The 60,948-nt window shown below is 41.9% G+C and overlaps 2 protein-coding genes across 5 annotated transcripts; both read right to left on the bottom strand.

Annotated features, from left to right (window-relative positions):
* Positions 1–2,069: 2,069 nt before the first annotated feature.
* patl2 (PAT1 homolog 2) lies at positions 2,070–24,941 on the bottom strand. The gene is made up of 19 exons (XM_071390996.1): positions 24,835–24,941; positions 24,409–24,565; positions 23,575–23,834; positions 23,339–23,404; positions 23,201–23,254; positions 22,893–23,048; positions 22,639–22,710; positions 22,324–22,472; positions 22,037–22,111; positions 20,027–20,150; positions 19,667–19,784; positions 19,434–19,531; positions 19,282–19,335; positions 7,913–8,052; positions 4,241–4,397; positions 3,845–3,991; positions 3,616–3,713; positions 3,319–3,459; positions 2,070–3,193 (listed from the first exon to the last, which is right to left on the bottom strand). The coding sequence occupies exons 1-19, from the start codon at positions 24,853–24,855 to the stop codon at positions 3,160–3,162; spliced, it is 2,121 nt and encodes a 706-aa protein (XP_071247097.1). The 5' UTR covers positions 24,856–24,941; the 3' UTR covers positions 2,070–3,159.
* Positions 24,942–25,204: 263 nt separating this feature from the next.
* LOC139569621 (transforming growth factor beta-1-induced transcript 1 protein-like) lies at positions 25,205–46,289 on the bottom strand. 4 transcript variants are annotated; one of them, XM_071390992.1, is made up of 13 exons: positions 46,006–46,159; positions 43,415–43,465; positions 42,880–43,037; positions 42,381–42,445; positions 34,144–34,283; positions 33,762–33,861; positions 30,840–30,924; positions 30,033–30,125; positions 29,263–29,445; positions 28,751–28,924; positions 28,371–28,452; positions 26,562–26,710; positions 25,205–26,379 (listed from the first exon to the last, which is right to left on the bottom strand). In XM_071390992.1, the coding sequence occupies exons 1-13, from the start codon at positions 46,016–46,018 to the stop codon at positions 26,113–26,115; spliced, it is 1,560 nt and encodes a 519-aa protein (XP_071247093.1). In that variant the 5' UTR covers positions 46,019–46,159; the 3' UTR covers positions 25,205–26,112. The 4 variants fall into 4 exon arrangements, with proteins under 4 accessions (XP_071247093.1, XP_071247094.1, XP_071247095.1 ...); XM_071390993.1 differs by lacking the exon at positions 43,415–43,465 and having other exon boundaries at positions 46,006–46,289; XM_071390994.1 differs by lacking the exon at positions 30,033–30,125.
* Between the last annotated feature and the right edge of the window lie 14,659 nt (positions 46,290–60,948).

Genomic DNA, 60,948 nt, shown 5'->3' with positions numbered 1-60,948 from the left:
GAGCACTTTTTGCCAGTCCTGTCTGGTTCAGCAACGGTGGATTTGTGCCCATAGGCGACGTTGTTGCCGGTAATGTCTGGTGAGTTCCTACTTTATAACAGGCCTACAAGCCCTCAGTCCAGCCTCTCTCAACCTATTGCGGACAGTCTGAGCACTGATGGAGGGATTGTGCGTTCCTGTTGTAACTCGGGCAGTTGTTGCCATCCTGTACCTGTCCGGCAGGTGAGATGTTCGGATGTACCGATCCTGTGCAGGTGTTGTTACACGTGGTCTGCCACTGCTTGGACGATCAGCTGTCCGTCCTGTCTCCCTGTCTTATGCGTCTCACAGTACGGACATTGCAATTTATTGCCCTGGCCACATCTGCAGTCCTCATGCCTCCTTGCAGCATACCTAAGGCATGTTCACGCAGATGAGCAGGGACCCTGAGCATCTTTTGGTGTTTTTCAGAGTCAGTAGGAAGGCCTCTTTAGTGTCCTAAGTTTTCAGAACTGTGACCTTAATTGCCTACCGTCTGTAAGCTGTTAGTGTCTTAACCATTCCATAGGTGCATGTTCATTAATTGTTTATGGTTCATTAAACAAGCATGGGAAACGGTGTATAAACCCTTTACAATGAAGAACTGTTAATTTGTAAAAATCCAAATAACTTATCTTTGAAAGACAGGGTCCTGAAAAAGGAACATTGCTTTTTTTGCTGAGTTTATATATAAAAAAAATCTACACAGAATGGTAGTATGCAATGGGTTATTTCTCAAATGAATAGTTTGAATGGCTTAACAGATTGAAAATGTCCTCATGTAAAGTCTTCGCTTTCACTGTATATCTAGTCTTGAATATTGTCATAACTTGCCAATGTGTCCTTCAACATCTATCAACAGACATTCTGAAAGTAGCTTTGTGATACTTGTCAACTCCTCATTGCACTGGTTCAACACCAATACGGCATCAGTGAAAGTACCTAAGAGTATGTGTCCATGATGTTCACCTGAGGGCGTGAGAAAACAGTAAAAGGTTGTGCTCGTCAAAAGCAACCAGAGGACCTGGCAGTTTGATTTGGTGTTCAATGGAGTTAAAGTCAGGGCTCTGTGCAGGCCAGTCAAGTTCTTCCACACCGATCTCAACAAATCCTTTCTGTATGGACCTCGCTTTGTGCATGGGGGCATTGTCACACTGAAACAAGGGCGGGCCTTCCCCAAACTGTTGCCGCAGTTGGAACAGTCTAGAATGTCATTTTAGACTTTAGCATTAATATTTCCCTTCACTGGAGCTAAGGGGACTAGCCAGAACCATGATAACAGCTCCAGACAATTATTCCTTCACCAAACTGTGCAGGTAGCGTTCTCCTGGCATCTGCCAAACGGTGAAGTGTGATTCATCACGCTAGAAAATGCATTTCCACTGCTCCAAAGTCTAATGGGGGCGAGCTTTACACCACTCCAGCTGACGCTTGGCATTGCACATGGTGATCTTAGGCTGCTTGACCACGGAAACTCATTTCATGAAGCTCCCGACGAACAGTTTGAGCCGATGTTGCTTCCAGATATGGTTTGGAACTGTCGTGAGTGTTGCAACTGAGGACAGACAATTTTTTTTACACGCAACAGCATTCTGTGGTCCCGCTCTATGAGCTTGTATGGCCTACCCCTTCACGGCTGAGCAGTTGTTGCTTCTAGAGGTTTCCCTTCACACTAACAGCACTTAGTTGACAGAGGCAGCTCTAGCAGGGCAGAAATTTGACACTGACTTGTTGGAAAGATGGCATCTTATGACAGTGCCACGTGGAAAGAGCTCTTCAGTACAGCCATTCTACTGCCAGTGTCTGTCTATGGAGATTGCATGGCTGTGTGCTCAATTTTACACACCTGTCAGCAATAGGTGTGGCTGAAATAGCCAAAGCCACTAATTTGAAGGGGTATACACACAATGTTGAAAATATATTTACAGATAATTGTCCAGTAGCCTACACAAAGAGATCCATATCTAACAGACAACACAAGGGTCATCAACCCATGTCTACTCTTGCAGAGCAGGTTTTGGGGTGTGTACACTGTTCAAACTAAAGACAAATTATTTTTTAAAGAATTTTATTTCTTATGTTGCAAGTGCTATACAAGAGTGATTATTCTGTTTCCAACTAAACTGATTAAATTTGATCAAGTTACAACTTAAATATTCAAATAAATATTGAAGAAAGCATATGGCACATATGCATAGAGGGTACATTTTGGAAAACCATATACATTTATCTTTTAGAAAGAAACCAAACTTCCAAATAATTTTTTTGAAGTCAATTAGATTTTACGAAAACAGATTTTTCCATGACAAAATGTAACCTACACACGTACTAACAAAGTGCAACTGCACAATCCTCCATGATTCAGACACCAATTTCTTTGGAGAAGACCGTTTAAATCATGAAAATGATAAATGACAGCTTACTCTTCCCGAAATGATATTACACATCGATTGATATTTTCATTTTGACTTGAATATTAGGCAGGTTAGCTGGAGAGTGAGAGCTGACATAATCGCTCAGCCCCATCTACTGGTTGTGTTACATCATAGGACTAACTTATGTCCATTACACCACATTGTGGTACTATGGTACTGTAGCAGTTAAAACTATGGGACTGGATTATAGAGGTTAAAAATTAAGATAATTTTGGTGACTAGAGAGGAAATCTGAGTCGCTGGACTGGAGACTAAGAGGAGGAAAGTAGGAAATAAAAAGGAGCAGATAAAGGAAACAGATCGAGACAACGGAATGGTGCAAAAAAAAGTGAGGGAATGAGGGAAGAAAAAAAGGAAGGAATAAGAAGAATGGCATTCATGTGTTCTAAGACAACACATTTTGCATACAAGGAGAACAATGCATGGGTAGCATAGGCTGCATTTACTCAGGCAGGCCAACTGATATTTTTTCCACTAATTGATCTTTTCACATCAAATATTTTTCAGCGCTGATCTGATTAGTCAAAAGACCAATTATTGAAAAAAATGTCAGAATTGGGCTGTCTGTGTAAATGCAGCCATAATGTGGTACGTCTATGCCGAGGGAATACCTCAGGGTATGCATGCCCACTCGTTTTCATTTTGGTGCTCATTACATTCTGTACATTAGCCAAAACACAGTCTCTGCTTCAGATGTCCTTGCCTACTACGACGGAAGAGCCAGGTATCCAGTCGCAGATCTAGATAAGAGATAATGTTTTTGAATGAATACACCTTGGGATTGGTTACGATGAGCTTTTTTTTTTGCAATGCATGCATAGAACATCTTTAAAATAAAGTATGTGCTGTCAATTCTGACACTCACTCCATATTGCTCTTCAGCTGGTGGATGGTACGCTTGTCCAGGTAGCGGCAGAAGAGTGTGAGAAGGTTTGAGGGTAGGAGAAGGGGCTCCACCAGAGCAGTCTGGGATAGCTGCGATGCCACCAGGAAGACTGTGTCTGTCCTGGAGATAAAGATGACAAAATGGTCAATACGAACAACAAGGGGCAAGGACCATGTACAGACACGCTTAACTGTAGCCTACGAGTATGTCTATTTACAACTTAGGGACAGTGTTGCATGTGGACAAAGACATTGCTAGGAATGAAGGCAGTTGTACCAGGTTTCAAAGTCACCAATGCTGGGCTCCAGAGGAACATCAGAGGACAGTAGCCTCTCTCCTTGGGACAGCAGGGCGTAGAGTAAGGAGAGCCCAAACTGAAAGGTAAAATGGGAGAATGACGAACAAGACAACAGGGCAGCGCAACGCAACACACAATAGTAAAACATTGGACAGTCAAATATTGTAGCTATTCTTTGTATGTGAGAAAGTGAAAAGTGTAACAAACCTTGCTTTGGCAGACAAGAGAGAGGCACATGCTGCCACCGCTGGAGTCGGGAAGTGATGCCGTAAAGTCTTTAAGGACCCCAATAAGCTGACTGAAGGTCATGCCTCCGATCACAATTCGAAGAGATGGGTACAAAACCGGAAGAGACTGCAGGGATGTGTGGAACGCCACGGTTGTGTGGAAGTGAGAGTATGGATTATTCTTCAGTCAAGCAGGCAGTATTTCATACAAATAAACAGTGCCATGTTCAGTAGGCAAAACTAAAATAACTGACTTGATTCCTTACTCTACAAGTCAGAGGCATGTTTGTTCTACACAATATACCTTTAAACATTCCACAACCCTAAGTAACACGGTGCCATACACCAGAACATTACATTTTATTTTTTAACTGACCTCATCTGCGTCTCTGCTCATGAGTACAGGCAGGTGAGAAGTCACCATGCTTAAGACTTTCAACGCGGCGTCATGGGACAGGAAGGGGAGGAGTCGAGCCAGTAGCTGCTTTCCTTTGGACACCAGGAGACATGGCAGAAATTCTTCCCCTGCCTCTCTAGGGTGAAATATATGACAAGTACTGAATCACTGTATAATATAAGAATAATGTGAGAACCTGAAAGTTAAGAATTTCTAAATGGATGCAGGAATTACTTGTTGAATTTGGTGTTTAAAGTAGACCAGTGCCTTCAGAAAGTGTTCATACCCACATGGACTTATCCCACATTTTGTTGTGTTCCAGCATGAAGTCAAAACAGATGGGTGTGAAAAAAAACACCTCAAAATGGAAAAGTTTTCAGAAGGGGGAGGTGGGGCGCAACTCAATATTAATAAGGTGTTCTTAATGTTTTGTACACTGTGTATAGACAGGTGTTTCTAAATCATGTCCAAACAATTGGCCACAGTTGGACTCCATGCCATTAGAACAGCCTAAATTCATCAGGGCATGGAGTCTACAAGGATGCTGGCTCATGTTGACTCCAATGCTGGCTATTTTGAAGAATCTCAAATATATTTAGATTTGTTTAAAGCTTTTTTGGTAGTAGGTGCTTAGTAGTAGGTGCTCTGTTGAGCGTGAAAAACCCAGCAGCGTTGCAGTTCTTGCTACAAACCGCCTGGCACCTACTACCATACCCCGTTCAAAGACACTTGAACGGACAATCTTTTGTCTTGCCCATTCACCCTCAATGGGCCATGTCTCAAGGCTTAAAATATCCTTCAACTTGTATCCTCCCCTTCATCTACACTGATTGAAGTGGATTTAACAAGTGACATCAATAAGGGATCATACTGTAGCTTTCACCTGGTCAGTCTAGGTCATAAAGAGAGCAGGTGTTCTAAATGTTTTATACAATCAGTGTATAAGGTCACAGTTGACAGATCATGTCAGATCAGAAACATTACCATAACTATATCACCGTAGATCTCAGAGATAATTATGACGAGGCATATACTACCGTTCTAAAACTTTTGAACACCTACTCATTCAATGGTTTTTATTTTTTACTATTTTCGACATTGTAAAATAAAGACATCAAAACTATATAACACATATGTAGTAACCAAAAAAAGCTTTAAACAAATCAAAATATATTTTATATTTGAGATTCTTCAAAAATAGCCACCCTTTACCTTGACAGCAGGTGCACTCTTGGCATTCTCTCAACCAGCTTCATGAGGTAGTCACCTGTAATGCATTTCAATTAACAGGTGTGCCTTGTTAAGTTCATTTGTGGAATTTCTTTCCTTCTTAAAGCGTTTGAGCCAATCATTTGTGTTGTGAGAAGGTAGGAGTGGTATACAGAAGATGGTATTTTACCAAATAGGGCTAAGTCCATATTATGGGAAGAACAGCTCAAATAAGCAAAGAGAAACAGTTCATTACTTTAATGCATGAAGGTCAGTCAATCTAGAAAAAGAAACTTCTAGAAAAAGTTCTTGAAGTTAAGTGCAGTCGCAAAAACCATCAAGCGCTATGATGAAACTGGCTCTCATGCATGAGGACCACCACAGGAATGGAAGACCCAGAGTTACCTCTGCTGCAGAGTTCATTAGAATTACCAGGCTCAGAATTTGCATTCCAAATAAATGCTTCAGAGTTCAAGTAACAGACATCTCAAAATCAACTGTTCAGAGGAGACTGCGTGAAATCAGGCCTTCATAGTCAAATTGCTGCAAAGAAACCACTTCTAAAAAGGACACCAATAAGAAGACTTGCCCGGGCCAAGAAACACAAGCAATGGACATTAGACCTGTGGAAATTTGTCCTTTGATCTGGAGTCCAAATTAGATTTTGTATCCAACCGCCGTGTCTTTGTGAGACGCGGTGTGGGTGAACGGATGATCTCCGCATGTGTATTTCCCACAGTAAAGCATGGAGGTGTTATGGCGTGGGGGTACTTTGCTGGTGACACTGTTATTTAGAATAAGGCACACTTAACCAGCATGGCTATCACAGCATTCTGCAGCGATACACCATCCCATCTGGTTTGCATATAGTGGGACTATCCTTCGTTTTTCAACAGGACAATGACCCAACACACCTCCAGGCTGTGTAAGGGGTATTTGACCAAGAAGTGGAGTGCTGCATCAGATGAATTGGCTTCCACAATCACCCGACCTCAACCAAATTGAGATGGTTTGGGATGAGTCGGACCGCAGAGTGAAGGAAAAGCAGCCAACAAGCGCACAGCATGTGGGAACTCCTTCAAGATTGTTGGAAAAGCATTCTTGGTGAAGCTGGTTGAGAGAATGCCAAGAGTGTACAAAGCTATCAAGGCAAAGGGTGGCTATTTGAAGAATCTCAAATATATTTTTTATTTGTTTAACACTTTGTTTACTATACGATTCCATATGTGTTATTTCATAGTTTTGATGTCTTCACTATTATTCTACAATGTAGAAAATAGTGAAAAGAAAAACCCTTGAATGAGTAGGTGTTCTAAAACTTTTGACCTGTAGTGTATATCTGGGGAAGGGTATAAAACAATTTCTTGTGTTGAAAGTTTCCAAGAGCACAGTGGTCTCGAGCAAAGGGAAATAGAAAAACAAATGTGGAACTACCCAGACTCTGCCTAGAGCTGGCTGTCTGACCAAACTGAGCAAGGACCTTGGTCAAGAAGGTGACCAAGAACACAATGACAGAACAGAGTTCCTTGGCTGAGATGGGAAAACCTGCCAGAAGGGCAGCAGTCTCTACAGCCCTTCACCAATCTGGGCTTTATGGGAGAGTGGCCAGACTGAAGCCACTCCTGAGAAAAAGGCACATGACAATACGCCTGGAGTTCACAAAAGGCACGTGAAAGACAGATCATAAGTCAAACGACTCTGGTCTGATGAGACAAAATTAACTCTTTGGCCTGACTGCAAAGCGCCATGTCTGGAGAAAATCAGGCACAGCTCATCGCCCATCTAACACCATCCCTACCATGAAGCATGGTGGCGGCAGCATCATGCTATGGGGATGCTTTTCAGCAGCAGGGACAGAGCCTGGTAAGGATAGTAGGAACAATGAATGGAACCAAATCCTTGATGAAAACCTGCTTCAGTGCAAATGACAGTCTAGGGTGAAGATTTACAGTCCAACAGCACAATGACCCCAAGCATACAGCCAAATCAATGCTGGATTGGCTTTAGAACAAGAACATGATAGTCCTTGAGTGGCACAGCCAAAGCCCAGACTTGAATCCCATTGAAAATCTGCGGGAAGACTTGATTGCTGTTTTAAGGAAGTATGATCAAATACCCAAATCCAGATGTGCAAAGCTGAAAGCCACATACCCAAGACGACTCAAATCTGTACTGTTCCAAAGGTGATTCTACAAAGTCCTCAACCAGGGGTGTGAATACTTTTGTAAATGAGATTTATTGAAAATCAAAATGCTGAAAACATTTCTAAATACACGTTTTTTCACTTTGTCATTATGGGGTATTGTGTGTAGATGGGTGAGAATTCTATTTAATCCATAATTCAGGCTGTAACAAAATGTGGAATAAGTCAAGAGGTATGAATACTTTGAAGGAACTTTAGCTCAAGGTGACTTGATACAACCGGCAGAGAGCAGGACTCACAGGTCGGGATGCTGTAGCTGGGAATAGATGTACTCCACTTTTATCTCAGTTTTCTCCATCAGCCCTTTCTCCTCACCCTCCCCCAGCACCTGTGCCTTCATCCTCTGCTGCTCTTCTACCTCCAGCAGCACCATGAACAACTACAGGAGACAGTGTGGGGGGTGGGGGTAATATCCCACAAATATACAGTCACACCCCCCCCCCCCCATTTCAAAAATGATACTTTGGGAACCACCTTATCCTACAAAATGGCATATTGAAATTAAATGAGTGGTTCACTTTTTTTTTTTTCTCCTTCATGTTAAAGGGTGTTATAGAAATTATGGAGAAAATTATGTTATAATACTGTAATTGCATCAAATGGTTGTTTTATGCAACAGAATAGAGGGTTCTTCACTCTGAACTGAAAGTGGGCCTCAGATTTAGCACAAATACATTTAGAACCTTTTGTTTGATTAAGGGTGAATTCGTGTGTGAGATATATTAAGTATAACCTACCTAAAAAGAGATCACTATGTGCACAGGTAAGATCAGGGATATTGCGTATTGAAACAAGTCGGTATTGTGGTGAAACGGAATGTAATTATGACTTCGAAGAAATAGAGAACGAAATTAATTTAATCCTCCATTGCTCTTTCTACCATGATATACGCTTGCTCTTATTCCAGAAACCACACCAGATATACCCTGGCATTATGTGGCTGAGTGATGAGAAACTGAAATGGTTTTTGTCCATTGTTTATTTCCGTTTGCGGAATATTTAGATAAAGCCTGGAATAAAAGAAAAAGGGCTACCTATAATAGTGAAACAATTGTAGCTTCTACGTGGTTAATGGTGTGTATAGGCTTGTCTACCATATTAATCCTCTGTCAGACTGGGTTCAAGTGACTACTATTTATTTTTTTCTGTATGTATGTGTATATAATATATATATACATACACAGTGTATGTAAACTCAGAAAAAAAGAAACGTCCCTTTTTCAGGTAATTCGTAAAAATCCAAATAACTTCACAGATCTTCATTGTAAAGGGTTTACACTGTTTCCCATGCTTGTTCAATGAACCATGAACAATTAATGAACATGCACCTGTGGAACGGTCGTTAAGACACTGACAGCTTACAGACGGTAGGCAATTAAGGTCACAGTTATGAAAACTTAGGACACTAAAGAGACCTTTCAACTGAAAAACACCAAAAGGTGCCCAGGGTCCCTGCTCATCTTTGTGAACCTGCCTTAGGCATGCTACAAGGAGGCATGACGACTGAAGATGTGGACAGGGCAATAAATTGCAACGTCCGTACTGTTTGACATCAGCGGCAACAACTTCGCCTATGGGCACAAACCCACCGTCACTGGACCAGACAGGACTGGCAAGAAAGTTCTCTTCACAGACGAGTCGCGGTTTTGTCTCACCAGGGGTGATGGTTGGATTTGCATTTATCGTCGAAGGAATGTGCTGTACTCTGGAGCATGATCGATTTGGAGGTGGAGGGTCCGTCATGGTCTGGGGCGGTGTCACAGCATCATCGGACTGAGCTGGTCATCGCAGGCAATCTCAACGCTGTGCATTACAGGGAAGACATCCTCCTCCCTCATGTGGTACCCTTCCTGCAGGCTCATCCTGACATGACCCTCCAGCATGACAATGCCAGCAGCCATACTGCTCGTCCTGTGCGTGATTTCCTGCAAGACATGAATGTCAGTGTTCTGCCATGGCCAGCGAAGAGCCCGGATCTCAAATCTATTGAGCACGTCTGGGACCTGCTGGGGTCGGAGGGTGAGGGCTAAGGCCATTCCCACCAGATATGTCCGGGAACTTGCAGGTGCCTTGGTGGAAGAGTGGGGTAACATCTCACAGCAAGAACTGGCAAATCTGGTGCAGTCCATGAGGAGGAGATGCACTGCAGTACTTAATGCAACTGGTGGCCACACCAGATACTGACTGTTACTTTTGATTTTGTTCAGGGACACATTATTCCATTTCTGTTAGTCACGTCTGTGGAACTTGCTCAGTTTATGTCTCAGTTGTTGAATCTCGTTATGTTCATCCAAATATTTACACGTTAAGTTTGCTGAAAATAAATGCAGTTGACAGCGAGGGGACATTATTTTGCTGAGTTTATATATGCATATTATTTTACTGCTCCAGGGATGTAATTATTGTTTAGATAACCTTATTTACTATCATGTATAATTTTGTATTTATTTTTTCCCACTCTTTATGTGATATTGTTTGTTTATGTGTCAATTAATCCCATAAGGGATGGGTTGCCAATTGACACGAAAATAAAAATGTTCCTTCATTCTGACAGGAGATTTACGATGTCTTTGTTGCGATAAGCCTAACAAGACCGCATTTCATAGCATGAGTTATTGTTTCTGTACTGGGTTACCAGGGGAGATGGCTCCAGTATAGAGTTGAGGGCCAGACCCTGGTCTCTACACAATGAGAACAGTCTTTACACAACATACTGTTTAGTGTGAATTATTAATCATCTTTCATACGAATCCTAACCTTGTGACCCATTCCATACATCCGTTTGTCATGAACATCACCTTTGCTATAAAATTCTGTGGCTCAAATCCACTCGTTGGGCTCTCAACGAATCACCTACGGGAGGGTCGTTGACCAGCTCCATTACTGCAGTAATTAAATAAAGATTGATTGTTTAAGAAATATTTATAAAGTCTCCTTTTGATTACAATAATTCCACGACAATTTTGGAAACGAGGATGGGATAATGAACTTCATTTTTCTGATTGTTCCCAGTGAAATTCAGGTTAACAGTGCACGGGGAGTTGCATTAGATGCAGCTGGGGAAAGCCACACTCCCCTATTCGGAGATGATCGGATCCCCATCTGGCTGAGAGCCTCAGCTGAATGGATAAATCATTTCGAACAGAATTGGATTAAGGGTGAGACTGGTTTCTTTCAATAATTTAACTTGAAAGTGCACAGAATTGATAGTACTAATTGGACATTAATTGAACATTGATGTCAGAGTGGACAATCAATAAGTGATAGGGGGGGGGAAATTATAATAATAAAAGCCATAAATGCCCCTGTTGAGAGTATGCTCAGAGCGAGGTCTTCCTTAAGAGGGACACAGCTGGGGTAACTAGCAGGACTGAGTTGATAAGTGTTCTGAAGTGAGGCATCCTTGGACATGATTGTTAGCCAGTTGCAGGCTACCAAAAGTCCAGATCCGTGGTACTGGGTTGATCACAGTAGGACTGGTGAGGTTAACCTATTGAACGAGGAACTAGAGTGCAGGTAACACCTTGCGAGGGCATTTGGCTTAGTGAAGTTCAAATTATAACGTGTAATGTTTTGATAAATGAGGTAAACAGGTATGACTTGGGTTACTATTGGGAGTTGTTTCGGGACCACTAATTAGGTAAGACTTTGATAAATGTTATGGGTTTCCCTGTTCATATAGACAGGGTTTGAAATCCTGTGTGGGTAACCTTTGTAGAAGCTTTGTGTGGGCGCGGTAGGTTGACTCTGTGGTTAACCTTTCAATGATGTTCTGTGTGGACATTGACCAATTCTGTGTGAGCATTTGATCAATCCTGTGTGGGTGATCATTAAGGTTCTGTGTGATCCTGAGAAATAATAATTAGTAGATAAGTTAATGATATGCAGTGGTTTAAAATAGTTAAGTGGATTTTGTTTATAGCTTTCACATATGTACCCATGTAAGAAAATATTCCTGCAGGTGATAAAATTATTGATTGAAGTGTATTTGGGAACAGTACTGTGTGAATGTGATGAGTTGAGTGTGGAAATATAGATATTTGCATAATAAAATGATTAAAATTTGGATAATAAGTGTTGATATAATGTTCTCTTGGGGTTCCGTAACTACCCATCATAGAATATCTCAGGTTGGTATTGAGAGCGGGACGTTATCAGCAAGTCTATAGTTTCTGGTAGGCTAGACTTGGCCGTGGTTTCTGGGAGGATAGAGAACCATCTAGGATCCTATGACACGCAGGGCAGTGTCCGGGAAACTTCAGTTTTTTTTGCTGGGAGAATGTTTGCTGAGCCGATGGATTTGGTTGCTGTGAATACCAAACGTTCTATATGGATTCTGTGACGATATGAAAATTATGAAGTGTGTGTGTGTATATAATTGATTACTAGAGATTTGATTAAGTAATACTGGGAATATAATGAGATGTAACTTAAACAACCCATATGTAGACCTACGTAGATTGAGTTGGTCCCTTTAATGTATCATTTGATAAAGATGAACTGTTGACAAAGGTCTGGGAAATTGTCTCAAACTGATTGGTGTCCACTTTTGGTTAACTTACCCTAACGATGTAACGCTTATTGGATTTCCTCAGTCCGGGTACTACATTTGAAATAAAACTGCCCTTAAGGCCTTTTTTTCCGTATGAGAGGAGTTTTTCAATCAAGTCAGAGCGAATTAAGGTGTAATCTCTACATAATATGTAACATCGTGCAAAGCCAAATTAGGGTCGCCGTCATACTACTCATCATTACGGAGCTAGACGTAGTAAAATAAGTCACTTTTATTACAAGGCGCAAGATCTGGTTTTAAATCAATTAATGTTAATTTAAATCTATTCCTTTTGCGCATGGGAGAATCTCTGCGGCGAAACGCGTGGAACTGTAAGGCTATTTTCTGGGAATTGTCATTATGTGGCAGATGTTAAGACTACAAACCATTGTAATTGGGTTATTAGCAGGATTTCTTTGTCATTTCAGTAGCATTGTGTCTATGCTATTGACTAAAATATGGGTTTCTGATTGTTATTCAAGTATTGGTATGTTTTGCCTAGACAGATACTGCCGATGAGTTTATATCTTAAACAAAACTAACATTTTAGCAGATTGCTTAGTTTGACTTAAAAAGGCAAATGTATTCAACATGAATGGCGGGGCTATTTTGAGGTAATACACTTTTGTCTGTTGCCTAAATGGTCTGCTGGAATAACAGAATGGAGTCGTATTTAAATAACTCAATCAAATATGAATAATATGGCTATGAATTTAATATGCTTGTCAACAACAAGTATTATTTTATTACCTGTAGCGTGATCAGATGAGACAGTTACCTAAATCTAATAAGTGGATAGGTAATTGTGATTGTCACAGCTCTATGATCATAATTGATAACTAAACATGGTTATTAATTATTGCATGATAAAACTTGGATATAATCAAAGTTGTGGGTAGTAAATGGCTGTAGTATTGAGCCCACAAATGTATTTTCTACATTTGGCGCATTACAGGTTAATCTTAAAATAGACGGTTGCCTATCAATTCTGAAGGAAAGCCATATTCATGGTTAAAAGAAAGTAGCAATAAGGAGAGAGGTTGGTTTATGCCCTATTGGGGATTATATGGATATAGGAAGACAAGTGTGAATAATTTTGGTAATGTGTGTCAGTGATATTTGAGGCGCAACACTGGAATAAGATAATGTCATACGTATTCTCCAGTAAAACATTTGCAGATGATATAGTATTGGATCTAATACAAGGTGACCAATTAATGGGCACAAACACCATAACTATTCTCCGGGGAAGTGGTAGCTCCACCTTGGAAAATAGTTAACTTCTTATGGGCAGGTGGGATGGTAGCGTCCCACCTGACCAACATCCGGTGAAACTGCAGAGCGCGAAATTCAAACTACAGAATTATAAATATTTAACTTTCATAAAATCACAAGTGTAATACATCAAAATAATGCTTAACTTCCTGTTAATCCAGCCGCTGTGTTAGATTTCAAAAAGGCTTTACGGCGAAAGCACACCATGCGATTATCTGAGGACAGCGCCCCGCATACAAAACCATGAAAAACATTTTTCAACCAGGCAGGTGCGACACGAAAGTCAGAATTTCAAAGTCATTTTTTCAAAAAACCAGCCTGAAACTCTTCCTAAGGAATGTTGACATGTAGTGGAAGCCCTAGGAACTGCAATCTGGGAGGACTTCGCCTTATAATAAAAGTGACAGCCATTGAAAATAGTGGTAGGCTGAATTTTCTTTGGGGGGGGCGTTTCGCCTGCCATATCAGTTCATTTATACTCAGACATTTTAATAGTTTTAGAAACTTTAGTGTTTTCTATCCAAATCTACCAATTATATGCATATCCTAGCTTCTGTGCCTAAGTAACAGGCAGTTTACTTTGGGCACGCTTTTCATCCGGATGTGAAAATACTGCCCCCTACCCAAGAGAGGTTAATAGAGACGGGAGGAAAGGGAAAATCAGCAGAGTCCTGTTTTAGGTGTGTGGGCTGTTGGTCATTGGAAGAATGTGTGTATAGTGATAATGGAGACTACCGCACCCGATGCAGTCGGGGGGGAATGGAATGCTGCGATGCAAGCATTTGCATCTTTGTCAAAACAGTAGCATACACTCCTGAAAGTAGCGGGAAAGGGAACTTTCACATAGGTCAATGGCCTTGGTTAGATCAATAGTGGTTCATAGAGATTACGGTCTTTATGTGAATGGAGAAGGAGGAGACCACGTTTACACAACTTTTTAATAGATGCCAGGGATCAAATATCAGATTACTTATGACAAATTGGCTAAATTTGACACAGGAAAAATAACTTTGGCTTGGAGAACCTATGCGAAATGCCAGGGGAATGGATTCTAAAGAGGTAACAAATTAGAATTATTTGGGCAAACACTCCTCGCAAACTCAGAAAATCTTGTTTTTTTTAAATCTTTTGAGACATTTTATTGTGAAATGTATATAAATGGACGAAAGTGAAGGGTCACGAGGAATTAGCATTGGTTACCAAAACTAAAATGAATTGCACATTTATTTCATTCATGAACATTGTGGAGCAGTGGTTATGGAGAATCATGGGGAAGAGAGACCAGTGAATCGTTAAATTCGATGGCGAGATATCGTCGCCGTGTCTACGGGTAGTACATGCTAAATAAAGGGGTGGATTAAAAAAAGCATTTAATCAATGGAGTAAGGACAGTGGGATTTACAATTATCATGGATTGCTGATTAAGATGTAGCATAGTGAATGCTAACGAAATGTACACTTTCTTTTCCAGAAAAGGTTTCATTAGCTCTTTGGAATGTTTCCCGAGACTGGTCTTGGGGAGAGCAGCGAGTGAGATTGAGGCCGTAAACTACCAAATTAAATAAAGCCTGGCCATTTGGGTTTTTACCTTAAGGTTTGCAAATAACCCCCCACACACACACTTATGACTATTTGTTGGCATTTTAAAATAGTGTTTGATTTCTTGTGTGTGTTCTATTTCATTTGTGTTTAGTGATTTTTCCATTTGTCTTCATGCAAAGTTATCTTAAAAAGGGGCAGACACACATGGAATCTTCTGAAGTTGTTTTGTTCAGAGTTAAACACGTGTAAATTATTTTGTTAAGACGTGTATTGGAAGCCTAGGATACGAAAATGTATGAAATGTTTGACATTAGTCTAATATTGTAAGAAACACTTCTTTGAAGGGTTTGTATGACCTCTGACCTGACTTTCCGGTGTGGTTTGATCACCCTCACTGGGAAAGCCATTTGGATAATGTAGGTAATTTGTAATATTGATAATTATGATGAAGTTCATAGTTCTTAGCCATATTTGTGATTTGGATCAACAGGAAGGATAGGGTGTTGCCTTTGACTAAGGGTAGGCTGTCTTACGTCTATTTTCATATGACCACATGGGTATAAATATATACGTTGAAGTCGGAAGTTTACATACTACGTTTAAATGTATTTGGCTAATGTGTGTCACAATTCCCGACATTTAATCCTAGTAAAAATGCCCCTTAGGATTACCACTAAACTTTAAGAATGTGAAATGTCAGAATAATAGTAGAGAATTATTTAGGCTTTTATTTCTTTCATCACATTCCCAGTGGGTCAGAAGTTCACATACTCAATTAGTATTTGGTAGCATTGCCTTTAAATTGTTTAATTTGGGTCAAACGTTTCGGATAGCCTTCCACAAGCTTCCCACAATAAGTTGGGTGAATTTTGGCCCATTCCTCCTGACAGAGCTGGTGTAACTGAATCAGGTTTGTAGGCCTCCTTGCTCGCACACGCCTTTTCAGTTCTACCCACACATTTTCTATAGGATTGAGGTCAGGGCTTTGTGATGGCCACTCCAATACCTTGACTTTGTTGTCCTTAAGCCATTTTGCCACAACTTTGGAAGTATGCTTGGGGTCATTGTCCATTTGGAAGACCCATTTGCGACCAAGCTTTAACTTCCTGACTGATGTCTTGAGATGTTGCTTCAATATAGCCACCTACATTTCCATCCTCAGGATGCCATCCATTTTGTAAAGTGCACCAGTCCCTCCTGCAGCAAAGCACCCCCACAACATGATGCTGCCACCACCGTGCTTCACGGTTGGGATGGTGTTCTTCAGCTTGCAAGCATCCCCCTTTTTCCTCCAAACACACCGATGGTCATTATGGTCAAACAGTTCTATTTTTGTTTCATCAGACGAGAGGACATTTCTCCAAAAAGTACGATCTTCGTCCCCGTGTGCAGTTGCAAACCGTGGTCTGGTTGTTTATGGCGGTTTTGGAGCAGTGGCTTCTTCCTTGCTGAGCGGCCTCTCAGGTTATGTCGATATAGGACTCGTTTTACTGTGGATATAGATACTTTTGTACCTGTTTCCTCCAGCATCTTCACAAGGTCCTTTGCTGTTCTGGGATCGATTTGCACTTTTCGCAACAAAGTACGTTCATCTCTGGGAGACAAATATAACCAATGAACACGTCTCCTTCCTGAGCTGTATGACGACTGCGTGGTCCCATGGTGTTTATACTTGCGTACTATTGTTTGTACAGATGAATGTGGTACCTTCAGGCGTTTGTAAATTGCTCCCAAGGATCAACCAGACTTGGGGGGAGGGGGGGGTCTACAATTTTTTTCCCCTGAGGTCTTGTAAACTTCAGCCTCACTGGAATTGTGAAAGTGAATGATAAGTGAAATAATCTGTCTGTAAACAATTGTTGGAAAAAATTACTTGTGTCATGCACAAAGTAGATGTCCTAACCGACTTGCCAAAACTATAGTTTGTTAACAAGAAATTTGTTGAGTGGTTGAAAAACAAGTTAATGACTCCAACCTAAGTGGATGTAAACTTCCGACTGCAACTGTGTATATATATACTGTATATATATATAATTCTTTTAATGGAATTATTGAGGGTAGTGTTTATTGTTCTATTTTGACCAGTAGTCGATTTTCCCCCATATTTTTTTATACATTATTCACATTGGGAGTCATGTGTCAAATGGGGAGGTACAAGTTTTGGATTGAAGTTCACACACCTTGTGTGAAATGTAAGGAATGTATTGAGTGATATGTGAAGGAGTGTATTGTCGTGTTGCTTATTCTGTTTTTATACAAATTTACCAGATTAGGACTGCTGGATTGTTGGGATTTCTCCCGATGGGTTCGAGGTCCAACTTCCTGATCCTGTGGCTCTGCGATGAAATTAACAATGTGATGGGGAGGATAAGCCAAAATGAAAAAAATTGTTTCAATAGAATGTGTAATTCTCTTTGACATATGTTTAGACATTGGTATTAAGAATAATTGGTAAAAGTAATCATTTAAAGTCCATGCTTGTCTGGATTTCCTGAATCGGAAATGAACTGAAATGTTATTCTGATCTTTCCTCTCGAGGTCACAGTTGGTGTCTTAATGCATGGAAGGGATCATTTGACCACGAGAACAGTGCGTGAACCGCAAAACCCTGTGTAACTGGCTGAAGAAAAGCGACAAAGGCGTTCAATATGGCCCTGTCCGCACCGCTTCTACCGAGACCCGAGTCCGTGCCAGCAACCGTTTACAGCATCCAATCTAAGCTATCAACAGTTTCTTCTCTCATGTCTTCTCTCCCCACGTGGAATCCTGTCACACTCCTGAGATGTTGCTGGTATAGTGGTTGATGAATGGACAAGACAACAGGTGGCACATTATCATGGGCCATCCACTTTGAACTGTAAAGCTATCTGAAGAAGACAATGAAGACGCCAGGACAATCAGTGCCTGAAGGGGGAAAGGGGGGGGGGGGGTGGTTCAACTGTGCCCAAAAATTAAAAAGTCTATAAATTTGGGGTATCAGGTTAATTGTAGAGGTCTACACTGCTAAATTTATAGTAATTTAGATTAAGAATGCATTGAGAAACTGATCTGAAATTATAATCATTATAAGTTAATACTGGAATTATAGGATAAGTATACTGTAAGTTAATATAAATGTACACTGCCAATGTATGAACGATTGGTGAATGAGTGTGAAATTTATCCTAATCTACTTGATTTATTTCCATTACCAAATTAAGTTTGATGATAGTGATAATACTCAGGAACTATAGCAGGTATTGTGTTAACGACACATATAGGAGTTACCTTATAAATAGTGGAATCATAATGACGCTTGTCTTGGGTGATGTTCATTAGGCACCAACGGAATAAATTTTACTTAAACCAGGAGTGACTACCTGGATTGAGAAACAGATGCCTCAAGTCCTCAACTGGCAGCTTCATTAAATAGTCCATGCAAAACACCAGTCTCAACATCAACAGTGAAGAGGCTGAAGGCCAGCATCCCAGAGTCAACTCTTCACAGTTGACGTTGAGACCGGTGTTTTGCATGTACTATTTAATGAAGCTGCCAGTTGAGGACTTGAGGCGTTTGTTTCTCAAACTAGACAAGCTAATGTACTTGTCCTCTTGCTCAGTTGTGCACCGGGGCCTCCCACTCTTTCTATTCTGGGAAGAGCCAGTTTGCGCAGTTCTGTGAAGGGAGTAGTACACAGCATTGTACAAGATCTTCAGTTTCTTGGCAATTTCTCGCATGGAATAGCCTTCATTTCTCAGAACAAGAATAGACTGACGAGTTTCAGAAGAAAGTTATTTGTTTCTGGTCATTTTGAGTCTAATCGAACCCACAAATGCTGATGCTCCAGATACTCAACTAGTCTGAAGGTGGACAGGTTTATTGCTTCTTTAATCAGAACAGTTTTCAGCTGTGCTAACATAATTGCAAAAGGGTATTCTAATGATCAATTAAAATTAAAATTATAAACTTGGATTAGCTAACACAACATGCGATTAGCTAACACAACGTGCCATTGGAACACAGGAGTGATGGTTGCTGATAATGGGCCTCTGTACGCCTATGTAGATATTCCATTTTAAAAAAACGGCCTTTTCCAGCAATAATAGTCAGTTACAATATTAATGTCTACACTGTATTTCTGATGTATTTCAGGTTATTTTAAAATGGACCGCAAACTTTTGAACGGTAGTGTATACATACATTTTTGGGATGAAAATAAAGTGGAACACTCCTTCAACATGCCATTTTCTGTACTTTACCTTTTCTATTTTCTTTAGGACGTCTAATCGCTGTTGCCTGATGTCTTTTAGTTCCTGCGAGGAGGGGACCATTCAGAGAACGTACACTTGCAGTTTAACTGTTGTACATTCTTCAAAAAGGGTTTCAAAAAGTGCCCAAAGCATGTTCTCACCTCGTGTGGACAGTGGGCTGCAACTGCATTGATCGCTCGTCGAGGAGAGAAACACGTCGACACGGCGACCTGGCCTAGGGAACCCTCGATGTGCACCACTGAAAGATCAACAGCATCACTCGGGTTAAAGAAAATGCAAACATTCAGCCGCATACAAACAATGACCACTTCCAAAATACACTTCAGCACCATGCACAGTTAAGGACCAGTGCATGTGGGGTATTTTGAGAAACCTGGGGTGTAAGAGTCCATCTTGGTGACGTAGGGGGTGGTGAGTTTGGGCGGCTCCCTCTTGCCTCGCATGCCCAACTCCTCCTCTGCCAGCTTGGCCTCCATTCGCCGATAGTACTCCTACAGCACAATGTGAGAGGAGAGCCATCATGCAACAGCCCTTTCTGGAAATCATTCCAAAAGTAAACTGTGGTTATGGTATAAAAGAAAGAACATGCAGAAAGATAGCTGTGGGGGTTTTAGTAGAGAATTGGGTACCAAGTTATTGGAGGAGAATGTGGAACTAAAATCATACCTCAGAGGATTGAAGGTTAGACAACAAAGAATGAGAGGAGTGAGAAGTGCCAGCTAACCTACAGTACCTGGTAGTAGTAGTCGTCCAGGTGGGGATTCTCGCTCTGGAGCTGAATCATCTGTAGTCTAATGATCCACTCTTTCTCTTTAGCCGACATGAGGTTACAGTAGGGGTCCCAGCTGTCTGGTTTTCTAGAGGGAGATCAACAAGTCATTATAAGCTTCAATTATCAAAGCAAAGCTTTTATATTAAAAAAGTAGAGTACCTTAAAATTCCTTTGGGGCAGGTTTATGGGAGACCGAGCAGGGTTTAGGCCAATTATGAATTAAAGTAGCAAATTGCTCCAATTCTGATTCAATTTACCACACAGGAAGCAGAATTGGAATTAAAGGAGGTAGAATTTAATTCAAAGAAATTCAAACAGGCTAATTTATTCAATACATCACTAAAAACATTTGTATTTTGACATTTGGTGACCAATACTATGTAATACATTTTATTTATAGACATTCTCCTAAAGTTCTCATTACAGTAGACTGGAAATATTCTAATATCTCTATAATGATAAATAATAATTCACTTACATGTTAAATATGAAGGAAAAAACAATTCCCAGAATGCATCAAACCTAATATCATGACAAAAATACAAACAAATACTGTGACATCCGAGTTGCAATCAAGCTAATATATTTGAAGTGCTATCTGTATTCATTGCATTAATAAGAGACAGATGCTTTTGGTAAAATAATTGTCAAAGGAATGAGATTTCATGAATCATGTCTCAGTTTAATTAAATTCTACATCATTCTAATTAAATTCTGCTTCCTGTGGGGTGTGTCCAATTCGAATTTCAATTCATGCATGGAATTTAATTAAGTTCCGAATTGACCGACACCCTGACACAGACTAAAGCCCGATTTGGACAGGACTAGTATTACTAGAGAACAGTGGTTACGTAATTGTTACTCCAGCATGCTTCCATATTCCAGAGGATGATTCACACAGGACTTGTTTTTCCAAACTTCCCCCTGTAATTTTGAATCAAGACGGAAGCCTGGAGGTTCTTATTCTAGCTGTGTCTAGACTTGTGCTTGGCTGTCAAATGTAAAGGTGTCCATAAGATTTACATTTTGTGATCATAATCATTAGGGCCATTTTAGCGATCCATGGTAGTCCCTCATAATAAAAAAGCCCTCCATCCTGCTGATGTGCTGCTCAGAAGCACACGAAACACATTTAAGGATGAAAGAGAAATAGCTATTTCCAAAATGTTTCAGTGGTGAGTCAGGGATGCCCTGCTTTGCGATCCATTGCCTACATCAACAGCCAGGGTTTCCTTAAATAGGCATGGGCACAATACTTTTTTATTGCACATTTAGGCCTTACTAAACTGACGCATTTGGCTATGTTAAATTTCAATACATTGGCACAAAACGTATAAACAAAAGTATTCACTGTGCAAGTTGATAATAAATATATGCGCAGCACTTTGTTTTAAGAATCAATTTATCAAATCAGTTCTTATGTTCTTGCTCAAACTGCTAGCAGCACCTGTCAAACTCAAATGCCTCAAAACACAGGGATGTTGATGCGCACAGGCCTAGTATTGTCAGAGGACTTGAGTTCAACGAAAAACAGTAGGTTATTCTGGCTGGACTTGTTTCTATTCTGCCATGTAAAAATGACTGACATGGCAGATTTGCACGGGATTGAAATTAAAATGTGGCGTTTTATGCTCATGCACATAATTACCCGACCTCCCCCAGTAAAATGAACACCGTCCGAATAGGGCTCAAGCATATCCTGTCCTAAAAAGCTAGTACAATAGAGAATCTCCATTGAAAGCGATTTATTCCAGGAATAGGGTCTGGGAAATAGGTTAGTGTTTAAACTAATGCGTCCAAGAAGCAACACATTGGCAGAAATATTAAGCGCAACCATGTTGAATATGATAAGAGTTTCTTTGATCTCTGGACATAACTCACTCTAGGACTGGTCAAGCAACCACATTTTAGACATAGGGTAATAATATCAAATATAAGTCAATTTAAAATAAGTAGAAGCACGTGCCAAACCTTTGGGATCTCTGTTGCCTTTGACTCAACAGTCGTCTGTGTTGGGGGTGAAGCTGTGTCACTGGACCAGGGAACCTGTTGGGGAGAGACATGTGATTATAGGTCAAACCCTATTCATCTTTAAGAATACGCAGTACAATTATAAGCCATTTGATAGAATAGTGAGATACATTCTCTCATCAGATTGTGGTCAGAGACAAAAGAACCAGAGCAGGTGTCCCCAAAGCTTGTCCTTGTAGGTTCTTCACTCAGAAAGGTACGGAACAAAATCTAATTACGACACAGACCTGAATCGCTGCACACGATTTGACGAGGGGCTGTAGAAGGGAGAGGGTCTTGGGGAGTTTGCACCAAAGCGAAGCTGCATCATTTTCGGGGTCAGAGGTTGAGGGGTGGAGGGGCAGGGACGTGGTGAGGGCGAGAGGAAGCCCCCCGCCTGAGTGAACAGAACGTCTCCATTACAACTCACACCAACAGAACTAGAGAATTACATCTCCCTACATGCTTCTGGCATGCAGATACATTAACAAATTCATACAACTTGTGAGCAGATCACTTCTAAATGTACACAACAGGGGAACTATTGATGGGAAGGCAGGAACCTGGTTATATGGCTGTTGTGTGGTGAAAGGTCCTCGGGAGATGATGGGAGAGCTGGGCAACATGGTGTTAATCTGCAAGGGAAGTAATACAAATACATGTAAATTTGCCATCGGCCGTAGACTGGGCAGTGTGTTCCATAGTCATTCAACTAATATTTACCAAAGATTCAGGTCAACTACCCAACAATAGACCATCTTTGGCCATCTCTCCCTTGTGCCCTAGTCTTCAGACAACTACTCCACCAGTCAATTACCTGAGATGGGCATCTTTGCCCAAATGGTCTATTTGAGTATGACCCTCTTAAGCCCCCTCTCCTCCCACTTGAGTTGGAGAACGGGTAGTGAGAGTCCAGGTAGTTCGGTCCTCTGCCAGGGGCATGACTGTCCATCACACACACAATGGCCGGGTCCTGTCGTAAGAGAACACCCAAATGTGCCAAACTAACCATTAGGGTCTAATGCTACTAAACGTGGCATAATCCCCTTAATTTTCAGTATCAGATTTCTTTGAAAAAGTGGTATTATCCTGTGTTGGTAGTCTTCCACATATAACGCCCACTACCTGCAATACTGATCCAGAGGCGTGTCTGGTTCTCTCATAAGATGATAACATCCACTGTGAGAGAAAAGAAGAGCAGAGTAGGTAAAATGACAGTAAATATATTTTGTCATCAGAATGGGGTTGTGACAAATAACTCACAGCATCTGGATCTAGATCATCCCAGTAGGAGACGCTCCCAACGTCCACTATAGCGCTGTCCAAGCTCTGAGAAAAAAACAAATGGTAATGTGTAAACTAGAGACCGTAGAATGGTTGAATGAGGACATGTTTTGCAATAGAAAATGTGTTTTATTGGTCAAATTCAGGTACTACATCCAGTTTCAAAACATTTTCTTCCTACTGGATACAACTGACCTCTCAAGAGTAGTAATCACCTGCAAACTTGGTCGCCCCTCCACAGTCCTCACCACAGCTGGGTCTTCAAACATCTGCGCCATGGCCTGACCTCCCCTCTGTCCCCTTCCTCGTCGGCCCGGTGGGCCCTGGACCCGGAGTTGTGGCAGGGTCCTGGGAGAGAAGGAGGGGGAGCTGGGGGAGAGGGATGGCAAGACAGGTGGGGCAGGTGGCTTCTCTCCAAATTGGAACAGAGGGTTGGTGGGCTCCTCTTCCGTGTCCCCCACTTCTGTATCCATATCTAGAGGCCCATTGTAAAACATTTAGATGGGTTAAGTTATGACGTAAATTATTCTATTTAGTTGTATTCTTGGCATTTGCTGTCACAGTTCCTAGCCTCAAAGTTTAAACTGGTGGTGGGGGGGGTAAGGTTTTGAAGAGCCTATCCTATATCTAGGAGATATAAGAAAGCTCAGGAAATATTAGTTTATTTGGCCACATATTTAACCCATTTGATGGCACAAAACTAGCTCCATACTTCCATTCATTTGTATGGGCAACTTTCAGAGGTGTCCCGTGACACTTGTGGGGGTCATAGAGCACCGTGTTCGTGAGAGTCTCCCCTTTGGACGTTACACTGTTTGGACGCTACAGACATTTTCAAGATGTCTCATGGTCTGACAAACACAGCCACCGCACATGCGGAAGGCCGACATGGGCGGATGCGGAGGATTGAGACGCAGCCCATGAAAAATAACATATATATTTCTAGCTTAAATTGACAGATTTGATGGGGATTTTTTTTATGTTACTTATATTGATGCATGGGTGCATCATTAAACAGTAAAAAAAATACAAATAAAAATAAAAAATACCCATTCCAAACGTCTCATTGTTGTAGATATCTATTTCCTCATCCTCCTCTGCCATCTCTGCCAATCCACACTCGTCCATGCCTGCCCCCCCTTCTTCATCGCTCCATTGGCCTCCGTTCTCTGGCCACTGAGGTTGAGAGACTGCGGTTTCAGTCTCCTGAAAGAAAATACAGAGGGAGGAAAATACAAGGGTGACATCTGCTGTCGATACTACCGCCATTGAATAACTTGACATACAACTTAGAATGAACTAGACTCGATGGCTACTACAACTTTGATGTATGACCATTCGCGTGTATTCGACGCATGTGATGCAGCACGTGTAGGCTAGTTGTTTTGAGAATGATGAGCGGTTTAGTCGAATGTACTTAAACAATACATGTGTATCTCAGCTTTGCACACGAAGCGCAAAAACGGTCAACTTACTTGTTGTTCTGAGTCACTCATTTGAATATTTTCTGAAAATATTACACTTCTATGCGTCGGTTTACCTTTCTGCTACCTTTCTCTTTTTAGACATCTTTGTATGGTCATTAGCGTTTTAAATGACCACACCTGTCGGGGGCGGGGCCGCTGGAAAAAACTATACATGCACATGCGCATTCCCTCTGTGAATTAGAACATGCATGTTTGCATGCAAGATCCATAATTATGGTACAGTCTAAAATATTACTGGTAATAAGGATGTTAACAACAGTCAGAACAAAATGACAATAACGTCCATTGCTTGTTTCTACGTGCAAATAAGAATGGATGTTTATTTCTTGAAACAGAATAAATTCCCTCAACACCAAAGTCAGGGCAGAACAAAATTGTGTTTATTTTACTCTTTGGTATTCTTTATACATAATTGCATAGCACAATGGTGAAAAAACATTGTAAAATCTTTGGCACTACAACTGTGATACCTGGTAGCCTCAAATTTAAAATAGACAATATATCAATATAGAAATGCAATAGCAGTGATAATTATACTTTGCAATGTAAAGCAAATATATTAAATGGGTTTTTATTAAAAAATCCTTCATCAAAATGTTCATAAAAAGGTTCCATTCGAGACCATCAAAAATGTAAATTTCTAATAATTCAGTGGTCAATATTCCATTTGATAGGTCATGGATTTACATACACCATGTGATAACAACTTTCTATTATTTTCTCTTTGGAAAACTTCCTCAAAAGTTTAGCTATGGCTTCTGCATTGGTCCTCTATGTGTCTTGGAGAACTATGCTCCCTTCTCACTCAAATATTTTTGTTGGGCTCTGTGTACCCTGCGAACAAAAGTAGTTGAAATGTTCATTATGACATAATTTCAACCAGTTTTGCCTGCATGGTACCAGTCTAATAGAGAATTGGATTGTCTTAGACTTTTCTCTCTCTCCCTTTCTCTTTCTAGTCACTAATGTTGTCTTATAACCCAGAAAGAGTCCAGCTCTGATCTCTCTCTCATTCTCTGCGACAAAACAAAATGGCTGACAGATATTTGTTCAACTTCGCAACTAGAAAAGAGCTGGGTCGTATTCATTAGGCACCAAACGCATTGAAACAGGGACGGACTTGGACTTGTCCAATAAGAAATGCTCATTTACGTTTTCTGTTGCAAAACATTTTAAATTGTTATGTGCCCTAATGAACACGACATACACCTGGTATGGGAGTTATGGAAGAAGAAAACATAGGATGGACAGTGTCCTTCTCGGTGCTCAGCCGAAGAGTTTGATGAAGCAGGGGTGGCAGTAGGGCTTGTTCTCCTGCTCTTTGAAACAGCCCTTGCTGAGGGGCTTGAGGCAGAAGTGGCACACCAGGTGGTGCGGGTGGAATTTGGCACCCATGGCGGTGACGCAGCGGCCCAGGATGGGCTGTTGGCACGCCTGGCACATGCTGCCGCGCGACTGGTGGTAGTGGGCCTCGCACAGCGGCTGGCCCTCGTGCTCAAAGAAGCTGCCGTTGACGAAGGGGCAGTAGCACTCCTGCAGACACGACAAAAGGCAAAGGGAGTTGAGTTGGAGATGAACGTGATAAAAAAAAATGTGTGGTGCGTGGTTTGTGTGGTGTTCAATTCACATTCGTAACAAGTGTCCGTGTTAGGCCAATCTTTGTCCTTATTGACATAAAGACACAGACCCCACCCCTGACAATCACACACACTTACCCTGCACACAAAGCACTGCGGGTGCCACAGGGAGTTGAGGGCAGATATGTAGTTCTCCAGGATTGGCTGGGTGCATCCTTGGCAACGGGAGGCGAAGAGGGACAAGAAGCACTGCTGGCAGTACTGCTGACCCTCGCGGTCATGGAAACCTACAGAGAGGGGAGGAGACACAGGCGGTTAAGTATTATGTAAAACAATCGGCCTCCCGGGTGGCGCAGTGGTCTAGAGCACTGCATCGCAGTGCTATGCTGCGCCACCAGAGTCTGGGTTCGCGCCCAGGCTCTGTCGCAGCCGGCCGCGACCGGGAGGTCCGTGGGGCGACGCACAATTGGCTTAGCGTCGTCCGGGTTAGGGAGGGTTTGGCCGGTAGGGATATCCTTGTCTCATCGCGCTCCAGCGACTCCTGTGGCGGGCCGGGCGCAGTGCGCGCTAACTGAGGGGGGCGGGTGCACGGTGTTTCCTCCGACACATTGGTGCGGCTGGCTTCCGGGTTGGAGGCGCGCTGTGTTAAGAAGCAGTGCGGCTTGGTTGGGTTGTGCTTCGGAGGACGCATGACTTTCGACCTTCGTCTCTCCCGAGCCCGTACGGGAGTTGTAGCGATGAGACAAGATAGTAATTACTAGCGATTGGATACCACGAAAATTGGGGAGAAAAGGGGATAAAATTTAAATTTAAAAAATAAAAAAAAAAAAAGTATTATGTAAAACAAATCAAGAAACATAGAAAATGTATTCCAAATACATGGTAGTACATTTACATTCACTCATTGAAATATATGCCAAAATACATGCCAAATTGGAAGTAATGAAGTAATACGTGTGTGTAAGCCTCAGTAGTAGGGTCATTCCATGAAAAGAGGGCCTTTTGCGTAGTGTAATATTATTTTTTATAAAAATTGTAAACTTCATAAAAAACACGAACAAAGGCTCTAAAAATCACCCAAATACATCATTTTAGAAACGGCAACGCTCTCAGTATAGTGATGCAGGTCTTTAGATGTTGTACACATGAAATTGTGTCATTCCGAACTTTATCCGTAATGTTATATTCCATTTTGGTGGACTTGAGCGATAGTTTTCCGTATGGGAGCATGCACATGCTTTCTCGTTCCCATTGTAGTGATAGAAAGCAAGCTTAACAAAAAGACAAAAGTTGTTCAAACATTTCTATCCCATCTATCTATGGGTAATAGGGTTGACATGTTATGTTCAAACGCTTTCTACCACAAAACACCAGCAAATGGCCAAAAAGAGTAGAACCAGCTCACCTGCTTTTACACTATGATTTGACTCTTACCTGTTCAATGTTTCTTTTTAATATTTTTTTTAAAGGAATGGTTTCCCTATATTAAAACGAGAGTTCAGTTCATGAAACAGGATTGACCTTAAAATGAGGGACAAATGTAAATGAATCACTTATCATATAAAATAAATAATAATCTTAAAAAATGACTTTGTCAAAGCAACAAAAGAACTAGGGCAAAAAGAAGATGAGAACAAAAGAAGATGGTGAATACTTGGGGAAATGTAGGGGTTAAGTGGGTTAAAATCTTCCTTAAGTCAGAAAAACTGGAAAATGTATTTATATTATTAAAAGACACTTCATTTAATATAGCAGGCTTTTAAAATTCAATATTGGTACACAATTTTTCAAATATCAAAGGGCTGCAAAAGGCACTCTATTTGTGGAACAACAAAGTAAGTGTGTTTTCTGGTGTTGTATTGCTGAGGACCATGGAACAAAACAACCCATAGTTCATTATTGTCTACATCCCAGTGTGGCCCTTGGCAGGAAGCGTGGGTTTATTACCTTCCTCTCCGAATGCCCGGCTGCACTTGACGCAACAGAAACACTCCGGGTGCCAATTCTTGTCCAGGGCGGTGACCATTTTCTACACAGGCAACACAGAAAACTGTTTTTTATGGCTTCAGGTGGCATACACACTTTGTAAGGGCTGTATAACTAAGGCTAATATCACTGGACATGTTAATGAAAACAAGGAGTGTAATGGAGGAAATTAGTTATATACAGTAGGTAAACACAATGTATTAATTTTGACACCATTTTATGTAAGTACATAGACATTTGTGGTGAAGTAGACCGTATACACACACACACACATGCACGCACACACACACTCCTGCACACACACAAACAAACACACACACAGTGTCAGGTGGAGGTTTTACATTGAGAATGGGCTTGTTGCAGTGTGCGCAGTGGGGAGAGTAGAGGGTAAAGTAGTCCGACTCGCAGTACGGCTGACCGTCCTTTTCGAAGAAGTTCCGGCTGCCCAGTTCTGTCTCACACTCTGAGCACACAAAGTGTTCCGGGTGCCATACCCGCCCCAGAGCAGTCACCACCTGGAGGGTCAAAGGTGAAAGGTCAGTAATTTAATGGTTATTCACACTACTGAACCGAATCGAGCCAAACTGTGCTGAGCTGGCCTGGTTACGCATCCACCATAGTTACTGGAACCATGCTGCACAGGACAGTGTTAAAAAAAAAAACATTCGAGCCAGCACAGTGGGGTTTGGGTTGGCACAAGTGTGAAAAGGGTACTGGCTTGCCCATAGATTAAGCACAAATGTGATGCATTTCATGTGAAACAGAACAAAGTTAAGAACTTTCTTAGCAAAAATTGTTACGTTCTACAAGGTACAGGAAGAATCTCCACAATGGGACAGTGTTGAGCGATCACCTGTCCTACAACCGGTTTCTGACAGGCCGAGCAGCTACCCTTGGAGGATGTGGGGACTCCCTGCCTGGTTAAATCCGATTGGAGGAGCCCCAGCATGCTGTCCAATGAGCCGCCGGAAGAGGCTTGTGGGGGCGGGACCGGATGCTGTGGTACTGTGATCACTGGTGTGACAGCTGGAGCTGGCTAATAAGAGAGAAGGAGAGTTAGATAACATACCAATGATCACCTGTGACACAAATGTCAATGTGATTAGGATGCATTAGGACCAGAGAGTGCATGGTGATTCTTGTCATGCTTTTGAATTAGTTGAACTGAACGGGCGTTCCGAGTCATCTATGTTGCAGTCGCACTGCACTGATTATTAGATACAATACCTGGTGAAGTCATCGGGCATTGTGAGATCTGAACCCATACTCACATAGCATCTCAGAGTATGAGCGCTGATCTCTGATCGGTTTTGCCTTTTAAATAGAAATGAATAAGAGGGGGGAACTGATCCTAGATCAGCACTCCTACTCTGGGAAGCTTTGTGAATACTGCCCTGAGACCAGTAACATCTCAGGGAACTAAATCAATATGATATGGCAATCTTCTGAGTCATTCCGACTCATCGACTGCAATAGAGACGACTTGGAACACAACCGTTGACACCGGCAAGCAGACAGGGAAGGACAGAGACAGACAAGCATATACTTGTAAACAGAGAGTAAAGCTCAATTCAGAGTGCACAGCCGCAGAGACGCGACAGTCCGCGCGGCCCATTTACGAACCTCATGTAACTGGCTGTTATCAAGTCGCGGGCGACGTACGTCACAATAGACCGCATGGCTCTGCGGCTCCGCAGTTTTGAACTCTGTAGCGTTCTTAATGCGTAGAGCATGAGTGGATAACGATAGACAAGCAGAGAGAGAAAGAGGACTATATATAAATGCAATGCATCAAGAACATTGTACTGTATATACAGTATTATAAGATGATCTGCAACATTTTTGGGACGCAAAAGAGTACAGATTTGTGCAAAAATACAGTAAACATCATTATAATCTGGCAGCGGGATTTCATTTTTTACTTTTCTACAACAATGTGTGTTCGGCAAACTGAGCGGTAGCCTAGTGGTTAGCGTTGGGACAGTAACCGAAAGGTTGGTGGATCGAATCCCCGAGCTGACAAGGTAAAAATCTGTTGTTCTGCCCCTAAGGAAGGCAGTTAACCCACTGTCCCCCGGGCGCCGAAGATGTGGATGTCGATTAAGGCTGCCCCCCGCACCTCTCTGATTCAGAGGGGTTGGGTTAAATGCGGAAGACACATTTCAGTTGAAGGCATTCAGTTGTACAACTGACTAGGTACCCCCCTTTCCCCCCAATGCATAAAAAGATGTCACCTGATCACACACTTTGTTGAAGGAAAGTTTAAAGTTCAATTACACTGGCAGATTATAATGAGGTTTAAAGTATTTTTGCACAAATCTGTACTCTTTTGCGTCACAAAAATGTTGTCCGTAGCGAACTAAACTGTGCAGTAGCGTACAGGCTGTAGTGTTTAATGTGAAGTGTACAGGTTGGTAGTGGGGCTCTTACTGTGCTCTGGACTCTGAAGTCAGACAGAGAGGCCATGAGTTTGTCCAGCTCAAGTGTAGCTGAGGTGGCTGACGGCTTCACCGAACTGAATGAATTAATACATTTATTTTATCATTTAAAACACAAGTTAAGCTTTTCCAGTTGGAGAGACAACATTTCAGACATAAAAAATGATAAAGGATGAACACAACTAGAGTACAGGATCGTGTTCATTAGTCAAACGGGAAAAAATGGACTGAAACAGGAAGAGACTACCTTAACTTAAGAAAATAATAAACATTCATTTTCCATTGCAAAACATTTGTAAAAGCATTCCCTAATGAACACAACTTTGGAAGGAGTTAAAGGGACAATCGGCAGTTGCTACATCCATATTTGGACTTATACATTAATTATATATACCCATTGATTCTTGAAGAGAATCCTCTTAAACCACTCAAGTCAAGTATTGCTGTAGCAGTATGCTTAGGGTCATTGTCCTGCTGGAAGGTGAACCTCCGTCCCAGTCTCAAATCTCTGGAAGACTGAAACATGTTTCCCTCAAGAATTTCTCTGTATTCATCATTCCTTCAATTCTGACCAGTTTCCCAGTCCCTGTCGATGAAAAATATCACCACAGCATGATGCTGCCACCACCATGCTTCACTGTGGGGATGGTGTTCTCAGGGTGATGAGAGGTGTTGGGTTTGTGCCAGACATAGTGTTTTTCTTGATGGCCAAAAAGCTAAATTTTAGTCTCATCTGCCCAGAGTACCTTCTATCATATGTTTGTGGAGGCTCCCACATGCCTTTTGGCGAACACCAAACGTGTTCGCTTATTTTTTTCTTTATACAATGGCTTTTTCCTGGCCACTCTTCTGTAAAGCCCAGCTCTGTGGAGTGTACGGCTTAAAGGGGTCCTATGGACAGATACTCCAATCTCTGCTGTGGATCTTTGCAGCTCCTTAAGGGTTATCTTTGGTCTCTTTGTTGCCTCTCTGATTAATGCCCTCCTTGCCTCTGATTAATGCCCTCCTTGCACTCTGACATTTTTGAGAATTTTTTTATTTTATTTTTATTTTTTTATTTCACTTGCAGTATTTTCATTTCACTTCGACTATTTTGTGTATGTCCATTACATAAAATCCAAATAAAATCTATTTCAATTACAGGTTGTAATGCAACAATATAGAAAAAACACCAAGGGGGATGAATACTTCAGCAAGGCACTGTACACAGTACCAGTCAAAAGTTTGGACAAACCTACTTATTCAAGGGTTTTTTCTTTATTTTTACTATTTTCTACATTGTAGGATAATAGTGAAGACATCAAAACTATGAAATAACACATATGGAATCACGTAGTTACCAAATCAAAATATATTTTATATTTTAGATTCTTCAAAGTAGCCACCCTTTGCCTTGATGACAGGATTCTCTCAACCAGCATCATGAAGAATGCTTTTCCAACAGTATTGAAGGAGTTCCACATATGCTGAGCACTTGTTGGCTGCTTTTCCTTCACTTTAAGGTCCAACTCATTCCAAACCATCTCAATTGGGTTGAGGTTGAGTGATTGTGGAGGCCATTTCATCTGATGTAGCACTCCATCACTCTCTTTCTTGGTCAAATAGCCCCTACACAGCCTGGGGGTGTGTTGGGTCACTGTCCCGTTGAAAAACAAATTATATTCCCACTAAGCACAAACCAGATGGGATGGTGTATCGCTGCAGAATACTGTGGTAGCCATGCTGGTTAAGTGTGCCTTGAATTCTAAATAAATCCCAGACATTGTCACCAGCAAAGCACCCCCACACCATCATACCTCCCCCTCCATGCTTCACAGTGGGAACCACACATTTGGAGATAATTTGTTCACTTACTCACAAAGACATGGCGGTTGGAACCAAAAATAAAAAATTTGGACTCATCAGGCCAAAGGACAGATTTCCACCGGTCTAATTAATGTCCATTGCTCAAGTTTTTTGGCCCAAGCAAGTCTCTTCTTCTTATTGGTGTCCTTTAGTAGTGGTTTCTTTGCAGCAATTCGACCATGAAGGCCTGATTCACGCAGTCTCCTCTGAACAGTTGATGTTGAGAGCCAGCTTCATCAAAGCGCTTGATGGTTTTTGGGACTGCACTTGAAGAAACCGACCTTCATGTCTTAAAGTAATGATGGACTGTCATTTCTCTTTGCTTATTTGAGCTGTTCTTGCCATAATATGGACTTGGTCTTTTACAAAATAGGGTTATATTCTGTATACCACCCCTACCTTGTCACAACACAACTGATTGGCTCAAACGCATTAATAAGGAAAGAAATTCCACAAATTAACTTTTAACAAGGCACACGTGTTAATTGAAATGCATTCCAGGTGACTACCTCATGAAGCTGGTTGAGAGAATGCCAAGAGTGTGCAAAGCTGTCATCAAAACAAAGGGTGGCTACTTTGAAGAATCTCAAATATAAAATATATTTTGATTTGTTTAACACTTTTTTGGTTACTACATGACTCCATGTGTGTTATTTCATAGTTTTTTGATGTCTTCACTATTATTCTACATTGTAGAAAATAATAAAAATAAAGAAATACCCTGGAATGAGTAGGTGTGTCCAAACTTTTGACTGGTACTGTATATATTTTTTTATCTCATAAAATACTCTACAAACACCAGAAAATCAGCTACCAGTAATTTTAATTATGAAAATCTGTTCCCAAGTATTGAATGCATAATAGAGACATGATCATATACAAATGTCAGCAAGGTCCGAAATTATCGTTTTAGTCAAATATTATATCTGTTTGAGAATCTTGCGGTCAATTTGCAGTCTACAAATTATGTTCCGGCCCCCCGACCATCCGTTCAATAAATAAATTGACCCGCAGCTGAATCTAGTTGACGATCCCTGCTTTAGGGTATATGGAGGGTGTATATGGGTACCTGGGGTAGGGTGTTGTGACCTTGTCCTTGGACCCCTGGAACTCTTTTATCTTGTCCCTCTCATCCTTTTTAGTGGTGGGAAACTGGGCCAGAATCTCATCTACCAACCAAAGACAAAGATGAGCACACAAAGCATGAATACCACATGTAGAGAAAATGTTGCTCGCACACACACACACACACACACACACACACACACACACACACACACACACACACACACACACACACACACACACACACACACACACACACACACACACACACACACACACACACACACACACACACACCAGTATGAAGTTGACCTTGTTTACATCATCAAACAAACATTTACCAAACACTGTCCAGTGGAGGCTTGTGAGGGCAAGCCTATACTGACCTGTGATGTTGAACTGGGTGGCGTTGAGCTCCTGCAGAAGGTGGTCCAGTTCGCTGAGACCCCCTCCTAACACAGAGGAGGAGGAGAAGGCCGGAGGGGGAGGGTCCGCCATGCGGGGGGAGCGAGGCTTATTCACTGTGCTGGAGGGGAGATAGGGAGAGAGAGGGTGAGAGAAAGAGAGAGTGAAAAGGAGAGAGAGAGAGATGGGGAAAGAATGTTATAACTCAAACAAATTAATGGGGGGGGACTGAACCAACATTCATACACTACCATTCAAAAGTTTGGGGTCACTTAGAAATGTCCTAGTTTTCCATCAAAACATACATGAAATGAGTTGCGAAATGAATAGGAAATATAGTCAAGACGTTGACAAGGTTATAAATAATGATTTTTAATAATTGTGTCGTTCAAACTTTGCTTTTGTCAAAGAATCCTCCATTTGCAACAATTACAGCCCTGCAGACCTTTGGCATTCTAGTTGTCAATTTGTTGAGGTAATCACCGCATGCTTCCTGAAGCACCTCCCACAAATTGGATTGGCTTGATGGGCACTTCTTAAGTACCATACGGTCAAGCCGCTCCCACAACAGCTCAATAGGGTTGAGATCCGGTGACTGTGCTGATAGAATACCAGCTGACTGCTTCTTCCCTAAATAGTTCTTGCATAGTTTGGAGCTGTGCTTTGGGTCATTGTCCTGTTATAGGAGGAAATTGGCATACAGGGTATGGCATGGCGTTGCAAAATGGAGTGATAGCCTTCCAAGATCGCTTTTACCCTGTACAAATCTCCCACTTTACCACCCCCAATGCACCCCCAGACCATCACATTGCCTCCACCATGCTTGACAGATGGCGTCAAGCACTTCTCCAGCATCTTTTAATTTCTTCTGCGTCTCACAAATGTTCTTCTTTGTGATCCGAACACCTCAAACTTAGATTTGTCTGTCCATAACACTTTTTTCCAATCTTCCTCTGTCCAGTGTCTGTGTTCTTTTGCCCATCTTAATCTTTTATTTTTATTGGCCAGTCTGAGATATGTATTTTTTTTCCCAACTCTGCCTAGAAGGCCAGCATCCCGTAGTCGCCTCTTCACTGTTGACGTTGAAACGGGTGTTTTGCGGGTACTATTTAATGAAGCTGCCAGTTGAGGACTTGTGAGGCATCTGTTTCTCAAACTAGACACTCTAATGTACTTGTCCTCTTGCTCAGTTGTGCACCGGGGCCCCACACTCCTCTTTCCATTCTGGTTAGAGCCCGTTTGCGCTGTTCTGTGAATGGAGTAGTACACAGCGTTGTACGAGATCTTCAGTTTCTTGGCAATTTCTCGCATGAAATAGCCTTCATTTCTCAGAACAAGAATAGACTGACGAGTTTCAGAAGAAAGTTCTTTGTTTCTGGCCATTTTAAGCCTGTAATCGAACCCACAAATGCTGGTGCTCCAGGTTCTCAACTAGTCTAAAGAAGGCCAGTTTTATTGCTTCCTTAATCAGAACAAGTATTCAGCTGTGCTAACATAATTGCAAAAGTGTTTTCTAATGATCAATTAGCCTTTTAAAATGATAAACTTGGATTAGCTAACACAACATAACATTGGAACACAAGAGTGATGTTTGCTGATAATGGGCCTTTGTACGTTTATGTAGATATTCCATAAAGAATCTGCCGTTTCCAGCTACAATAGTCATTTACAACATTAACAATGTCTACACTGTATTTCTGATCAATTCAATGTTATTTTAATGGACTTGTGCTTTTCTCAAAAATGTGCTTTTCTTTCAAAAACAAGGACATTTCTTAGTGACCCCAAACTTCTGAACGGTAGTGTATATTCAACAATATGATTTAAATATTTTATAAACATTCATAAATATAGTGTATATAAAAATGGACCTGATGCCCTGCTGGTTTGTTACAGGAATGCACATTCTTGGCACCCGAATAATCCGGACCCTGTTTGCAAACCCTCTTAGAGTAAAACTACTGAAAAATAACCCTATCATGTATAAAGTATAAACTCCACAATGTAGCATTTACATTGGGACACCGCAAAACCAATATTCGGAAGCCAGTCTTTGGCTGGTTTTTCACATCAACAAAAGACCATCAATCAAAGTAATTCAATCAAGTTGGGGGGAAATCATGCAATGTTGTCTATCTAATCTGATATCATACCCATGTGAACCTAAATCGATTATTATAATTTGTGGAAAACATGGGTTCATGCAAGGCCTATCGAAGCAAATATATTTTCAAGAGAGATAGGGTTGGCAGGATCCCAAATGATCCAGTTTTGAGAATATTAGCTGCATATCCAGAGACCAAAAAACTGAAGGGACATGTTTTATTTGCAAGGGCTATTGAGTTGAGGATCGTGTGGTGGTTGCTTCATTGCATGCTTCTATCCAACTGTTGCCAATCGTAGGTTATGTATCCTACCGCGTCAGACAGGGCAGTCTATGCACCAAAAGGCCAAAGCTTACCAAAAGCAACATTTGAAGAAAGCGGCAGTAGCCCAATGATGATAGTAAAATGATGCTTTGTTACATGTAACCACACAGTTTGGCAATTTTGGACTGACAGTGAAGCAACCACCACAGAATCATCAACTCAATACCCCCTGCAAATAAAAAATGTGTCCAGCTGGTCACTCTTCCACCGACCAACAGCGAGGTGGAGCTCCGGCTGGAGGCCCTTCCACCAGCGAAGAACGAGGTGGACCACCAGCTAGAGGCCTTTCCACCAACAAACAATGAGGTGGAGCTACGTCTGGAGGCCCTTTGACCAGTTAAGAACGAGGTGGAGCTCTTGTACATTACTGTAAAGAAAGCACTTTTTTACAGTAATATACTGTTAAACCAAGTTTCTTTGGTATTTACAGTAACATACTGTAACGTTTTTTACAGTAACTTACAGGTAACGGCTGCCAGTAAGTTACAGTAAAAACAAGTTACGGTTTAAGCAGGGTAATGTACTATTATGATGACTATTATGATTTTATTTCACATTAAGTAAAAAAAAAAAAACGGATATTGACAAGATTGGACATGTATGTCACAAAGGCAACCCCATTACAGTAAACATGTATCCAAAATGAAGTTACCCGCGTCTTTTTGATGGGGGGTGGGGGGGGTTCCACACTGATGTACTAAAATTGCATTGGGCAACACAGTACTCAAATACAATAATATATGCCATTTACCTAACAGGCGCTTTTATCCAATAACAACAGTGAATCCACACATTTTTGTATGTGACCCCAGTGGGAAACGAAACCACAACTCTGGTGTTGCTAGTGCCATGCTCCTACCAACTGAGCCACACAGGACCACTACAATACATAAGTACAATACAATACTGTAAAATACAATACAGGTAGAAGGTCCCCATGAGTGTGCCAACCTCCTTTAGGCCATGGATGAGGCATGCAATGACATCAACCCTGACCTACTGTGTCAGGTTTGGATTCTCCATGCCAAAAGATTTTTCTCCAGATGCATGAACAATGAGGACATTTATTGTGATGTCGATGAGAACCTATGCCCAAATGCTCAAGACAGGCTTGAACCAAACTAGTGCCTGCTAATAAAACATTATTTATTTATTTTAAACCTTGTTTCTTTCAATTATTTCATTTGTTTCATTTGATTACAGTACACCTACAGTGCCTTCAGAAAGAACACTGAACAAAAATATAAACAAAACACGTAAAGTGTTGGTTCCATGTTTCATGATCTGAAGAAAAAAAAAAAAATAGAAATGTTTCTTATGCACAAAAAGCTTATTTCTCTCAAATCTTGTGCACAAATGTTTTATATCCCTGTTAGTGAGCATTTCTCCTTTGCCAAGATAATCCATCCATATCAAGAAACAGCATGATCATTACACAGGTGCACCTTATGCTGGGGACGATAAAAGACAATAGAAGGCCACAATAAAAGGCCACTTTATGCTGGGGACAATAAAAGACCACTTTTTGTAACAAAAACAATGCCACAGTGCAATTGTTTTGAGTTTTGAGGGAGCGTGCAATTGTCATGCGCACAACAGGAATGTCCACCAGAGCTGTTGCCAGAGCATTTAATGTTAATTTCTCAACCATAAGCTGCCTCTAACGTCGTTTTATAGAATTTGGCTGTACTTCCAACCGGCCTCACAACCACAGACCACGTGTAACCACGCCAGCCCAGGACCTCCACATTCGGCTTCTTCACCTGTGGAATTGTCTGAGGGAGTATTTCTGTCTGTAATGAAGCCCGTTTGAGGGGGAAAACTCATTCTGATTGGCTGGGCCTGGCTCACCCATGGCTACACCAGTGCCCAGTCATGTGGAATCCATAGATTAGGGCCTCATTTATTTATTTAATGATTTCCGTATATGAACTGAAACTCAGTAAAATATTTGAAAGTGTTGAATCTTGAGTTTATATTTTTTCTCACCCATCAACACACAATACCCCAGAGATCATCAATTAGATTCAGCCGCCAGAAGATTTTTTCTTGAGTGGATGGTCGGGGGCTGGAACATAATTAGAAGTCATTTGTAGACTGCAAATTGACCGCAAGAGGCCCAAACAGATATAATGTTTGACTAAAACATAATAATTTGTATACGATCACGTGTCTCTATATTATGCGTGGGAATACTTAGTAACAGTTCTCTTAAATTAAAATCACTTGTGACAAACAAAGGAGATGATCTTGGACTTCAGGAAACAGCAGAGGGAGCACCCCCCTATCCACATCGACGGGACAGTAGTGGAGAGGGTAGAAAGTTTTAAGTTCCTCGGCGTACACATCACGGACAAACTGAATTGGTTCACCCACACAGACAGCGTGGTGAAGAAGGTGCAGCAGCGCCTCTTCAACCTCAGGAGGCTGAAGAAATTCGGCTTGTCACCAAAAGCACTCACAAACTTTTACAGATGCACAAACGAGAGCATCCTGTCGGGCTGTATCTCCGCCTGGTACGGCAACTGCTCCGCCCACAACCGTAAGGCTCTCCAGGGGGTAGTGAGGTCTGCACAACGCATCACCGGGGGCAAACTACCTGCTCTCCAGGACACCTACACCACCCGATGTCACAGGAAGGCCATAAAGATCATCAAGGACAACAACCACCCGAGCCAGTGCCTGTTCACCCCGCTATCATCCAGAAGGTGAGGTCAGTACAGGTGCATCAAAGCAGGGACCGAGAGACTGAAAAACAGCTTCTATCTCAAGGCCATCAGACTGTTAAACAGCCACCACTAACATTGAGTGGCTGCTGCCAACATACTGACTCAACTCCAGCCACTTCAATAATGGACAAATTGATGTAAATAATGTATCACTAGCCACTTTAAACAATTCCACTTAATATAATGTTTACATACCCTACATTACTCATCTCATATGTATATACTGTACTCGATACCATCTACTGCATCTTGCCTATGCTGTTCTGTACCATCACTCATTCATATATTTTTATGTACATATTCTTCATCCCTTTACACTTGTGTGTATAAGGTAGTTGTTGTGAAATTGTTAGGTTAGATTAATCATTGGTTATTACTGCATTGTCGGAACTGGAAGCACAAGCATTTGGTTACTACATGATTCCATATGTGTTAATTCATAGTTTTGATGTCTTCACAAAATAGTAAAATAAAGAAAAACCCTGGAATGAGTAGGTGTGTCCAAACTTTTCACTGGTACTGTAAATATTATTTGGGGGGGTGGGGTCAGAAAACTTTGAGGGACAGTTGGGGAACCCTGCCATACCCTATAATGACAAAAGTGAAAACATGTTTTTGATAAATGTTTGCAAAGTGATTGAAAATTAAATACAGAAACAACTCATTTACATAAGTATTCACACCTCTGAGTCAATACCTTGTTGAAGTATATGGGTTAAATAAACTAAAAATAAATTAAATCTACTTGAAAATCTATGGCAAGACCTGAAAATTATTAGCAACAGAATTTTGAAAAGAATAATTGGCAAATGTTGCAAAATCTTGGTGTGGAAAGCTCTTAGAGACTTACCCAGAAAGACTCACAGCTATAATCGCTGCCAAAGGTGATTCTAATGTGTACTGACTCACGGGGTTGAATACTTATCTAATCAAACTATATTTGTGTTTTATTTGTCATATATATATATATTTTTTTTTACAAATGTTAGAATCTTTCTTCCACTTTGACATTACAGTAATTTGTGTAGATTGTTGACAATGAAAGAACCAATGGGATGCTCGAGGGGGAGCGGAGGGCGTTCCTGCAGGAATGCCCACACGAAGGAACGCCCCGAATTGCAGGCTGCAGCTGCACACTAGTGGTGAAAATAGCACCAAAGCAAATTTAAAAAACTGGAACATAATGGGCTGTTGAGCTAAGGAAATCTCCCACTTTTTTTAACACATATTTATTGGTAACGTTCAGACTCCCATCCGTGCTTTAGCTGTGGCACATGCTCAGTATGTCACCAAATGTTTGGCCGCAGCCTTTTTGACAACAATCTACAGAAGTAAATTCATTAAGATTTAAGCTGTGGTGTAAGACAGATAAGGATGTTTTTAAAAGACAGTAAGGGAGGGATAGTTGGATATTTCTTTACAGTAAAGTATGGCTGAAACTAATAGCAGTGTTTTCTCTCAAAGACCAAGAGTACTGAAGGAAAAATGCTGATTCTACAGACCAAAACGAGTCTAAAAGTAGTATGCACTGCAAGCATATCTCTCTCCTATTCCTTCATTACTTACTTACAAGTCAGACTTTTCTGGTATGTTATGAGTTTTATTTAATATCGTTCACTCAATTCTTGACTGTTACAACTTCTTCTCTCGAATGTTACAACTTGGACTCTGAGAGAGCAACAATTTATCACCAATATTGCTGTCTGTCAATCTTTCTTGTAAAATCATCCAGTGTTTCCGCTGCACTCAAGGTGCGCCACGGCAAAATCATTGACGCCACGCAACAACAAAAAATATGGAACATGAACAGATATTTCTGCTGAGGCACATTTTGAAGATGCTAGAACATTCCACGTGTATTTTTCCTCTGCAAACAAAACAAGTCATTATAATAGAAAAATCTAACAACCCCATAGTAGAATAGTTTATATATTTACCTAGTAGGCTTGTTGTTGTGTTCTATGCTAGATAAATAGTCCTCTCATGGCGCATTCATGTTATACGTGCCATAGGGAGGGAAACATGCATTCTGACAAGCAGGACAATGCACAACAATTCTTGCAATCGCGAAAACAGCAGTTTTAATGGCTTTTGTTGAAAAGAGGGGAATCCCAGCTTTCCATTCCTACTTTATTTATTTCTCAACTCCTAAATATGTGCGAACTGCACCATTTTAAACCCGGGACTTTCGCAGAAGCATGTTTTAAAGCACATTAGCGCTCTGCAATTCGCAGTGAGTGTATAGGGGAGAGTGGGACTAAATGTAACACCGGTCAATTGTAGGGTGACTTGGGATACAACGCCTCTCTACCTCAAAATAATTTATTTGGAATGACTTAAAAAATTGTGATGAGACAGATAAACAGGGAAAGTGTTGGGGGAAAAATTGTGACAAAGTGGTTTCTGTGAGAGCCCGGGTGGCGAGTTACCCCAAGTTACCCTTGGGTAGGCCTACATTATATTCAGCGTTTATGCAAGTGTTTTTGGGACATAAAATTCATTGATATGAAAATATCTAGTTAAAAGATCACATTTGAGATCTGGCTAATGATTCGCCCAATAGGGTAAATGCAGATAGGCAACCCGATGCTTCAGCCTATTTATTTGCACTTTGTTGCATCAGTTGGGCTAAAGGTGATCATGTTTATTGCTAATAGCATACTTGATAATATAGACAATGCATAGGCTATATACTGTACATGGCCCAATATGTTAAAATCATTTTAGCAAATAATTTTACCAATGTGTTATTGGGCTAATTTCTGGAGGAGGAAATTCTATTTTAGATGGTGTCAGCATACTTATTTTCATTCATTTTGGAGTAGAATGTCCTTTTTGTCCAGAACTGAGCTCCTTAGTCGTTCTACATAAGAATATAGAACTGAGACCCCCCCCCCCCGACCATATCCCCCCACTGCATAAGAATGTAGAATTCACCAAAACAAAGCCAGGGCCATAAACATTATTTCATATAGGGCTGTAAAATAATAGCCTGGTGGAACCAGCTTAATCGCTGCTGCTTTGACCACTAAAGTAACTAATAATAAAGGAAAATAGTACCTGTACAGTTGTTTGTCTGGGTTTGGGTTCTGAGAACCATTGGACTTCATTGCAGCAGACACCGTCTAAAAGAAAAGTTTGCACATTATAAACATAATTCACTTGTTTTTCAACCAGAAAGTCAATCTTCACTTTTGCTCTGAACTCAATGCTCACCCATCAACACAATACGAGTTATGGTACTTCATAACTATTCTAGAAAAACATTTAACTTTGACAAGTTGAGTTTCTAAGCAGGGTCTGATCCCTCCTTACTACCTATCCTCTTTTAGCACTTTATAATTATCTACAGTATAAGACACTTCCAACAGCCTGTTCTATGTTGACTTCTTTCTTTTACCTCACCTAGAGTAGGTAGAAGTTGGCCCTCACCACTGATTCAGGCTCAGATATATTTCCACCCCTCCTAATGGTTAAGGTTTGGGGCTAAGGTAATCTGATCCAAGTTGTTAAGTCTACCTCAAAACTCTTAAAATGTTTCCTATCTCAAACCTCTTACCTGCTGGGGTGTGTAAGCTGGAGGCGGTGGCCTGGTCTGGGCGTTGTCCTGAGGGCTGGCAGGCGCGGGGTCAGATTCCGCCGGGGGATCAGAGGTAAGCAGCACTGGGCACCTGGCCAGGGGAGAGCTGGTGCTCTCTAGGTCAGCGAGGAGGGCGTCTACAGAGTCAGAGAGGATGGGAGTGTGCATAGAATCTCAAAAAATCTATAGATTATATTTCTATTTCAATGGGAGTCTTTGTAGAGGAATTCAAGATGTTGTCACTCATACTGTGCAGTCATTCATTTTGCCTCGGAGGGTGGTTAGTACACAGGTATTGGCTGATACCTATGTTGATGGTTAATGCTGGTTAAATACAAGAAATTGGAGAAATGGGAATGGGAATGGGAATGGAAATTATAGAAGGAAAATAGGAGGGAAAAAATATGGAATAACAAAGGGATGAGGACATAGAAGCAAAGTATTTTGATACACTGAGAAACTACAGAAAGAGGGTGAAACACACAAACAAACATACATACAGACAGTTACGTACCAAACACAACAATACGAGGACTGAGAGGGTAGTTAGGTGAGTCAGGATCTCCTGAGGGTAGACAGACGGACTCAGTGACCAATCAGAGAGATGCAAATCAGACGCAGGCAGCAGAGAGGACACAGAGAGGCGGGCCAATTAGAGTGAGAATAACACATTGACCAATCAAAGCAAGGGACATCAAATAAGCAAACAAGCTAAAGTCACATGAAAAATATAACATTTCTGTAGACCTTTCTGGACATGCCAAAGTGATAAGGAAGCAGTGGAGGAAGGGTGTTTGTCAACTGATATTGAACTCAAACCTCATTTTCACGAGTAGTACATGCCATTTTAGTATTCCTCCATGGCATACTGCATTTTACAACAAATGATTGACATCATGGATGTATCCCTTTTATGGCCAAAACCAGGCCAATGTGTCTTATTGGATTATTAGACAAGCTTTTCTCCAAACTTACATGGTTTACTTTTGCACACCATGCAAAATCTGAAACAATAAATGAATTATCAAACCATATTTCCAGGAAAATCTATTTTGACAATAATATTTGTGGAAGATGCACAGAGCATCACTTCGTGCAACTTTTGAGCAACTTTGAAGCAACTTCAGAGCAAAATAAGGATATTTCGGAAAATGACTGTTTTACATTTTCAAAATTGAATATTTAGTTGAGGTCGGTGTATTTATTTTAGAGTTTATTTGGTGTTTATATGTACGTCACATTCATAATTTCTTGGTAAGAGTTAGACATATTAAACCTACATATGACTGGGGCTGGTGAGACTGCCTTTATCATCCCTGTCTGTGGTCATTTCTCCCACTGATGATTCACACTGGTACAAACATGTGGAGAGAATGTTGTTCGCTCGCTCGCGCACACACACACACACACACACACACACACACACACACACACACACACACACACACACACACACACACACACACACACACACACACACACACACACACACATTCTTTCTTACTCTCTCCCTCTCTTATACACACACACACACTTACAGACTGGACTGCTCATATAAGGAGTTGAAATTCTCTCAATGTGAAATATGACCATATTTAGAGCTCTGCCTGTCGACTGTTTGACTTGGCCATAGCCTCTCTTAACAAGTGGTCTTGCTGAAAAACCCCACAAGTCACACCAACCAAAGAGATCAACATACAACATAACACACAACACTACAGCATAAACACACTGACATAAACACTGTCCCCCTATTTGAGAAACACGTCGCCAGTCACCCAGCAACAACTGAACCTTGAAGTGCAATCCTATCCAGATGTGCTGAACCAGATGCAGACATTCTTCCTCGTGCTTGCTAAGCATAAAATCCCTCCGTTTTGAAATATGTTGCACACACTACTCTTCGAGCGAGTAGGCCACAAGAGCAAATGCTTTGTTCTCTGGTCTGGGACAGCACACAACCCTCCTATTTTCACTGAACTTCATGAGTCTTGGTGAGCCATCGTGGCCCTAGGCTATTTCAGTGCTAGATGAAGAGGGCTGGAACATTGCTTTCCATTCTGAAAGTTGCCACCATTTTTAAGAAAAGAGGGATAGATGTATCCCTCAACCTCTGTATCAATAGTCATTCGAAAGAGGCTCTTCTAACTATTAAATCCACCCAGTAGTTCACTAACACTAATGATAGTCACACTCTTTTCCCTGATGGCTGAATGAATTACATTGATATCTTTATTATGTTATGAAGCTCACTAAAGTCCATCTCTGACTCATCGATAGCATTATAGACAGAGAGGGCCTACAGAGGATGTCCAAGATCTAATTTTGATTGAATTTGTGGTTAGAGCTAGAAGCACTGCATGTTGACATAGGATACAGTTACATTAGTATACTTCTTGTTTTCCTTGCATATAGTTAAGGGAGCATGCTGTTTTACATTGCTGGAGTGGTAAAACAAAAATGTCACAAAATTAAGCTTTTCCTGATCTTCTTTCCTCCCTTAAAAAAGAGGAGCACAATGTAGAGAAAGCAAGATTTGAGTTGGAAGATAATATTTGAGTTGTTTTATGGTTAAAAAGGTTATTCAATTGAGACCAGCAGATTTTCACTAGATAACGATCTCTCATGAACATGGATTATAAGAGACCACCCATACAGTAGCTACTAGCTAGGCCTACATCTAATGTAGTCGATATACTGATACATTCAAAAGCTGACTCTATAGGCACAATAACAAAGACTTGAGGATAAGGGCTGTTTCTTTCAAGTCTAAAATGACCTGCTATAAGTAAAATGTTGCTTGATTAATAGGAATAGGACCCCAGATGCATTTTCAAACATCGTACTATTTATAGGTACTATCTTATACCTAATCATGTTCCTATCTATTATCATAGATTATAAGAAAACATTGTTTTCTAAACTATTCCATTTCAATGTCCATTTACTTTTGCTCCAAATTCCAGCAAAGATGGATCTCTTTCAAAAAAACTAAAATGTTACTTTTTTCATTGCCTCAGTAATCCAACCATCGTTCTTCAATTACATTAGATAGCGGAGCACGTAGCTACAATGTTTCAAAGAGGGTCAATTTGCAATACATACCCAAATCATCCATGGTAAATTCTGAAATTAGCTTTTTTTCCTCTTGATGTGAGAAAAGATTAATATGATCAGCATCAGCTTGTAGTGGATGGTTTATTCTATTGGATCTAGGTCGTCAAACGTCCATGGTATGGCTGGATATATTATCTCTGTAACAGGGTTATTGTCTGCGTTAGCCCCGAATAACTTTTTGGATTCCGTTATCTACTAACTATGCGAGTATAAAAAAAGGGCGTACCGTTTCTTTTCCTCCACGGCTCTCTTCCTGTATTATGCCTACTGGTACCACAGACTCGAGAAGGCGTAGTTAAATTACTGCGGTTACAACCAATGCGTTATATATACACACTAGATGACAACCAGAGGGCGATGCTTTGAAGCCACCACGCCTCCATCTTGGCACTCTCCTAACGGCGTAAAACATATTTTGTAAGCAATAGAAATGCATTAATTAATGTGAACATTTGTTTTTGACACGTTTATTATATTATAGACACCTTAATGCATACTTTCAAAGTATATTCTCTGAGCTAAACATATAAATAAAAAATTAACAAATATAAAAACAATTTCCTTATAGTATACTTTAAAAAAAAGTTATGTTGTTGTCCCCACTACAATTATTATAATTTTTTACTTAAATACATGTTATTTTGTTCATTTAATTGAAATAATGGAGAATTCCTTCTTCTGGGGAGTGCCAATATGGCCGACCGTTGCCTTCAAAACCTCTGATTGGCAAATACATAGTATTCGCAATCCAGGTTTTATATACACCACTTGTTACAACCCCCCCATTTCCCCGACAAATGAGGTCACCTTTTACATTCCTAGTCCATATTTGGGATAGAACATTTTAGATTTTTGGCAAGCGCCAAACTAACGGTAATGATGTAGCTGTGAAGTGGTGTTGTTGCGCATGTGCACTATCTATTTCCAATTGGTGTCCTTCACATCGTGTCTGCCAGGATAAAAATTGTGACAGTTACACTAATTTAATCTAATCTAGAAAACACATTTGGTTAAAGATGTCAAGCTTCATTCACAAGGAATAAGTACAGGAATTGTTGCTACAGAACTGAGAATTTCACTCCTCTCCTCAATAGTGGATGTGACCAAAAACATTGAAAAAGCAATATTTCAATTCTGAATTGACTAAGCAATGAGCATGACTGACTATGTTTACAATGACATTCCTCAACTAAATGTTAGTCATGTATTAGGTATACCACTAGTAAGTTATATAAACACTGAAATACTGTCAATTGAATAGAGCAACCAACATGTTTTAAAAAATAAACAAATATTTATTTAAGCTCACAGTTACAGTCTATGTCTTTTCATTTGGGGGGAAACTGATGTCACATGACCTGATGTATGGCATGCCCACCCCAAAGACCAGTCCAATGCTGATACCATCTTTTGCTAAATTTTGTTTTAAATGTCACAAAAAGACGCCCTCAACCAACCGGTTCTCCTGCTTAGTCCAGGAGTTCCAAGCATTTGGTCTCAGTGCAAACAAACAAGAGTGAAGGGGCTGAAAATTTCCACATTACATAAAATAAGCTATAACGATGCTATAATGAAGGAGAACAGCATTTACCTTACAGTGTAAAGGAGTTTTCCTTCCAGGTCTAAGTGTGGAAAGAAATCTATTCAGAAAAGCACATTGGAACTGGCTTAACCTGAGCTGCATTTAGCGTAACACAACATTGTGGAGTGTTCAGATAAGAATATATGATGTGGAACAAACATGCTGCTCTTTGTGTAAAATAAGCAATCACGTCAGATCTATTCATGACATTTCTATCTGCAACCGTTCCACAACATTTTACTATTTTGAATGTGACCCAGAGAAGAGAACTGGGGAACATGAAGATAATTTATGATGAAAGACTATACGATGGTGGAGATTTTAGCGTTAGTCTTTTTTCTTGTTCTTTACAATGGTATTCTCTCATGCATGATTGCACGTTTTAACGTTTGACTCCTAACCCATGCACATTTTTTTCTAGTACATTGATAACACAAATGACACTTTGCCATTTTAAAGGAAAGTTTCACCCATTTTGAATGTTATAATGTTTTTGTGCATCTCTGAGCGATGTTCTATCGATTACCAGGGTCTTTTCATGTTATCTTGTGTATCTGAGCTATTTCCGTTCAAGCAGGCAGAAATTTGACCGGTAAGACATAGCATTGCGATAAAGCCGCTCTCATTACACTGGAAGTTAATAGGAATATGACTTTCAGATCGCGAAAACATCTATCATACGTCAGATTTCAATACTTCCCGATGTCATAACGCAAGGGGTAGTCTTCTCTTAAATGAACCACTGATCATAATTTAGCAAAAATCCTACCTCGAGAAATGTGTAATTTAAGAGGGTCCAGCACATTTCTCATATTTGTCTGCCTCTTCAGTCCAGGGAACATTGCATGGTGCCGTTGCGAATGTCAGACCTCAGTGAGGCACATCGATCTGCATGTTGAACATGGTGAGATTGTAGACTCCTAAATTGATAGTGCAGTTTGTTAAGGCGAATTTACAGATAGCTACTTCACATGCTGATATTGACTTTGGTATTATTGTACGTAGCTACGTTTGCTTGCTTGCTTGCTTGCTAGCTACCTACCTACCTACCTACCTAGCTACTGTAGCCAGCCCATAGAGACCATTCCATTGGGTGTTTTGTAGTCGACTTGAGCTGCAACAGATTTACACAACGATTTTCACCTGTTGCTACCAACCTTATTATAACGACAAAATGAAAAATATTGTTCTCACATAGTGTTCTTTTAACACTGTAAATTATATGAATTTGCGGTTTTGGGTAGATTTTTCCTTTAAGAATAGTAATAGTAAGAACAATAATTATCTAACACTTATACAGGGTGGTAAATTAACACCAACCACATGCTGGTAGTTTGGCATTGCCTGGAATAATGTCTATTCTTACCAGACACATTGACGGGTGGTCATACAGAGCATTTGAGTGCATTTTTCTTTTCTAAATCCAAAGCCCACATGTAAAAAAAACATTTAAGTGTGAATATGCGTGTCAACTCTGGAAAATAGAATTTCAACGCTACAGTTGTGAAAGCATGATGGGGTACAGTCTTCTCTGTGATTTATATTTTTTTCAGGGGGAAATGTGGCTGGTGAAAAATGTGAGCGGCTGGTAAAATTCGGGCATCCACCAACCACTACGGCTGGTGGACCAAAAAGTTAATTTCACACCCTGCACGCACGCACGCACGCACGCACGCACGCACGCAACACACACACACACACACACATAGTCACACTCAAAACCAACAGTGTCACTCATTCAAATGAGAGAATTTGAGCCTGACACTCATTCCCAATGTGTTTGAACAGAATGGTGCACCCGACAAGAAGGCTGGGGAGCAAGGAAGGGGGGTTCTTATCATAAAGTAACTGCTGTTTGCAAAGCATTCACAGGGATCCAGGAGTGTTCGGTTAAGGTGAAGGTGAAGGTGGTTGGTAGTAACCTGGTTTGGTTACACATGCCCCATCCCATCTTAACCCAAAATTATGGTACATATTCTCTACCCTGCCACCTATACCTCCTTGGCTGTTTTTGTAGACAGCCCTCTCCCATCCCCGATCCCTCCATGCCTCCCTTCATCACTGCACAGTCTGTTCGTTGGCAGTGCTGCCACAGTCTTGGGGCTTCATGACGTCAGGGAGCTCTGGAGGGCTGGAGAATGCCTCCACCTGCAGCTGCTCAAACATCTCATCTGAAGAGGGGAGGGGAGAAAGAAAGGGGGCTCAATAACACAGCGTACTAACATTACAGCCTACTGAGGACAACAGACTGAAACGGTGGTCAGTAGTAGCTGCAAATTCATTCACTGGTCAACTGACTAATCAAACAGTCATAGCACACCTGTCTATATCTAATCTTCGTTTTCAATTGGAAGATCCTTAACGTCCCCAACTTTCCTGAAGGACAGCACAACACAATCCTAGGCCCTCCCCAAATGTACTGATCTCATTGAAAACAATCGAGTTGCTGTTTTTTAAACGCATTTTGTTCGGAAGCACCCTGTAAGCCTGTACCTTGTTAGATAAGAATATTTTAAAACCAGAGGAGACTGAAGCTCCAATGGAGGGGGACTACACTGGGACTGGTGACAGTAAAGTAGCTGGAGGAGTAGTTAGTGTAAATGGATGTACCACCCATTCGGAAAGCCAGTCCAACAGTGCCTGAGGTCTTGCAGTCTGGTTGGTGAAGCCGCAATCGCCAAGAGTTTTACTGTCTTCTAGCAACTGGTCATCCTGGGGGAAGAAAGAGATGATTACATTTGCTAATGTTACTGAAAGTCATGAGACACTAAATTATGTTGTAAAGTGATGACTAAATCTGACACTGTTGGTGGTGGACCCAAATGCAGATTTTTTTTTTTTTTTTTTTTACATTTACTTGACTGTTTATACTGAGGCTAGCTCACATTTGATATAAGTTAGAGAAGTTAACTTTCTGGTGAGATGGAGATCCCTCTTGAAAAATAATATAGCTAACAAAAACACACTAGATGGCCAAAATTAGTGGATTCGACTATTACAGCCACACCCATTGCTGACATGTGTATAAAATCAATCACACAGTCATGCAATCTCCATAAACAAACATTGGCAGTAGAATGGCCCATACTGAAGAGCTCAGTGACTTTCAACGTAGCACCATCATAGGATGCCACTTTTCCAACAAGTCAGTTCGTCAAATTTCTGCCCTGCTAAAGCTGCCCTGGTCAAATGTAAGTGCTGTTATTTTGAAGTGGAAACGTCTAGGAGCAACAACGGCTCAGCCACGAAGTGGTAGGCCACACAAGCTCTCAGAACGGGACCGCCGAGTGCTGTAACGTGTAGCGCATAAAAACCGTCTTTCCTTGGTTGCAACACTGACTACCGTGTTCCAAACTGCCTCTGGAAGCAATGTCAGCACAATAATTGTTTGTCGGGAGCTTCATGAAATGTTAATCCATTTCATGAAGCTCCCGACAAACAATTTATGAGCAATGCCAGATCAGAGGCAATAGGGATGACCAGGGATGTTCACTTGATAAGTGTATGAATCTGACAATTTTCCTGTCCTGCTAGCCATTCAAAATGTAATGAGTAATTTTGGGTGTCAGGGAAAATGTATGGAGTATAAAGTACATTATTTTATTTAGGAATGTAGTGAAGTAAAAGTAGTCAAAAATATAAATAATGAAGTAAAGTACAGATACCCCAAAAAACTACTTGAGTAGTACTTTAAAGTATTTTTACTTAAGTACTTTACACCACTGCCTACAAAGCCCTGACCTCAACCCCATTGAACACCTTTGGGATAAATTGGAATGCCGACTGCGAGCCAGGCCTAATCGCCCAACATCAGTGTCCGACCTCACTAATGTTCAAGAGGCTCAATGGAAGCAAGTCCCTGCAGCAATGTTCCAACATCTAGTGTAAAGCCTTCCCAGAAGAGTGGAGGCTGTTATAGCAGTAAAGGGGGGACCAACTCCATATTAATGCCCATGATTTTGGAATGAGATGTTGGACGAGCAGGTGTAGTGCATTAACAATCACGTAACTCCACCTCAACCCAACTCACTACAAGGTAGAATCTGTGATACCTTGAAGAGCCTCTGTTCCTCAGGCTCTTTCTTGAGAATTCCCTCGACAATGTGCTTCAGCTCGTAGACGGTGGTGGACTCTTTGGCGTCTGTGAAAATGGTGGTCTTCTGACGGCGGATCATAAGGAACACATCCTGAGAGAGAGGAAAGAATAGGGGTGTATTAATTACGTCTTGCAATGCAAACCGTTTACCGTTCATGAGCCAAACGGAAGCAAACAGAGCAAACGGAACGAAACTGTGAGGGACCTACCTGAATTTGTCCAATTAAAAAAAAAGAAGTTTGGAGTAAACGGTTTCTGTTGCAAAACGTTTTGCAACAGACAGAATGTTTTGCAACAGAATCTGCGTAATGAATACACCACAGGAGAAGGTGTTTGTTAAGTATACACACAAATACAGTGCACATCAACAAGTTAGCATTTAGTAAGCCTGGAGAGAGTTATTTCAGCATTATGAGTGACCCAATTATGGCTCATGATACATGATACAGCCCATACAATTTAGGCTGACAAACACAATATTGTCTTATGTCTACTGTTACTGACTAACTACACTCAGTAAGGATGTAAAAACGTTCAGGCTGCTGCACAGAAACTATGGAGGCTCTAGTCTACTTTGAAGAATCTAAAGGGTATACCTAAACTTGAAGAAACCTTTAAAGTTCTTGAAGTTTTCTGGATTGACTAACCTTCATGTCTTAAAGTAATGATGGACTGTCGTTTCTCCTTGCTTATTTGAGCTGTTCTTCCCATAATATGGACTTTCTCTTTTATCAAATAGGGTTAACTTCTGTATACCACCCCTATCTTGTCACAACTGATTGGCTCAAACACATTAAAGTAGGAAAGAAATTCCACAAATGGCACAAAAAGGCACACCTGTCAATTTAAATGCATTCCAAGTGTGCAAAGCTGTCATCAAGGCAAAGGGTGGCTACTTTGAAGAATCTGTTTAACACTTTTTTGGTTACTACATGATTCCATATGTATTATTTCATAGTTTTGATGTCTTCACTATTATTCTACAACGTAGAAAATAGTAAAAAATTAAGAAAAACCCTTGAATGAGTAGGTGTGTCCAAACTTTTGACTGGTACTGTATGACTGTCACAAATGTTAATTTCCACCAAGTTTTCTGCTTCAGTGTCTTTAGATATTTTTGTCAGATGTTACTATGGAATACTGAAGTATAATTACAAGCATTTCATAAGTGTCAAAGGCTTTTATTGACAATTACATGAAGTTTATGTAAAGAGTCAATATTTGCATCAAGTTTTGACCCTTCTTTTTCAAGACCTCTGCAATCCGCTCTGGCATGCTGTAAATTAACTTCTGGGCCACATCCTGACTGATGGCAGCCCATTCTTACATAATCAATGCTTGGAGTGTCAGAATTTGTGTGTTTTTGTTCGTCCACCCGCCTCTTGAGGATTGACCACAAGTTCTCAATGGGATTAAGGTCTGGGGAGTTTCCTGGCCATGGACCCAAAATATCGATGTTTTGTTCCCCGAGCCACTTAGTTATCTTGCCTTATGGCAAGGTGCTTATGGCAAGGTGCTCCATCATGCTGGAAAAGGCATTGTTCGTCACCAAACTGTTCCTGGATGGTTGGGAGAAGTTGCTCTCGGAGGATGTGTTGTTACCATTCTTTATTCATGGCTGTGTTCTTAGGCAAAATTGTGAGTGAGCCCACTCCCTTGGCTGAGAAGCAACCCCACACATGAATGGTCTCAGGATGCTTTACTGTTGGCATGACACAGGACTGATGGTAGAGCTCACCTTGTCTTCTCCGGACACGCTTTTTTCCGGATGCCCAAACAATCGGAAAGGGGATTCATCAGAGAAAATGACTTTACCCCAGTCCTCAGCAGTCCAATCCCTGTACCTTTTGCAGAATATCAGTCTGTCCCTGATGTTTTTCCTGGAGAGAAGTGGCTTCTTTGCTGCCCTTCTTGACACCAGGCCATCCTCCAAAAGTCTTCACCTCACTGTGCATGCAGATGCACTCACACCTGCCTGCTGCCATTCCTGAGCAAGCTCTGTACTGGTGGTGCCCCGATCCCACAGCTGAATCAACTTGAGGAGACGGTCCTGGCGCTTGCTGGACTTTCTTGGGCGCCCTGAAGCCTTCTTCACAACAATTGAACCGCTCTCCTTGAAGTTCTTGATGATCCGATAAATGGTTGATTTAGGTGCAATCTTACTGGCAGCAATATCCTTGCCTGTGAAGCCCTTTTTGTGCAAAGCAATGATGACGGCACGTGTTTCCTTGCAGGTGACCATGATTGACAGAGGAAGAACAATGATTCCAAGCACCACCCTCCTTTTGAAGCTTCCAGCCTGTTATTCAAACTCAATCAGCATGACAGAGTGATCTCCAGCCTTGTCCTCGTCAACACTCACACCTGTGTTAACGAGAGAATCACTGACATGATGTCAGCTGGTCCTTTTGTGGCAGGGCTGAAATGCAGTGGAAATGTTTTTTGGGGATTCAGTTCATTTGCATGGCAAAGAGGGACTTTGCAATTAATTGCAATTCATCTGATCACTCTTCATAACATTCTGGAGTATATGCAAATTGCCATCATATAAACTGAGGCAGCAGACTTTGAAAATTAATATTTGTGTCATTCACAATGATATTTGTGTCATTTTGGCCACGACTGTATTACTGGTGATATATGTAATGGGGAATTGATATAAAAAACACAAATCATTTACACAATAAAGTTATGAAACAATGAATGTGCACAAATTGGGGGGAGAGAGCACATTCTGGAGAGAGATGTGCATTGTGCATCTTGGCGCATGGTCAATCAGAAGTCTACATTGGCTATGCAGCATTTACGGTGGTATGGCCTCAGTAGAAGTTGGGGCAAGAATGTCCTCAGCATAAGTCAGGGCATTCATACTTCTTGCGCTTCGCGGAGCAGTGCAGAGCTGTATACAGGATATACCGCCCCCACCTACCATCAACCAATCATGTCAATGCAGAGCTATACAGAGCTCTACGCACTGTTACAAAATTTGGGAGGCGCATGGCGATGCGGTACAGAGCTGGATTTGGCCTCTGCATGCCTCTGGAGGCTCCGCAATTGTGTCACACCCTCCATATGGAGCCTCCCACCACATTTTAGAACCGAGCATAAATTGGCTTTTAGTCTAGGCCTCCGCAATGGATTAGTTCACCGAGATGGGCGCAAATAGCGCAAATGTATATACAGTGGAAATCGGAAGTTTACATACCCTTAGGTTGGAGTCATTAAAACTCGTTTTTCAACCACTCTACAAATTTCTTGTTAACAAACGATAGTTTTGGCAAGTCGGTTAGGACATCTACTTTGAGCATGACATAAGTAATTTTTTCCAACAATTGTTTACAGACAGATTATTTCACTTATAATTCACTGTATCACAATTCCAGTGGGTCAGAAATGTACATACACTAAGATGACTGTGCCTTTAAGCAGCTTGGAAAATTCCAGAAAATGATTTCATGGCTTCAGAAGCTTCTGATAGGCTAATTGACACCATTTAAGTCAATTGGAGGTGTACCTGTGGATGTATTTCAAGGCCTACCTTCAAACTCAGTGCCTCAGAGACGCGTTCTGTCTCCTAGAGATGAACGTAATTTGGTGCGAAAAGTGCAAATCAATCCCAGAACAACAGCAAAGGACCTTGTGAAGATGCTCTAGGAAACAGGTACAAAAGTATCTATATCCACAGTAAAACGAGTCCTATATCGACATAACCTGAAAGGCCGCTCAGCAAGTAAGATGCCACTGCTCCAAAACCGCCATAAAAAAGCCAGACTACGGTTTGCAACTGCACATGGGGACAAGATTGTACTTTTTCGAGAAATGTCCTCTGGTTTGATGAAACAAAAATAGAACTGTTGGCCATAATGACCATCGTTATGTTTGGAGGAAAAAGGGGGAGGCTTGCAAGCCGAAGAACACCATCCCAACCGTGAAGCACGGGGGTGGCAGCATCATGTTGTGGTGGTGCTTTGCTGCAGGAGGGACTGGTGCACTACACAAAATAGATGGCATCATGAGGTAGAAAAATTATGTGGATATATTGAAGCAACATCTCAAGACATTAGTCAGGAAGTTAAAGCTTGGTCGCAAATGGGTTTTCCAAATGGACAATGACCCCAACCATACTACCAAAGTTGTGGCAAAATGGCTTAAGGACAACAAAGTCAATGTATTGGAGTGGTCATCACAAAGCCTTGACCTCAATCCCATAGAACATTTGTGGGCAGAACTGAAAAAGTGTGTGCAAGCAAGGAGGCCTACAAACCTGATTCAGTTACACCAGCTGGAGGTCAGGAGGAATGGGCCAAAATTCACCCAACTTATTGTGGGAAGCTTGTGGAAGGCTAGCCGAAACGTTTGACCCAAGTTAAACAATTTAAAGGCAATGCTACCAAATACTAACTGTATGTAAACTTCTGACCCACTGGAAATGTGATGAAAGAAATAAAAGTTTTTAAAAATCATTCTCTCTATTATTCTGACATTTCACATCCTTTAAAATAAAGTAGTGATCCTAACTGACCTAAGACAGGGAATTTTACTAGGTTTAAATGTCAGGAATTGTGAAAAACTGAGTTTAAAAGTATTTGGCTAAAGTGTATGTAATCTTCCGACTTCAACTGTATTTATATATACAGTATATCACAAAAGTGAGTACACCCCTCACATTTTTGTAAATATTTGAGTATATCTTTTCGTGTGACAACACTGAAGAAATGACACCTTGCTACAATGTAAAGTAGTGAGTGTACAGCTTGTATAACAGTGTAAATTTGCTGTCCCCTCAAAATAACTCAACACACAGCCATTCATGTCTAAACCGCTGGCAACAAAAGTGAGTACACCCCTAAGTGAAAATGTCCAAATTGGGCCCAATTAGCCATTTTCCCTCCCCGGTATCATGTGACTCGTTAGTGTTACAAGGTCTCAGGTGTGAATGGGGAGCAGGTGTGTTAAATTTGGTGTCATCGCTCTCACACTCCCTCATACTGACTGGTCACTGGAAGTTCAACATGGCACTTCATGGCAAAGAACTCTCTGAGGATCTGAAAAAAAGAATTGTTGCTTTACATAAAGATGGCCTGGGCTATAAGAAGATTGCCAAGACCCTGAAACTGAGCTGCAGCACGGTGGCCAAGACCATACAGCGGTTTAACTGGACACGTTCCACTCATAATAGGCCTCGCCATGGTCGACCAAAGAAGTTGAGTGCACGTGCTCAGCGTCAAATCCAGAGGTTGTCTTTGGGAAATAGACGTATGAGTGCTGCCAGCATTGCTGCAGAGGTTGAAGGGGTGGGGGGTCAGCCTGTCAGTGCTCAGACCATACGCCGTACACTGCATCAAATTGGTCTGCATGGCTGTCGTCCCAGAAGGAAGCCTCTTCTAAAGATGATGCACAAGAAAGCCCGCAAACAGTTTGCTGAAGACAAGCAGACTAAGGACATGGATTACTGGAACCATGTCCTGTGGTCTGATGAGACCAAGATAAACTTATTTGGTTCAGATGGTGTCAAGCGTGTGTGGTGGCAACCAGGTGAGGAGTACAAAGACAAGTGTGTCTTGCCTACAGTCAAGCATGGTGGTGGGAGTGTCATGGTCTGGGGCTACATGAGTGCTGCCGGCACTGGGGAGCTACAGTTCATTGAGGGAACCTTGAATGCCAACATGTACTGTGACATACTGAAGAGCATGATCCCCTCCCTTCGGAGACTGGGCCGCAGGGCAGTATTCCAACATGATAACAACCTCAAACCCACCTCCAAGACGACCACTGCCTTGCTAAAGAAGCTGAGGGTAAAGGTGGTGGACTGGGCAAGCATGTCTCCAGACCTAAACCCTATTGAGCATCTGTGGGGCATCCTCAAACGGAAGGTGGAGGAGTGCAAGGTCTCTAACATCCACCAGCTCCGTGATGTCGTCATGGAGGAGTGGAAGAGGACTCCAGTGGCAACCTGTGAAGCTCTGGTGAACTCCATGCCCAAGAGGGTTAAGGCAGTGCTGGAAAATGATGGTGGCCACACAAAATATTGACACTTTGTTTCCAATTTGGACATTTTCACTTAGGGTTGTACTCACTTTTGTTGCCAGCGGTTTAGACATTAATGGCTGTGTGTTATTTTGAGGGGACAGCAAATTTACACTGCTTTACAAGCTGTACACTCACTACTTTACATTGTAGCAAAGTGTCATTTCTTCAGTGTTGTCACATGAAAAGATATACTCAAATATTTACAAAAATGTGAGGGGTGTACTCACTTTTGTGATATACTGTATATAATTATCATTATAATTTTTTTCTTCTTCTGAAAGCACACCCCAAGGCTACCTACCAAGAGGTAGATGACAAAATAGCAGACGCTGTCAAACATGCACCAGCTCGGGTCAAGAGTAAGAGAAGGGTATGATTAAAAAGAGCACTTTATTATTTCTTTTTTACTTCACTTTAATCCAGTCGGTCAGTATAGCTAAATTATTGTGCTAGTACATAAGGAATGTAGTGGGGAGTCGCCGTTAAACCGGCATTTAGATAATTTTTTTCCTGAAAATAATGACCAATTTGTGTTGTTGTGACTTCCAGGAGTGGGTTGAGGAAGCGACAGTGGATGAGGATGGAGCAGCTGTAACGGCAGCCTTCCTCCTCTTCATCTGAAGAGGAGGTGTAGCAGGGATCGGACCAAGACGCAGCGTAGCTCGTGTTCAACATGTTTAATTAAACGAAACTGTGAACACTTACACAATACAAAATAACAAATGTGGCAAACCGATACAGCCCTATCTGGTGCAGAGAACACAGAGACCTGAAACAACCACCCACAAAATCCCAACACAAAACAAGCCACCTATATATGATTCCCAATCAGAGACAACACAAAACATCTGCCTCTGATTGAGAACCATATTAGGCCAAACATAGAAACAGAAAAACTAGACACACAACATAGAATGCCCACCCAGCTCACGTCCTGACCAACACTAAAACAAGTAAAACACACAAGAACTATGGTCAGGGCCTCCCGGGTGGCGCAGTGGTCTAGAGCACTGCATCGCAGTGCTATGCTGCGCCACCAGAGTCTGGGTTCGCGCCCAGGCTCTGTCGCAGCCGGCCGCGACCGGGAGGTCCGTGGGGCGACGCACAATTGGCTTAGCGTCGTCCGGGTTAGGGAGGGTTTGGCCGGTAGGGATATCCTTGTCTCATCGCGCTCCAGCGACTCCTGTGGCGGGCCGGGCGCAGTGCGCGCTAACCGAGGGGGCGGGTGCACGGTGTTTCCTCCGACACATTGGTGCGGCTGGCTTCCGGGTTGGAGGCGCGCTGTGTTAAGAAGCAGTGCGGCTAGGTTGGGTTGTGCTTCGGAGGACGCATGACTTTCGACCTTCGTCTCTCCCGAGCCCGTACGGGAGTTGTAGCGATGAGACAAGATAGTAATTACTAGCGATTGGATACCACGAAAAATTGGGGAGAAAAGGGGATAAAAAATTTAAAAAAAAAAAAAAAAAAAAAAAAGAACTATGGTCAGAACGTGACAGTACCCCCCTCCTGAGGTGCGGACTCCGAACGCACCCCTAAAACTCAAGGGGAGGGTCTGGGTGGGCATCTGTCCGCGGTGGCGGCTCCGGTGCAGGACGAGGCCACCACTCCACCATTGTCTTTGTCCCCCTCCTTAGCGTCCTTTGAGTGGCGACCCTCGCCCTCGACCTTGGCCTAGGAATCCTCACCAAGGTCCCCACTACATTGAGGAGACAGCTCAGGACAGAGAGATAGCTCAGGACAGAGAGGTAGCTCAGGACAGAGAGGTAGCTCAAGACAGAGAGGTAGCTCAAGACAGAGAGGTAGCTCAGGACAGAGGGGCAGCTCCGGACTGAAGGGCAGCTCCGGACTGAAGGGCAGCTCTGGACAGAAGGGCAGCTCCGGACTAATGGCAGCTCCGGACTGAGGGGCAGCTCCGGGCTGAAGGGCAGCTCATGACTGAAGGGCAGCTCATGACTGAAGGGCAGCTCATGACTGGAGGGCAGCTCATGACTGGAGGGCAGCTCATGACTGGAGGGCAGCTCATGACTGGAGGGCAGCTCATGACTGGAGGGCAGCTCATGACTGGAGGGCAGCTCATGACTGGCTGGCGGCTCTGGCAGCTCCTGACTGGCTGGCGGCTCTGGCAGCTCCTGACTGGCTGGCGGCTCTGGCGGCTCCTGACTGGCTGGCGGCTCTGGCGGCTCCTGACTGCCGGATGGCTCTAGCGGCTCCTGACTGACGGACGGATCTAATGGCTCGGGACAGATGGGCGGCTCGGGGCAGACGGGCGGCTCAGACGGCGCTGGGCAGACGGATGGCTCAGATGGCTATGAGATAGCACTGACAGAGGAGATTTACGATGTCTTTGGGTAATAAAGCCTAATGTGATAATGTTGGAACAAACAAAGTTCCGACAATCACACACTTAAGAATCCGTGAAAACAAATAACGGCATAACCTCACCGAGCACATCACAAAGAAAGACTAATCCCGCACAAACTTAAGCATGCAACAGGGTACATATATACACACAGAAATGAACGCAAATGAAACCATGTGTGATAAAGAACCAAAGACAAAACAAACAGAAAAGGAAAAAGGGATCGGTGATGGCTAGTAGACCGCCGAGCGCCGCCCGAACAGGGAGAGGAGCTACCTTTGGTAGAAGTCGTGACAGTACCCCCCCTGACGCGCGGCTCCCGCAGCACGCCGGCCTCGAGGACGACCCGGAGGACGAGGCGCAGGGCGATCCGGATGGATGCGGTGAAACTCTCTCAGCATAGGTGGGTCCAATACGTCCTCCACCAGCACCCAGCATCTCTCCTCCGGACCGTACCCCTCCCAATCCACGAGGTACTGAAGGACCCCCACCCGATGCCTCGAGTCCAGTATGGCCCGAACTGCATACGCCGGCGCCCCCTCGATGTCCAGGGGGGGCGGAGGGACCTCCCGCACCTCAGCTTCTTGAAGCCTGAGGAGAGACACATGAAACGAGGGGTTAATATGGTAATAAGGGGGAGCTGTAACCTATAACACACCTCGTTTATTCTCGTCAGGACTTTAAACGGCCCCACAAACCGCGGACCCAGCTTCCGGCAGGGCAGGCGGAGGGGCAGGTTTCGGGTCGAGAGCCAGACCCGGTCCCCTGGTGCGAACACCGGGGCCTTGCTGCAGTGGCGGTGAGCACTTGCCTTCTGCCGCCCCTCGGCCCATTTAAGGTACCCGTGGGCGGCCTCCCAGGTCT

The sequence above is a fragment of the Salvelinus alpinus genome, chromosome 3 (assembly GCF_045679555.1).
Source record: "Salvelinus alpinus chromosome 3, SLU_Salpinus.1, whole genome shotgun sequence".
NCBI lineage: Eukaryota > Metazoa > Chordata > Actinopteri > Salmoniformes > Salmonidae > Salvelinus > Salvelinus alpinus.
Note: the sequence above shows the minus strand (reverse complement) of the source record. Positions and strands in the feature narration are given on the sequence as shown.

What these genes read in the sequence shown, in the direction of transcription:
- LOC139569621 (XM_071390992.1), bottom strand. An exon ending in CCAGACAAACAACTGTACAG is followed by an intron (nt 34,284 to 42,380) that starts GTACTATTTTCC and finishes TCTCCCCTCCAG; the next exon opens with CACAGTGAATAAGCCTCGCT. An exon ending in GCAACAAGCCCATTCTCAAT is followed by an intron (nt 28,453 to 28,750) that starts GTAAAACCTCCA and finishes TTGCCTGTGTAG; the next exon opens with AAAATGGTCACCGCCCTGGA.
- patl2 (XM_071390996.1), bottom strand. Translation starts at nt 24,855, where the DNA reads ATGAGTGACTCAGAACAACAA. An exon ending in CAATGAGACGTTTGGAATGG is followed by an intron (nt 23,835 to 24,408) that starts GTATTTTTTATT and finishes ATGGGCCTCTAG; the next exon opens with ATATGGATACAGAAGTGGGG. An exon ending in AGGCAACAGAGATCCCAAAG is followed by an intron (nt 20,151 to 22,036) that starts GTTTGGCACGTG and finishes ATCTCCCTCTAG; the next exon opens with AAAACCAGACAGCTGGGACC.